The sequence below is a fragment of the Solanum dulcamara genome, chromosome 7 (genome assembly GCF_947179165.1).
Source record: "Solanum dulcamara chromosome 7, daSolDulc1.2, whole genome shotgun sequence".
NCBI classification, from domain to species: Eukaryota; Viridiplantae; Streptophyta; class Magnoliopsida; order Solanales; family Solanaceae; genus Solanum; species Solanum dulcamara.
Window position 1 is genome coordinate 51,158,039 of NC_077243.1, and position 72,089 is coordinate 51,230,127.

General features: G+C 37.1%; 1 protein-coding gene and 1 long non-coding RNA gene across 4 annotated transcripts; one reads left to right on the forward strand and one right to left on the reverse strand.

The window, feature by feature from the left end:
• Positions 1-5,392: 5,392 nt before the first annotated feature.
• Positions 5,393-48,842, reverse strand: LOC129895660 (uncharacterized). 3 transcript variants are annotated; one of them, XR_008767813.1, is made up of 3 exons: positions 48,520-48,842; positions 7,150-7,196; positions 5,393-5,712 (listed from the first exon to the last, which is right to left on the reverse strand). It is a non-coding gene; the product is annotated as an uncharacterized LOC129895660 (long non-coding RNA). The 3 variants fall into 3 exon arrangements; XR_008767812.1 differs by lacking the exon at positions 7,150-7,196 and adding an exon at positions 38,457-38,503 and having other exon boundaries at positions 48,520-48,841; XR_008767814.1 differs by lacking the exons at positions 5,393-5,712; positions 7,150-7,196 and adding exons at positions 36,888-37,251; positions 38,457-38,503 and having other exon boundaries at positions 48,520-48,841.
• A 2,504-nt stretch (positions 48,843-51,346) lies between these two features.
• Positions 51,347-51,942, forward strand: LOC129896145 (nuclear transcription factor Y subunit B-7). Its single transcript, XM_055971978.1, has one exon. It carries the CDS (start codon positions 51,365-51,367, stop codon positions 51,908-51,910), a length of 546 nt encoding a protein of 181 aa, XP_055827953.1. The 5' UTR covers positions 51,347-51,364; the 3' UTR covers positions 51,911-51,942.
• The last annotated feature ends 20,147 nt before the right edge of the window (positions 51,943-72,089 follow it).

The following is a 72,089-nucleotide window of genomic DNA, read 5'->3' on the forward strand; positions in this document are numbered from 1 at the left end:
GCATGAGTAGAGTAATGAGAAACTATATGAAACTAAGTAACCCTCTGAGACTCAATGAAACACTCAAGTGAACCGTCACCAAAAGACTAGGGAGGTACTCATCCGAAGTGCCCTTTAGATGTCATTAGGGGTTACATCAATTGGGGCATCAGGAATCACAGACATGCATCAAGACAATGCTACATAGCTTATGCAATCAGAAGTATGGTTTATGCTATCAGAGACACGGTTATGCAATCAGAGACATAGTTTATCTAGTTAAATACTTAACTTATGCAATCAGGCGCATTTATCATTTCAGAGCCTTTAAAAAGAAGAGCTAGTACCTCCACTTACTATTCTTTATATAGCAGGCTCGAGAATAGTAATTTGATTACTTTTAGACTATGAATGTTCATAAGTGACTATAAGTCACAAGTTACAATCAGAGCTCATAACTGGAATTACCTCTAAACCCATATCATATATCAGTTTACCTAAAATTAAGCCATTCCAAAGGAAAGAAGAGATAGGCTTTACATGTACTATTTTTCATCACATAGAAGACTTAAAGGCAACAATCCAACTATTGTAGGAGTTCTAACATCAAAAAGTAAATGAGAGTTTCCACTTATATTCAGGGCTTAATGAATGGATTGAATCCCAAATATCAAATACATATCATTCATAACTTACATCTTAGACATGCCAAAAGAAAACAAAGATAGCTCTACATACTTATTCCAAAAACATGCCAAAAGAAAGCTTCACATACCTCGTATGAACTTCTCTTAATCACGTACACATCGACATCCTCCAAATCTATTTAACATGGAATAAAGGGGAGTATCAATAACCTTAAACTTTTCAGCGCCTTCGGTTGCACCTTAGTATTCACATAACTCATTTCCTCGCTCGCCTCTTCGACTAGTTCCTTAACTCATTTAAAGAGTTACCGGAAATTAGGCAGCATCTCCCCTATAATATGCCCTATCTGAATTTCCAATTATATACCTAATTACCACAGACAACAAACAACAACAACCTACAGCTCATATACAAGTGGAACATGGCAGCATTACACAATATAAACTCCACCCAACTTGCTGAAAATTGTAATACCAAAATAGGGTTTCTAGTTTCTATTTTGCGAAACCTTTAACCGTACGAAGAGTGGAATCGTGTGGCTGACACAAGAAGCTACCAAACCTATTTTATAAAACATTTAGACCCTGTAACACACACCAAAAAACCATAATCAGCCTCCAAACACACCACGCCTCACTTCGACTACAATTTCACTACGGCGACTTCAATTTAGATTGTTTCTTTCACTGAGCATCCCCAGGATTTTTTTCATACTTACAGTAGTATAAAAGGTACATAATACACTCCATAACAACCTCATAAATTCTAAATTTAAAGGAGAAACCTTACCTTACCCGAAATTGGCCAAAACACGCAAAAACCAGCCTCGGAAAATCTCTTGATGTGCTGAAATGGAGTAGACTCTTTTCTGTCCGTTTGGTGCTGCTCCAAACCTTAAATTTACATTATGAACACCCTCATAATATGTAAAAACCCTTAAAAAATGTTGGACAAGAGAATCAAGCCATAGCTTATCAAATGGCCTTAAAAACACGCTGAAAATTAACTTCGGAACCTCCTTGATGCGGCTGAAATGTTGTGGCTGCTTGTTACTCGTTTTTGCTTCTCAAATAGGTAAGATACGTTCTTAACCACCTCCATTTGATATAATAATACCTTATCTAATTAATTTACGGAGCGAAATCGGGACATACCTATTTTTCTCCTCCAAGCCGTCATGTTTTTCTCTCTAGTTCTAGGGTTTGTTCTTGAGTTTTTGCTGCAGCTTAATTGGTCAGAACTGAAGTATAAGACACATATACATGTATATATGTGGTCCTAGGAGGTGAGACGTTTCATCCCCATATGGTGACACATGTCCAACCCCTATTGGGCCACGGATCCATGCTTTACCCCTAGGCTGCCACGTGTCCTTGTGGGCCCCACCTCTCAAGTAGGTGGGTCACCTACATGACCCTAAGTAGGTTGGTCACCTTCTTGCTTGAGGTTCTTCCATGTTTTTCTCCTCCATTGGCTTCCACGTGTCGTCTTTTCCCCTTCCTCGTGGGTTCGTAATCTCATCTTATTTTAGGAGCCTATGTAATTCATGCTACGTAAGCTTGCTATGTCCTTAAGCAACTCAAGTATGAAAGACGTCTAAGTTGGTATCTTACGTAGGTAAATTGAGTCCTACGACTCATTATTTGGCCTCCAATTCCTTTCGGATTCTTATGACTCTATTTCCAACCTTCTCTACTATGGGGTAACACATTCTCCTTTCCTTAGAGTTGTTTGATAGTATCGTAGCTTATCCTTCTCACATGATAATGTCTAAAGAACTTAAGAGATATTCCGAGCTCAAGAGTGTGGGGTGTAACATCCTTCCCCCCTTTAGAACATTCATCCCCGAATGTTGAATAAAACTTCCCTTAAGACTTTATACGAACTGTAGGGAGATTCCCTTCCATTGCAATAACATACATTTTCATCCAAGTAATTAATATATGAGTTTCAGGAGTGGTTTACCCGTAGACATTTGGAAATAGGTACGGATACCTGTGTTTCATGTCCTCTTCTGTTTCCCAAGTTATTTCTTCATGATTCTTATTCCACCACGGCACCTTGACAAAAGCTACATCCTTAGTTCGCACCCCTTTTAATCTGTCGATCCAGGATGGAAATAAGTTGACCCTCGTAGGATAACTCCCTGTAACATAGACCTCATCCCTGGGAAATATTCTGGGAGGGTCGTTTATATACTTGCGGAGTATTGATCTGTGAAAACTTAATGTATTGCTTCCAATTGGATAGTAGGTCCCACTCATAGGCAGCTCTATCCATCATAACCCATATAAACTTATACTTCTATAGAGTGTGAGGTCAGCTTGGACTATAACCTACCTTAATTGCCTTTCATTTCTGAGTCGGGATTCCCATCCCCTATAATAAACTATCAAGCCTCTGATGATCCACTTCGTTTAAGCTATTATACAATTTCTCTTAATTCAACTTGTAACACCTTAGGTATGCTATCTTTCTCTTTTACTCAGATCTTTTTTCCAGTTTTACTACCAAACATTATATTGTAATTCTCACACAAACGTGTGTAGGTACTTAGAGAAATTCAGAAAATGCCTTAGCATCGCTATACTAGCGGCTTACATCCTTCAGTCGAGGTCAGGGCTCCACTATGGCTTCTGCCCTTAATATCAATTATATCTTACTAGTTCTGCCTCAAACCATCTTACACTTTTCCTGAATTGATTCTAAATATGGCAATCAGATTGCTATTACTGACTTCCTTTTATCAAGTAATCATTTGACCTCGCTCTTAGTATGCCAATATTCTTAAGCTGCACAACTATTCTGGTGCTATTTTCACGAGGTGCGTTGTATTTCAGTCATAATCTTTTCTGTTATTGGCTTACTCTGTTCTATATGTGTCATTGTACTAATATGCCTTTATAATCTCCTTTTTTTCATACTTATTTCATTCCCTTTTTCACTTCCCAGAGGGTCACCCATCCTAGTGCTACTCTCATCCAAGCATTCTTAACATTGGAGTTTTGATGGAATCCAGTGCATTAGTGTGGGTATGATCGCGTCTATCCCTTATGGGGTCTCGTTTGAAGTTTAAGCGTTCCCATTTACATACGATAGCGTCAGTCAATTTTCTCTTACGCTTGTACTTCTCTTGTCCACTTCCCCCCTTTTAGGGTGTACCCATGTCATCCTCTATTTATTTTCAGCTATTCACACGCGAATGATTCCAGTCCAATATTTTTAACGTGCTGCGCCATATCTACCTGTTCTGTTAAATCTTCCATATGTTAGGTTGCCTTTATAGGAAACCTTAGCACAACCGTAGGGTGCTTTAGTATTTGGAATATATCATATAGAATCTCATCTAACGATTAATACTTGAGTAATATCCGTAATGTAGCAGTGCATTCAAATCCATATTCCATTCATCCCAATCAGTAATTAGCGAGGGCTCATAATTGGTGCAAATTCCCCTCTCGAGTGTACTTATACTTTAATGACTCATGTTTCAAGCTTCGTCATGCCATTGAACTTTCCTCTTTGTCATGTGCTACAGGCTCCCTTCTAATCCTGCGTAAAACCATATTAACTTCATTGTAGTAGGGGCCTTATCTTATTACTCTTTCATCATACTATACTTTCAATTCGTAATTGTCTATCTCTCTTTTTGTTCGGTACTCATACTTAATTAATCACATCTATTTTGAACGTCTATATTATAACATCTCTATTATTCCTCCAGCTCATTTCTATTTTTGGTTGGGCGCAAGGAATTCCATATTACTCTTTATTTCCTTGTACTAGCTATTCTTTTTGTCATCACACAACCTTTATTCGAAACTTTCCTTACTAAGCTTTACTTATTCTCACAATGGTTTTTGTTATATTCACCTAGTACCCTGCTCACATTCAGCAATTAACTTATTTCTCGAGGTCAGCCATACTCATTTAGTTAAATTTCATCATTGTTGCGAGAACAACCTTTCAAGACATACTACAACCCTGTATCTCATTCTCCTCTTATTTCTAAGAAAATTTGGGCAGAGTTTCCTCTGTATTTCTTACTATCTCAACAGCTGCACATAGAAAATACCAACAATGCCTCACAGGGAACACAAATATATATTTGTATTGTATCATATCGCAGCCACCTAGGGCACCTATATATATTCATATCATCTCATATTGCGCCACACAGGACGCCCACAATTAATAGTATGAACATGGACTTACCTCGTATGTCCCCTCGAACTGTACCTATTGCATATTCCTGTATAATTTTCCTTTCATTTTTCAACTTTATATATCAATTGTATTGTAACACCTTACCTGACATACGTCCTTCATGCCTTTGCCTACCTGCGTGCTTCGTAACATCCAATATTATCAGTTACTTTCTTCTATTGGTGTTTTCCTCCTGCTAAAATCGCAGGTTAGCATGAGGAATTTCATTTCCTATGACTCGGCTCTATCGCACAATCTTAGATATAAAAGAAAGTAACATCCTAAATGTTCTGTAGCCTCCTGTCTATAGATGTGGTGCACAACACACCGATAAACAAGACTCTACTAGACATGGTTTGTAGACAATCCAAGGACAAACTGCTCTGATACCACTTCTGTTATGACCCAACCCCTTAGACCGCGACTGGGGTCCTACCTAAACCCCGTATACATACCTATCAGTTGTAGTCAAATTGAACTATGAACAAAGTAATACTATACATAAACTCCAACAGGTCAAAAACTTTTTTTCATAAGCTTGTAGCTTTATTTACTTGTATCATAACAGGAAAGGGCACGCTAGCCGACGAGGCTGCCATACCATGAAAAGATTTGCAATAGGTCATATGAGCACAACTAGAATGAACTTACAAATAACCCACACACACATGTCTACAGACCTCTAAGAGTAATAACTGCATCATATGGCGGGACAAGGCCCCTGTCGTACCCCTGAATGTACAAAGATATACATTAAGTGACCAGTATCAAAAATTAGGCTCCAGAATAGTGAAGCACTTCCGATATAGCTGAGAGGTACTCCTAAGCTGACGGATCTCCAGAATGAACATCTGTACCTGCGGGTATGAAATGCAGCCCCTTGAGAAAAAAAGGGGGTTAGTACGATATATGTACTAAGTATGTAAAGCATAACTCATCATAACTGAGGCCATAACTGAAATAGGGATGCAGGGGACAAGTATATCAACTTAACGAATTACTGTACCTGCACCTTAGGAAACGTAAATCATACACATCATCATATGATGTGCTCGGGCCTTTAGTGAACTCGGTGTCATAAGCATTTTCATATTCACATGTCATCGTATCACCATGTATTTTATTTTATCATATCATCATATATGGTATCATATCATCGTATACGGCATCATATCATTGTATATGGTATAATCTTATTATGTATGTCATCGTATTACATCCGGTTCACTATGGGGCTCGGGGTCGCAAATGTATCACTCTAATCTCATATGCATGCCTACATAAAGTATGTGGCCCCTTTAGTGAGGAACTCAGTGAATGGAGTGGTGTACGTCTATAACGTACCATCATAATATACATACCGTACCCGGCCCTCTAAGGAGGGACTCGGTGTTTCTTCCTTATTTTGCCATATATACTATCATATTACAGTCGGCCTGAGACTCGATGAATAATCATATCGTCATAGCATATAGCATATATAACACCTCACGTACAACATCGTTTCCTCGTGCGTGGAACTATACACATCCGTCCCGGGACGCGGTGAAAGAAGTAGTAAAGCTGCGCCCGACATAATATCTGGCCCATCATGGGACGCGAAGAAAGAAGGGTTACAACATGCACGAGTAGAGTAATGAGAAACTATATGCAACTAAGTCACCCTCTGAGATTCAATGAAACACTCAAGTGAACCGTCACCTAAAGACAAGGAAGGTACTCATCTGAAGTGCCCTTTAGATGTCATTAGGGGTTACATCAATTGGGGCATCAGGAATCATCGACATGCATCAAGACAATGCTACATAGCTCATGCAATCAGAAACATGGTTTATGCAATCAGAGACACGGTTATGCAATCCGAGACATAGTTTATCTAGTTAAAGACTCAACTTATGCAATCAGACGCATTTATCATTTCAGATCCTTTAAAAAGAAGAGCTGGTACTTCCACTTACTATTCATTATATAGCAGGCTCAAGAATAGTAATTTGATTACTTTTAGACTCTGAATGTTCAGAAGTGACTATCAGTTTACTTAAAATTAATCAAATCCAAAGGAAAGAAGAGATATGCTTTACATGTACTATTTTTCATCACATAGAAGACTTAAAGGCAACAACCCAACTATTGTAAGAGCTCTAACAACAAAAAGTAAATGAGAGTTTCGACTTATATTCAGGGCTTTATGAATAGATTCAATCCCAAATATCACATACATATCATTCATAACTTACATCTAAGACATTCCAAAAGAAAAGAAAGATAGCTCTACATACTTATTCCAAAAACACGCCAAAAGAAAGCTTCACATACCTCATATGAACTTCTCTTAATCACGTCCATGTCGTCGTCCTCCAAACCTATTTAACATGGAATAAAGGCAAGTATGAATAACATTAAACTTTTCAGCGCCTTCGGTTGCACCTTAGTATTCACATAACTCATTTCCTCGCTCGCCTCTTCGACTAGTTCCTTAACTCATTTAAAGAGTTACCGGATATTGGGCAGCATCTCCCCTATAATATGCCCTATCTGAATTTCCAATTACATACCTAATTACCACATCCAACCAACAACAACAACCTGCAGCTCATATACAAGTAGAACATGGCATCATTACACAATATAAACTCCACCCAACTTGCTGAAAATTGTAATACCAAAATAGGGTTTCTAGTTTCTATTTTGCAAAACTTTTAACTGTACGAAGAGTGGAATCATGTGGCTGCAACCAGAAGTTTTCAAACCTATTTTAGAACACATTTAGACCCTTCAACACACACCTAACAACCATAGGCAGCCTCCAAACACACCACGCCTCACTTCGACAACAATTTAACTACGACGACTTCAATTTAGATTGTTTCTTTCGCTGAGCATCCCCAAGATTTTTTTCATACTTCCAGCAGTATAAAAGGTACATAATACACTCCATAACAACCTCATAAAGTCTAAATTTAAAGGAGAAACCTTACCTTACCCGAAATTGGCCAAAACACGCAAAAACCAGCCTCGGAAAATCTCTTGATGTGCTGAAATGGAGTGGACTCTTTTCTGTCCGTTTGGTGCTGCTCCAAACCTTAAATTTACATTATGAACACCCTCATAATATGTAAAAACCCTTAAAAAATGTTGGACAAGAGAATCAAGCCATAGCTTATCAAATGGCCTTAAAAACACGCTGAAAATTAACTTCGGAACCTCCTTGATGCGGCTGAAATGTTGTGGCTGCTTGTTACTCGTTTTTGCTTCTCAAATAGGTAAGATACGTTCTTAACCACCTCCATTTGATATAATAATACCTTATCTAATTAATTTACGGAGCGAAATCGGGACATACCTATTTTTCTCCTCCAAGCCGTCATGTTTTTCTCTCTAGTTCTAGGGTTTGTTCTTGAGTTTTTGCTGCAGCTTAATTGGTCAGAACTGAAGTATAAGACACATATACATGTATATATGTGGTCCTAGGAGGTGACACGTTTCATCCCCATATGTTGACACATGTCCAACCCCTATTGGGCCACGGATCCATGCTTTACCCCTAGGCTGCCACGTGTCCTTGTGGGCCCCACCTCCCAAGTAGGTGGGTCACCTACATGAACCTAAGTAGGTGGGTCACCTTATTGCTTGAGGTTCTGCCATGTGTCGCTCCTCCATTGGCTTTCAGGTGTCGTCTTTTCCCCTTCCTCGTGGGTTCGTAATCTCATCTTATTTTAGGAGCCTATGTAATCTATGCTACATAAGCTTGGTATGTCCTTAAGCAACTCAAGTATGAAAGACGTCTAAGTTGGTAGCTTACGTAGGTAAATCGAGTCCTACGACTCATTATTTGGCCTCCAATTCCTTCCAAATTTCTTATGACTCTATTTCTAACCTTCTCTACTATAGGGTAACACATTCTCCTTTCCTTGGAGTCATTTGATAGTGTCGTAACTTATCTGGATCACATGATAATATCTAAAGAACTTAAGAGACATTCCGAGCTCAAGAGTGCGGGGTGTAACACGATGACACGATGAAATGATATATATGATGAAAAAAGATGATGATATGATATTATGATGAAAATGATTTTACTGCATAAGATGCAGGCATGGTAATGGGTTAGTTGTTATACTTTTCCCCAACTTCCTTATTCCAACTGTAATCTTATTATAGTGTTTTATGCGTACATACTCAGTACATATTTCGTACTAACCCCCCTCTTTTTGGGGGGCTGCATTTCATGCCCGCAATTACAAACACGCGACTTGAGCATCCACCAGTTTTGGATTCCACCCAGCGGGTTTAAGAAGAGTTCCATCATGTCAGATCCCCACTTTTGGTACCGACCATTGATGTATACATTTGTGTGTTTAAGGGTACGGCAGGGGCCCTGTCCTGCCTTATGTTTCTATTTCTTTTTACTTTTAGAGGTCTATAAACATGTATATGGGTTATATATGTATGTGTGAACAGTTGTGCCTATATGTTACGATAGCCTCATTGGCTTATATATATTGTCTTGCCTATTGGCACGCTATGACTCAAATAGGAGATATGTTTCCTTATAGTTAGCAAGGGTACACGCGAGTGTCTAATTTGGGTAGTCATTACGGCCTACAGGGTTGGGTTGTGATAGATCGAGTCCTATAAAGGGCCGGGTATGACTGAGTCCCATAAAGGGATGGGTATAATATATGTATGCAATGGTAAGATGACATGATTATTGACTGGGTCCCATAAAGGTCCGAGTATGGTATATATATGCATATAATGACATAATGATACATTTGTAACACCGAGTCCTAAACAAGCCAGGTACGGAATATGACATTGAGATATATAACGTTGTTTTAGAAGATGTAGCTACAGTGATTTATTAATTGTTATACTTGTTCCCTGCATCCCTATGTCAACTGTGCGCTCCTTGTGGTATTTCATGCTTTACATACTCACTACACAAATCGTACTGACCCCCTATTTCCGAAGGGGCTGCATTTCATGCCCACAAATATAGATACACACTTTGGGGATCCGCTAGCGTACGAGTTCCACTCAGCAGTTCAGAAGCTCTCTATTGTGTTGGAGCCTATTTTTGGTACTAACTCTTGATGTATATATTTATTTGTTCACGGGTACGGTGTGGAACCTATCTCGCCTTATGTTACTGTTCTTACTCATAGAGGTCTATGGACATGTATGTGGGTTGTATATGTACATGTATATAGTTGTGCCTATATGTCTTATGTTTTAGGTCATTCCTTTTATCGTGGCATCCTTGTCGGCTTGCGCGTGTGTTTATTATGAAATAACCCTACATGTTATAATAGCCTCATCACCTTATATGTTATGTTGCCTTATGTTGTCTATTGGTACGTTATAATTCAAATAGGAGGCAGGTTTACTTATAGTTAGCAGGGGTACACGTGAGTGTCCAGTTCGGGCACCCGTCACAGCCCACGGGTTTGGGTCGTGATACTTATTTCTCTTTCTTTACTTACTCTTAATTTCTCTTATATTCTACCATAGGAAAATCTCCTATCCTCTCTCTTGTGCTACTTGTATGTCACAATATCAGTAGCCAATAACCCTGTTGCCAACATTTTAACCTTTAGTCAAGTATAGGCTTGCTATCCTTTAAAATATTCTTAATATCTCACGAGTTGTTTTATTCATACTTCATATCCGTCACAATTCTCTTTCCCTTGTACTCTTGTCTCAATCACACCATTACTTTTTTAGCTATAACTCATCACAATTTCTCCCTGTTTGTTAATTCAGTCGGTGCCTTCATATATTTATCTATTAAAATCAACTAGTCTTCTCTAAAGCATCTCTTAGTATCACAAGTCTTTTCTAAGTCCCTTTCTACCATACCATCATTGATCTCCTAGTTACTATTGCCGTCTAGTCAGCAATTAACTCATTTCTCTAGGTCATCTATACTTGTAGTTTAGTCAAATCTTATCATTATGGTGGACACGACTTTTAAAACATACTATAACACTATCTCTCATTCTCTTTTTATTCCAAAAAAGCAATTTCGGCAGAGTTTCCTCTATATTCCTTCCCATCCCAAACCTTTACTCTGGAAATACCAACAATGTCATGCAAGGCTAACGTATATATACATCTATATCGTAACATATCACAACCATAATGCCTCACAGGTCCAACATATACATAGGTTTATAACATCTCATATTACAGCCACACAGGGCTTCTTACCTTAAGCCAAAACTTAACTGACAAATTTCCCCATATAGCCAACAAAACTATACCTATCACTCTCCTACATATAGTCGATTAGTTCCCAGTTCAACCCAGTGACCTAGGAGGTGAAGTATGCTTCCCGTCTCTATCTGATTGTCATTTGCTTGTCTGTCCCTCATCATCTTCCTCTCTTGAATCCAAAAGACATCAATAGCAAGGTAATTATTGGTTCACTGATGACCTAGATAGAGGGCTCGAATATGTTGTAACACTTACCGTAGGAGCTAGCCTAATATAGTGCTCGGTCATAAGAACCACTGGTGTGGCTTCGAGAACCAGTTCCCTAGTTATCAGATGCTCTGGGGAACCTGTTGTTCGGCCCTCCGAGGGATCGGTCTCCATAACATAATCAGGGTCTTTAGAGCGATCAGTCTCAATCGAATAACTAGGACTCTGCCTGCTTGGTTTTAGAGCCTAAGGTCCCATGTATACCCTGGGGGCCTTCTCCGCACCCCCCTCTACTGTCTAGAGCTGGTCTCTTCATTTTCCACCACAACCTGTACCTACCTACAAGAAAGGAGGTCAAAAATAAGCTTCCTTTACAGGTATGGCCGCATACATAGTAGTCTGCTCGGGAGGGATTATCCTGATAGACAGTTGTATCGCCCGATCTAAGACAAAAAAGAAAGGTAACATCCTAAATGTCCTGTAGCCTCCTTTTTATAGATGTGGTGCACAACACACCGATAAATAAGACTCTACTAGAAACGATCTATAAACATTCCAAGGACCAAACTGCTCTGATACTAATTCTTTCAAGACCCAACCCCGTAGGCCGTGACGGGTGCTAGGACTGGACACTAATATATACCCCTACTAACTATAAGTAACCCTGTCTCCTATTTGCGTCATAAGGAATCAATAGGCAGGATAACGTATAAGCCGGCGAGGCTGCCATGACAAAAGGGAATGTCCCAAAACATATGTCTCATAGGCACCACTGTACACACACATATATACAACCCACATTCAGGTCCATAAACCTCTAAGAGTAAGAACAGTAACATAAAGTGGGATAGGGCCCCTGCCGTACCCGTAAACAGATAAATATATACATCAAGGGTTGGAAACAAAATCTAGGCTCCGGTAAAATAGAGCGCCTCTTAATTACTGAGTGGGACTCCTACGCTGATGGAACCCCAAAGTGTGTACCTATACTTGCGGGCATAAAATGCAGCCCCTCGAGAAAGGGGAGTTAGTACAACATATGTACTGAGTATGTCAAGCATAAAATACCAAAAGGAGCGCACAACTGACATAGGGATGCAGGGAATAAGTGTAACCATTAATAAATCACTATAGCTGCATCTTGTAAAACGACGTTATGTCTCTCAGTGTCATATTCCGTACCTGGACTGTTGTGGGACTTGGTGTTACAAATGTATCATTATGTTATCATATGCTTATATATACTGTACCCGGACCTTTATGGGACCCGATCAATAATCTTGTCAATTTACCATCGTATACATATATCATACCTGCCCCTTTATGGGACTCGGTCATACCCGGCCCTTTATGGGACTCGGTGAATACTTATATCATCTTATTTCATAATCGACCCTTTATGGGACTCAGTCATACCCGACCCTTTATGTGAGGGAATCGATGGAAGATGTATTAACCATATGCATGAGTAGAGCAGTGAGTAACCATATGCAAGCTAAATCATTATCTGAGACTCCAAGAAATAGTGAAGTGAACCGTCACTTGAAGATTTGGGTGGTAATTGTCTTGAGTACCCTCTGAGGGTCATTTGGGATCATATTAAGTGGAGCCTCAGGCATCATAGACGTGCATCAAGATAATGCTACCCAGCTTACGCAATCAGAAACATTCATCGCCCTAGAGCCCTTAAGAATACAAGTTTGCGTATCCAGTTACTACCCAACATATGGAAGGCTCGAGGGTAGTAGTTCAACTACTTTAGGACCTTTAACATTCAAAAGTAAGTACAAGCCATGTGTTACACCCGGAACCTATAAATGGAATTACCTCTAACTCATATCGTATACCATTTCACTTATATTAAGCCATGTCAAGAGAAAGAAGGTATAGGCTTCATATGTACTACCTTTCATCATGTAGAGGACTTACAAGATAATAACTCAACTATCGCAGGAGTTCTAACATCAAGAAGTGAATAAGATTTACAAACCATAATCATGGTTCTATGAATAGAATTATCCCTACAGTACATATACCAACCACTTATGACTAAGACATGCCATGAGAAAAGAAGAGATAAGCTTTACATACTCTTTACTTCCCCTTATATAGTCGTCATACATATATGTGCTGTGGAACGTACGGCCCAATTCTTAGATAGTAACATATATCCTACTTGGCCCATCAAGGGACTCGGTACCATAAATATTTCATCATAACATCATAACTGATGTCAAAGACATATCAAGAGAGAAGAAGGGTAGCTTTACATACTTATGCCAAAAACATGCCAAGAGAAAGAAGGTAGCTTCACATACCTCTTACGGAATACTCTTAACCACGTTCGCCTCATTGTATTATGAACCTATTTAACATGAAATCAATACTAAGATTAATACCCTTTCACTTTCCATTTTCCAAATCTACAACCAAGTATCCATAGAAATTATTTCCTTGTCCACTTCTCTCGACTAGTTTATTACTAGTTCTGAGGTTGCCGTAAATCAGGCAACATCTCACATGTAACCTGCCCTATCCCAATTCTAATCTTAGAAGCCATATTACCAACAAAAACCAGAATCTATATACAATAAAATTAGTCCAATATGATGAAATAACAATTCTACACAACTCGCCCATAACCACGATACAAAAATAAGGTTGTTAATCTCTATTTCATAAAAATGTAACATGAAAAAATGGAGGATCGTGTTGTTTAAACCAGAAGTACCCACACCCCTTTGAGAACACTTTTCATCCCTGCAACACACAATCAAACACCTCTAACCCGCAGCACCACAATCACAACACACTACTCGACTTTGATTTAACTATAACGACTTCAATTTAGTTTGTTTCTAATGTCAAGCATCCTTATACAAGTTTTCCACTTCCAGCCTCATTTTAAATATGTAATATACTGCATAAAAACATCATAAACTCCAATTTGAAAGGAAAAACCTTACCTTGCCCAAAACTCACCAAAACTTGTCCAAACTAGCATCGAAAGTTCTTTTAGAGCGGCTAAAACTTCGTGGTTGTTTGTTAACCTTTTGGTGATACTCCAAACCATAAATTTACATTAATAAAACCTTCATACCATCATGTTATACCTTAAATACTTAATTCACGGACTGAAATCGGAAAACTTACCTTTTTCTCTCCTTGGCCGCCACTACTTTGTCTCTAGCTCTAGGGTTTCTTCTCTTCCTTTGTCCTCTTGAATTTTCTAGAGAAGTATGGAACTTATGGGATAAGAATAAATCTAAAATTCATAAAACATATATATATAGGCTACCTTAGGGAGTGACACATGTCAACCCCTAAGTGGTGACACATATCAAGCCCTCATAGGGCTAACGCACCCCCTCCTCCACCCTTGGGCTGCCACGTGGCAGGTGGGGCCTACCCCCTTGCTATAGCTGCTGCCACATGGAACTCCCATCTGATGCCACATGTCACTTCCTCTTGCTACCATGTGTCACCCTATTTTCCTCCTCGTAGGTTCGTAATCTTATCTTTCTTAATGAACCTATGTAATTCTTGCTACGTAAGTTTGGTATGTACTCACATAGTTTAAGTATGTAGGATTTTGAAGTTGGTATCTTATGTAAATAAGTCAATTCCTATGACTCATTACCTAGCCTCCAACTTCTTCCGGATTCTTCCAATAATATTTCTAATCTTTCCTACTATGGGGTGTCATATTCTCCCTTTCTTAATGTTGTTTGGTAGCGTTATAGATTATCCGGCTCACACGGTAACTTCAAAGAAGCCTATGAACCTTTCAAGAAACTTAAAAGCCTTTCAAGAAGCTTGAGAACCTTCCAAGGTACAAAAGTACGGGGTATAACAGTTAGTTCTAAAATGTCAAGTTTGATCTAGAATGACATTTCGTTTGTCTCCTAAGGCTTCTTGTTTCATTACAAGCCCTTTTGTGAATTTTGGTTTAATTTGGTGCTTAGGTGTGGGATCCACATTTTATCAAAATGACCTCTGTTGGAAATTTCAACTGTACCATTGAGTCTAAAACATTGAATTTGGTTTGGTAGCATAAATCATTTGTGTGCACGAGATCCTGAACAAATTTCGAGCATCCAATCGGAGTTGTAAAAGTAACAAAAATCAGCTGATGTACATCAGCTGATGCAGACCAACTTTGGTCTTACGGTGACGCCACCTAGGACACATTTTCAAAATCTATGGTTCTTAGTCTGCACATTCACGAAGGCCTAATAGATTGGCCTCCGCATTTGTGAGGCCCATGTCGCATTTGGGAGGTCCATGTCGCATTTGCGAAGCATTGAAGGCTTAGCCTTTGCATTCACGGTCATCTTTCTCTAGGTTCGTGGAGAGCAATTCATTGGTCTTTTAATTAAGACCAGTGACGTGAAATTAGCCATTTCCTCTTTTTTCATTCTTCCATTTTTGGAGCTAGGGAGCTCTATTTTGGGCGATTCAAAGTGCATTGGTTTCGTGGGAATTATGGTTTCATGTTGGTATGATTGGGAAAGCATGAAATGAATCAATTTGAGGTAATTTCTGCCTCAAAGGGGCTTCCTAAGTATAGTTTAGGGGTTTAATGGTCTTTTTAATTATTGGGCAGATTTAGGTCATTTTGAGCATCGATTTATGCCCTATTTTGGGGTACAAGATCAATAATATAGTTAGAATATTTTCACAGAGTCATTTTTGGGATTCCCATTATGGGTCCCACAATCCATTTTAGACCTAATTTTGGGCCCATCTCTAAAAAATGCAATTTTTATGTCAAAACGCTCGTATTGATGAAGTGATCAACATTTTGGTAGTGTGGAGGCATTTAGAGTTGTTTTTGTAGTGAAAATCTACCATGAAGTGGACTTGGAAGTGCACGTGTTTGTCTTCGAGGTAGGTTATGGTCTCCTTATTTTTATTGAGCTTCATAAGGTTTTGTTTAGTATAAACAACTAGTAGTTTGGATTGTCTGTGAAAGCTTAGGCTCAATTCTCAGTTGCTTGTTTGTTTTTCCTGGTGTGATCCTTAGGCTAGGTTATTTAATGAGTCTTCTAATCCAGTGGTTAAAACTATTGATTATTCATTAGTTTGGCCGTGATTAGCATATTTTAGGTGGCTTTATTGATGTGTATGTTGGTTGGTGAAATTGCACCTTAGGATTGATTTTAGGATGAATCTTAGTTGATGTAGCCATTATTGGCGGGAGTCTCTTAGACTTAGTGTCCTTATCTATTGTAGCACTTATTATGAAGCCCTGGTGTAGAGATTTCCACCCGGTTAGGCTTGTGAATCACTGTTGTATCCCATTTTTATATTTAAAGCTAGAATTCCCTATGCTTTCTAGTTGCCATTTGGCGGGGCTAGCTATGGTTATATTCTCAGGGATGTATTCCCAATCCGGGTTTTGATTGACTAGCTTAGCACTGTTTCCTCACTTCCCTCCTCCTTGTTTCCCAGTTAGGGTTGAGTTCTTTTTTGGGCGTTGTTGTTGAGTTTGATAAATAGATTTGAGCTATATGCCTTGATAGAGATTAGTTGCCTGTGCTAGTCTTGTTTCTATGCTTTAGAGGGTAAAGGTGCTTGTCGAGTCATTATTGTATGTGATTGTACGTGTTGTTTGGGCATTGGTGACAATATGTATTATATTGGATCATTGTTTTCTCACGGATATAGTCGACCCCGGTATATGCATTGGTTCTTGGCACTAATTTGTGAAAGCTGGGTTGTAACCCAAACTATTTTAAATTTATTTCTGAATGGGGGTTCGTACTACCTTTATTACTACTATTTTCAGTGGACTAGAGGCATCGAGGATGCACTTATTTTATTATATTGATTCGACGCATCTAGGATGCACTTATTTTTCTAATTCTGGCTGATCGTAGAGATTTTCGACCCTTCCTATACTGATTTGACTTCTTATCTCTGGTCATCGCGATTGAATAGACTTTAATGATCGGACATACAAATTGATATCTATTTTGATACAAAACCTAGATCGAGACTAGACAAATATATAGGGGTATTTCTGAGCCCCCCATGTCGATCACCGAGTGATGCATGAGTCCTACTTCCTGGACGAGAATGGAAGTAGGTGTATATATCTTGGTAGGAGAAACTTGGCAGTGATGGTACTACTAGTTTTATTGCATTACACTTATTCATATATGCATTGATTGTCACCAGCATAGTTGTTTCTACTTGTCGGTAGTATGTGATGCTGTGCGAGTTTACCTATTTATGAGTGAACTTCCTAGACACACAAGGGCTTGGGAAGTATTGTCTTACTATTTGTGAACTTGTAGCGGTATAAAGGGTGAGTGTTCTTCTTTATCTAACTTTTGTGTGGGGATTTAGTTGATACGGTCCTTTGGGCCTTTATGTGATATCTGTGTTCACTTCTGTTAGTAGGGTGTCACTTAGTTGATCCCCCTTTTGTAGTGTGTCTTCGTGTATAGTTCTTAGGCTGGAACCACTAGGTATATCCTTGCTTGTTTCCTATTTTCTCTCTCTTTATTATATATGATGCTTTTTATTGCAAGCCTCCGTATTATTATTATTTGTTACTTGTGATATATACTCCTTGCTTACATGTTCTTTATACTTGCTTTATCTTGGCAGCTTTGTCAGTCGATGCCTATTCAGTGCCACTTGTTGGTACTCATAATATACCTCTTCACCTTACAGATCATAGTACGAGTTTTTTTTGCATATTTGGATATCCTGCGGAGTAGTTCTTAGATTGTGGAGAATTGAGTGAGCTCTTGGCAATCAGAGTTGCCTATCTCCTTCTATTTTGGACTTCGAATAGTCTGTATTTGGTGTTCGGAAACAGTCTATATTATTATTTTTATTATTATCATTGTATTAATATAAACCTTATACTTCCATATTTGGCTTAGTAGCTCGACTACCGACTGATACTAGATCTTGGGGGTTATCTTGATATATTGTTATTATTTACCTTGTCTTCTTCTTATTATTATTATTGTTATTCGATTCTTTCATTCCGTTTATGATGGTTCATTGCCTATGATTTTGGACTGTGGGTTAGGCTTACCTACTGGTGGGTTGATAGTAGATGTCATCATGACTTGAGAAATTAGTTCGTGTCAGTAACGTAGGCTCGGAGACGGGTGTGATATATGTGGATTATACTGACTTTTTTCCCTACTTGATACTACATTAGCTAAATCCCATGTTTTACAGCAACAAACTTGTTTCACCCTATTCTCTTCTTTCATTGATGCTTGGGTGTGGCTTTCACTCTTCTTTTCTAAATGTTTTATTATGTTTGACAACTTCAATTTTTTTGGACAACTTTATTTTTTAGTCTACTGTTTATCGCAGCCACACCCCATTATTCCCTTTTTTCTTGTTACACATTTCTTTTCGTACCCCTTCTTTCTTTTTTTCCTCTATAGAGTAACCCTCAAATCAAGCTTTTAGCTAAAGTTAAGGTGCACATTTTTCTAGGAGGGACCAGGTCCAAAACAAATGTTTAATGGTCAATGCTGGAGAAGGTGAATGGTGTACTTTAAGTAAAAAGATCTATTTAAGGCTTAAAACTTTGGATCAAGGGGTATAAGTTCATTTAGTCGATTGTTTTTAGGCTAAGTGGACTATTTTCAACAAAAACCTATGATCTTTTCCTAACAAACAATTCAATTATCGCGGTATGACTAATGGGGCAAGTTATAGATTGACACAAATAGTACGAATGAATCAATAACCTCACTACACACAGCATCAAGTTTCATTATCAATTATCAATCTTTGGTTTATGTTTCAGCTTAAGCCATGCATATCCTATTAGTTGATTTCATGTCATACAAAGATCCCACAAAGTCAACATATCAAAGAAACATATACAACACTTTACAATTCTTTATAGGGGTCCTATTTTACCAATTAAACATTATAACAGTCATGTATGCTTTACAATTCTTCTTTCATATTTGCATAGTAAACATTCCAACTCAACATAAATTAAAATTCCTTAGGGAAAGAACACATGCAAAAAACTCCCAAGGAAAATCTGAGTATCTAGGCTACTCAGACTTTGCCTAGATATGCACAATAATAATAACCATCCTACTCCCTTTTACCAAGTCATTCATTATCCCCAATGCATTATATCAAAAAGTAAATACAGAGGGTAAAGTAAAACATGTGGCACCTATGCATTGAAGTACTAAAGCGAGACTGCTGAGTATATTAGTATGGAACTCAGTGTGTCGGCAGATCTCTCTAAATCAGCATGAGGGACACTATTAGTAGAATCCTATGGGATTAAGGCTCTAATTAGCTATTGCCTCTCTATCTCTCATTGAGTCACCTCATCTCAGATGGAAGCACATCACGCCTCCTCAAGCTGTCGCTTTACTTTCTTTGCAGCTAAGGCCTCAGCCTTTGACTTAGTGTTGGTCTTATCTCATGAGCACTTATTAGATGCACGTGGCTTCTCCTTCTCAACAAATAGATCAATTGTGAAAGTAGGGATTGTCGATAAATGTAGTGAGAGAAGGTTAGCTTTTGGTGTGGTGTCCAATGAAGTGACCTTAGAAAAGAGGTTCTATCTTTCTCTAAATACTAATCAAGTATGGGCTCGGTGAGGTCCTAAACTGTTGTGTCATCCTATGCTCAATGGCTTCAAATCGACAATGTATATGAAAGTCTCTCTCATCTAATGCAACCTTTATCTTTATGAAATTTTGCTCCTAGACTCCTCTATGGCCTTCTAGACCCATGTCTTGAGATGGTGGACTAACTGGGCCAACTGAGTCAGAGTGTGAGTCTGCCACTGAACTAGACTCTAAAGATACTTGTGCTAGTGGGAGTGGTAGTAGTAGGGGAAATTGTAGTGTTAGCCTCACTCGAATCTATAGTAGTCATATCCTCCTCTAGGGTAGCTTTATCAGACCCTTGCTTTGTGGTCAAGACCTAAAACATCTCCGACACTCTGACCTCTAGTTGTGAAGCTCGTTGTTGATCAATCAGTTTAGCATTATCTTTTATCAGCTTGGTATTCTAAGTTTGAATAACATTCATCAGGTTATCTACCCCAGCATCTAATGGCATGGTGGAATCCCTACAAAATCTGAAAATCAAGAATGAAAATGGGATGGTAGTGGTCTTCTAAAAGGCCCACTCATGGATCTCAACTATAATAATCAGGATAAAGTCAACCTCATCGGCCATAAGACATGCTACTATGGATGTACAATCTAAAGTCAAGTGGTTGTCAAGCATAATTAGAGATAGACGATGTCGAACAATGGCCCACCTAAACTTTACCACAAAATTTAGTGTGGCTTTTCTAATCAGGACAATACTATAGACCCAATCTACAATAACACACTGCTCAGAGTTATGACCCCTAATCTATCTTATTATCACCTCTTTCTGTATTAGATCATGTATCATATTTTGATCCTGGAAAGTCTGCATATGATGATCATATTCATTGATCGGGGCTGTCTGCTAATATCTCAGTCCATAGGGAATCTGTCGGACAGTCTCCTTTGATAGGTCGACTAGAATCTCACGTACTAGATTTGTCAAAAGAAAGGGTTGGTCCATCTCCTTAGCTTTGGACGACATCTGGTTCTTAATTGTAGCCACATATGATTCAAAGAAATCCTAAACAATCATAGGAATGTACTTTACTGATGAAAAATCCATCCCCTAATATCTATGCCAATGAAGAAAATCTTGAATCTTAGGGACTGCATCTGGGTAGGACGTCAACATGCAAGACTCCTCATTAATTCCTTGGTTGTATTTATGTGTATCATTTTGTTCTTGGCCATATTGGTAGATGTAAAACATTCCTTCAATACTTCACCCATTTTGTTGCTCAGTTACTTATGTGGGTTATGAAGCTCATTATGGTATTTTTGGTTCACTTTGAAAGGTATAACGAGACTCAGACTATGAGTCGTATTAGGAGCTTGACTCTTCATTTCAACTCTCCTCTCCCAAATATTGTTCTCTCTCTTTAGACAGGGGGAAAATATGTACTACTGTGGTCTGGGATGAGGGCTATTCCATTTGGCTCTAGTACTATTTCAATCTGCTTGCTTTTATTGCGCATCCTTTGGAGCTCAGTGGGTGAATTAGGCTAGACCGGTACTCCTCCTCAGATCCAATACCTGCATCATTAGTGATTTTATAGTTAAGATTTCAATTTCGGAGCTACAACCTTTTTGGATGGTGTGGCCACTTTTCCCATGCAGTTTAGATTTAACTTTGGTAGCATAGTACTTGTGGGACAAGTATTAACGAATAAGAACTACGAAATAAAATAAAGATATGCATACCAGTAAGAAAAAATTATAATTTTCTTTATTGTTTTTGGTTCTATGAAGGGGTATCTATGGATTATAGAAGGGACTACGAGCCGTAGACCCCTATCGTAGGAAGGAGGCCTCAATTTTTAGGTCTCTGTAATTGGAGCTACAGACTGACATTATGGTCCATAAAAATTTCTACGGACAGTAGGTCGGTTCATTGTTCACAACCTAAGCTATTAGATTTAAAGGTTTAGTTGTACGAGTCCTATCTACATGCCATAGAAGATTCTATGACTCGTATATAACACTTGTACCACACAAGTTTTTTAAAGTTAGCTACTTGTTTCAGGAGTTAGATTGCACGATTCCTATCTACAAGCGGTAGAAGGTTCTACTACCCATAGATAACATTCATGTTATTTGTGATATTGAAATTTAGACATTAGACCCCTTAGGGTTTGTGTTACGAAGGGTAACTACGAGTCGTAATATGAACCATATCTCATAGAAAATCTCTGTAGGCCTAGTTCCCAAATCATTGTACAAGAATAAAAAACCCAAGCCTTGTAATTTTATAAATATTACATCTTTTTTTTAAATGAATATGCCCATACTCACAACTATCATTCCTAGGGTTCAATTTGACCTAATTTGTCACTTTACAATTTAGATTGAACCATAAGTTAAGTTGGTGATCCTAATTCGGAAAAAATGGTATGCAACGTTTGAAACCCATACCTTAATGTGTGAATGACGATATTGTCAGTGTTGAGTTGATTTGAGGATGACAACCTTGTAATTTCCTTCACTTACCAGTGATTAGCAATTATTGAGTCCAACAATTTTTATTTTTGGGTAATTTGGGATACTTGGAATTGGATGGTGGGATTTTAGAAAGTTAGATGAAAATGGAGGTGAATTGTTTTGATGATAATGGAGGTTTGTCGTGGTGTTTGGGAAGATGAACGTTGGGAGAAAATTTCAAATGAGGGGAATTTAAATCGTAGGGTTTTTATTTCCCTTTTTTGATGGATAGATTTTTTAGGCTGACTAAATACTTAGAAAACTTTTTAAACATACCTGAGGTCTACAATCATAGGCTACGAACCATAGAAATATGTATGATTTGTAGTGTGCACTTGTAGACTTAAAACTGCAATAGGTCCTAGATTCTAGATTCTATGAACACTAACTGTGGTCCATTAATAAATTAAGACTCATAGAAAGGGTTTGTAGACAGAGTCATTCGTGGTTTCAATTTTCCCAGGGTTCTACAGACAGTGTCTATGAGCAATGGAAGGTTCTAGGACTCGTAGAAACAACCCATAGAGCCTTCTATACTTACAAAGTTTTCAGCCTTTTCTTTTGATCCCCGGACATATAATAGCCATTAGGCCTACCTTTCTTTTTTATTGCCTCTATTTTGACACGGACCCTAATTTAACCTATATTATCCAAAATGTTATGACTTAAAAAAATAACAAAATTATAATGAAACAAACTAAAAGCATCTTGGGTTTCCTCCCAAGTAGTACTTAATTTAACATCGCGGCGCGACGCAGGCTCCTTGGTTACCCAAATTTACCAAGAGCCTATACTTCTATGAACCGATTGCCTCGATACTCATGTCGACCAAGCTACTACCCTAAAATGACTATTTTGAAGATGATGGAAACATCAGAATTTCATTCTAAGGTCGTCTTCCCAGAGTTTTGACCAAATTCAACCATTAAAACTCCAAGATCTCCAAAACAGGGAAACAGGCATAAAATCCAAACAAACAACTAGGCGACTGAACTATTGGTATCAGCAAGTAATAAATGACTTTGGGTCACTAGAAAAATAATTTGAATTGTGAAAATATTGAAAAAAAGAAAAAAATGACCTTGAGGGTCATTACACCAGAGTTGATGATTGACGCTACAACTAGCTAAGGGTAATGTCTTTCATGGATGGTTCATCTAGCTACAACCAAATTCATATTGTACCAAAAGATGAAAAACTCATCGTATATCGCATACCTAAAGGTATATATTGCTACAAGATGATGCCTTTTAGTTTAAAAAATGCTGGAGCTACATATCAAAGGGCTACGAAAAATATATTTGATGACTTGCTCCACAAAAATTTCAAGTGTTATGTTGATGACTTGGTGGTGAAGTCAAGAAAGAGGAACATTTATTTGAAAGACTTAAAAATGGTGTTTGAATTGTTTCGAAGATATCAACTGAGGATTAATCTGTTGAAATGTGCCTTTGGAGTAACTTTTGGAAAGTTTCTTATCTTTATTATGCAAGTTTCTTGTCTTTATTATAAAACATCGAAGAATCGACATTGATCAAGCCAAATTTGATGCTATCTTAAAGATGTCTGAGCCTCAAAACATTAATGAGCTAAAAAGTCTGTAAGGAAAGTTAGCCTACTTGAGGAGGTTCATCTAGAATCTAGCTGGAATATGTCAAATATTTAGACATTTCATGAAAAAGGGCGCTCCTTTCAAGTGGGACAAAATGTGTAACGACGCCTTTGAAAGTATCAAAGCATATCTGGTGAATCCTCTACTTTTACCCAATCCAATACCTAGACAACCATTGATATTTTACCTCCCGTACGACAAAAGGTATATAGGAGAACTATTAACTCAAGAAAATAGTGAAGACAAGGAAAAATCTCTTTATTATTTGAGCAGAATGATGACACCAAATTAGCTCAAGTATTCGCTTATCGAAAAGTTGTGCTTGGCATTAGTCTTCTCAATCCAAAAGATAAAGCATTACTTTCACACCCACATTGTTTGCCTTATGTTTAGAGAAAATCCGATCAAATTTGTTAGGTAGAAACTAGTCCTTAGTGATCGACTAGCAAGGTGGTACCTCCAGTTCCTACAGTTTGAGATCATGTACATCCCTTAAAAGTTTTGAAGGGGCAAGCATTGACAGACTTTATGGTAGACCATCCAATACCAGATGATTAGGAGTTAACTGATGTCCTTTCTGATGAAGATGCGATGGTTATTGAAATTCTACCTCTTTGGAAGATGTATTTTGACGGAGTTTCACATCTTGGCGAAGATGATGCTGGCTTGGTATTTATCACTTCACAAAAAGAGGTTCTACCACTTTCCTTCACTTTAAAACAATGTTTCTCCAATAATGTAGCTGAATATAAAGCATTAATACTTGGACTCAAAATAGTTGTCAACATGAAGCAAATGCAATTACAAGTATTTGGTGTCTCTCAGTTGGTGATTAATCAACTTCTGGGAAGATGTGAAGTCAAGAAACCTAAACTACATACCTATCATTCTTATGCTCACAAGTTAATAGGATGTCTTGGAGATATGACCCTCCAGCATGAGCCAAGGAATGAGAATGTAAGACCTTGGAAGTCAAAAGTTGGAACCAAAGAGAAATTTTCAATATTTTTAAACAGACCTCATGTTTATGAGTCACTCCATGACTCATAGAAATGAGATGTAGAGAGAGTCCCAAGGGTCTATCTAGAATAAACATCAGATGACACCCTACGAATCAACATGACAAATCTTAGGAGTGTCTACCATTCATCAAAGATAGTCATAACACAATATAACAGACTATCAAACTTGCAAGATTTTAGAACTATAAAAAGAGTGGTTTAGATGACTCGTAGAGATGTTTACTAGTCATAACCATAAATCGTAACCAAAGTTCAGAGACTCCGGAATTGCAGGTTTTAAGAGACTTGTAGGACAAGTCAATTCGACGACTCATAACAATTTTCACAAATCATAATCATGACTCGTACAGGCAATCTTCTGAGGCTTAATTTTTTAGAGTTTTTCCAAAACCTGCAGGATGAGTCGTCTTGATGACTGTTCATTTTTACTATGAATTGTAGAGTCATTTCGGAGGGTCAAAATTCTAAATTTAATTAAGGGTATTTATGTTATTTTCCTAGTTCAGTTCAATAAACCTAGACACAATCATGGCTAAGTTCAAGCCTATATCTACTCAATCCTTTGAATTTCCCTCATTCCAAATCATTCATCTAAATTCTCCTAAGGCAAGAACACAATTTCTTTTAAGGTTCTTCTCCAAACTCCAAGCTAGAGTTTTAGATTTTCATCATGTTTTTTTCTCCAATTCGTAATAAATTCAGTCAAGGTATGTGGGGATTGATCCATGGGTTCCTTTCACCCATGGAGTCCTAAACTTTTGTCAAACCTTTCTTCAAATTTCAATAGTTGATGAACCCTAGTTTTGATGAATTGCATTGGGCTATTTCAACTTCCTTTTGAATTGTTATCAATGATTATCCTAAGCATATTTCAACATGAACTGCATGATTTTAAGTTGAATTATGAATACCCATGCATAAATTTGCTTTAAATTATGATTATGAAGTTAAAGATGATTTCCATGAATTGATTATGTGTTCAATAATTTTCAAAGAAAGTTTTTATGATTTAAAGTTTAGATATATGATTGAGTGATAAAAGTTATGATGATGATCAATTATAATCAAATATATTTATTATGATGTGATAAGTACAATTTTTATACAATCATATTTAAAAATGGTGATAAGGATAATTGTCACCGAAGTTATCGATTCCTATGAATCACTAAAGTTAATGAGCTATTCTTAATATATTTTATAAAGATGGACTGATAGGTAGTTACTATCTTTCCTTATAATATTTATGATCATGTTTTAATGAATTTCGTTGGGATATTGACTAAGAATCGAGAGGACTTATAGGTGGGGTTCAGTCTGGTAACGCAGTTAGTTACCCAAAGGAATTTTAGTATCAATCTAAATTCCCAAACTACATTGCCCACATAGTATTTCCTACATGGCCTAGCTAGTGGATACACATATAGTTCACAAAGTTAAAGTTGTTTCTCATGGAGTCTACCTTGGAAAAGTAGCCTCTCTCTTCTTGATGTAGGAGTTACATCGGATTCCATATTATAGCTCAATGGTCTTAAGATGTTGTTTAAAGGTCTTATTCTACACCAATTGAATGGTAAGCTATGAGAATTACTATGAAGTTTTATGATGCATTGACCATAAGTTTCCATATATTTCTTTTAAATGCTTTTAAGCTTTGCTCATGTTCATTATGTTGGTCATGCATCCTATAAAATATTTCTCACATTCCTTTACTTGTTCATGCATATCTCATATACTTAGTATCTTCTTTATACTAACACATATTTTGCTTAAATTATCTCATAATGTAGGGGTGGACGTTGACAATCCTATTAGTGGCTAGAGTTGCTTTAGTTATCAAAGAAGTTGGTGAGTCCTTATTCATTGAGGACATGACTTTTCTTTCATGTTGTTTACTATGAATTCTCCTTTTGTTTCGGGTGAGGTAGGAGCTTGTCCCTAGCGTCCATCAAATTCTAAACTAGAGGCATGATTAGACGTATTTGATGTAGTCTCTTTTGGATGTTGATTGAGTATTTATACTTCTAAGACTTATACTTGTGCTATGTTTCTTCCGCATTCTTTATCATGTTTCTTTACCTTATGTATGTGATGTATGCTAAGATGGCTTGGTTGGGATCCCTCGTAATCTCGATCGCCATGTCACATCTAGACCCTAGGTTTTATCCTTTTCAAGACGGGGAGGATGATAACGAAATGGATAGCATAGATCAAAGAAAACTTCAGAGGAGCTTGATGGACAACAAATAAATCCATACAATAGATGGAAAGTTCATCAAAGTGAAGATAAAGAAGAAATAGGTCATGTGTGCAAATGGCCATCCCTTAAATTCAAGAATTCACAAAAGAAGTCAACAAACCAGTCCCTTATCTCATTAAGGGTAAAATTGTAAAAGTAAGTGTCTTATTTATTTTTTGTATAAATAGTAGTCTTTTTAATATGGAAGGGAGATTTTTGATGTTGAATGAAGAAACTCTTAAAAAAGTAAAGTTCAAGGGTGGAACCCCTTTAGGTTAGTGTAGCTTAGTTTGATGGGTTGATGTACATTGTTGATTGAAGACTCTTTGCCCTTGATTTCGTATTGAGTCACTCATTTTGAGATTTTAAGCGAGTTTGTCTTTGTAATTGAATTCAAATCTCTTCTTCATTGGTTAATTTTTCAATTAGTCTTTCTTTCTTTCCTTCTCATCCCCTCTTTCTCGTCTATCTTTTGTTTTTTTTAAATTCCACATTTGATTTCAATTGGCTTTATCCCTAATTGGAATCTTATCATTTTGGTATCAAGAGCCTAGTTTTAGGTTTGTTTTCACAAATCTAAGTCTTTATATTTTTTATCTTTTCAAAAATAATTCAAAAATTCATCCAAAAAAATTTTGAAAATTATTGTCTTGATTTGGTATTTTTGACACTAGATTCTTGTTCCCTGGTTTTTTTGATTCTAGATTTCAAATTTCATTCAATTTGGAGTTGTAGAAGTGAAGTTGTCATTCAAGAGTTTTGAACTTTTGAAACTTTCTAAATCTTGAAGGTGAGTCTTTTGATTGAGAAGGAATTGGAGGTTACTATTAATTGGGGTTTGTTCCCTTCGTCAAGGGCAAGCTAATCCTAATTTTTGAGCATATTTCGAGTTGATTTTAAGTAGTTGGAAATTATTGTGTGTTCTTGGTGATCTTGAAAAGCTTCATATGTTCTTGATGAAGAAAAGACCAAAAGTTACATTTGATCCAATTCTCTCAAGTCAAAGTTGGTCGAATAGTTTGTTGGTCATCTAGTGGAATTTTTTTAAAAAAGAAATTCAAAATTCAAAAAAAAATTGATTTTTTTTAAAAATTAATTAGAAATTAATTTCCACATAGACCACCACGTAAGTAAAGGCTTGCCAATGCTGCGGCCATGCGAGCGCCAAGTCAGCACCAACACAAAACATGTCAGCGAGCTCTCCAAACGTGCTACATGGCACCTGGAGCCCAACTTTAGAGACCCTCCATGTGCTGATTTTTGTCTTAAGAGGCCAAAAATATTCTTAGTACGAGGAGTTTTTTGGACCTAGTAGTTTATCTAAGTGTCCAAACTTCGTGATTATTTCCCTTTTTTTCCTTCGATTTCTCAACTATTTAACAATTAATTAACATCTTTAACTACTTGTTAACTAGTTTTTATCATCATATCAATCAAACTCTTTCAAGTGATTAACTTCTGTGAGGCTTCTAAATTTTTCAAAGTGTCCAAATTCACTTTTTTCTTCTTCTACACTCATTTTTCTTCTATTTCTCAACTATTTAACAACTAATTAACAACTTTAATTACTTGTTAACTAGTTTCTAAATATAAAATCATCTCTTTGTTTCTTCAAATTAACAACAAGCAATTTCTTCTACTTTTGTTATTTAGTTTTTTTGATTTTTAGTCCGATTTATTTTTGTTCCTCTTTTCTTCTACTTTTCTTCTCTTAATTCAAGTTCTTAAGCTTCCTTTGAGTCATCTTTCTTTTAGTAGTCACAAAAATCCACTTCACCACGAGGAATTAGTGATCTTGTGAATTGATTGGTCAAAGGTAGTTCTATATCAAATTTGGGAAGATACTCTATGAAGATGAGTTTAAATATGAGAGGCGTGAGGACTTTTGCCACTAACCTTGCTTGATAAGTTTTGTGAGTTGGCACAAGTTGATTACAAGGAATAATTTCATCCATAACTTCCGAATATTTTGGAGGGGACATTAGTGAATACGCTTATACCAATGCGGGCTACAAGCATAGTGAAAATGAGTCTTGTGAGGGCTATGATGGTCCTTATGATCATTGTAATGGGGATCATGAATATGATGGTGAGTCCTATGAGTTTTATGATGGTCCATAGGATAATGAACAACATGGTGGTGAGAGCTACTACTCTAGAGATGATTATGAGATGAATGGAACTTATGGCTGTTGTGATGATGTTGAAGGGTTGAAGGACCTTGTTATGTATACCATTTTGAAGATGAATGTTCTCGAACTTCACACCATGGTTATAATGGAGATATGAGATATAATATTTTCTCCTATAGGTCTTTTGAAACCTTTGAGCATAATCGAAATAGAAATGGAAGTTGTGAGGTTGAATTCCCAACCTTGTCTTGTGCTACTCCCTATCCTAAGAAAGAAGGCACAGATGTATGGGTGGGATAATTTCAATGTCGTCGTGTGGATCATAAAAGAGGTACATTCCCTACTTCTTTGAATTTAATAACTTATTCTTCTTATCCTAGTTTCGATGTTTCTTGTTCCCCATACGGTGATGAGGTTAGAGGTATAGTGGGAGGAATACTAAGCCATGATGTAGTTGAGTTAAGAAAATCCTTTACCACATTGAGGGAAGATTTTGATGACTGCTTGAGGATGTTTGAAAAGGTCAAGTCTATGGTACAACAAAGACAAGCTACTCATCATGAAGGGCCTAAGGAGTTGCTTTTGGAAACAAAGCAAGCTACTTCTTGTGAAGATAAACCAAAGGAGTTGCGCATGGAAGTCAAAAAAACCACTACCTGTGCATCAAAGTGGAAGCCATACTTAAAAAGATCTTTTAACCCTTCACAAGGAATCCTTGGAACTTGTCCGAACTCCTATAAAATTGAGAGACAAAAGATTGAGAGGAGTAAAGGTATGAAAAGTGACAACTCTAGAGTGGAAAAAAGAGAGGTTGTGTCGAGTGATGTGAGAGGGTTGTCACAACTTTATCCTAATTCATGTAACTTATATTTCTCTTGTTGCTTTAATAATTTTGTAGGTATCCTTGGAAGCAAGCCTAGTGAAGAACCTCAAAATGTGAAGAATCATGGAGTCCATGAAAGCTTCCAAAAGGATAAAATGTGCTCTAATATTGATAACCAAGGTGAAGACACTTCTTTCTATGAGATAAAAGGTAATAATTCTAACTCTTACACTTCCTTAAACTTAGAACATCATTTTGTGGCTAGTAGGAAATTGAGTGTAAATGATAGCTTGTCTATATGTGAGCATAGTGAGTCTTTACCTTGTTATATTCTTGATAGAACCTTGTTGTGTGATGATAATATCATTGTTGTGAGTGAGAAAACACTAGTTGATCCTATAGATGACCGGATTGACTCTTCTAGTAAGGTCGATTTGTGTCCACCTAGTGTTGGCACTTGTTGCTTGAATAAGGATACATTGTCATGTGATAAAAGTGATCCTATGCTAATTGATCCTTTTGATGACCAAGTTGATTCTTCTTGTAAGATCAATTTGTATCCACCTAGTGTTGGCACTTAGGCTTTGAATGAATCCTTAGACCTTAATACCATTTCTTATTTTTCTTATTAGAATCTTGCGGTGAGATATTTGTTTAGGGATAATATTTTTTTTGATGATGACATGACTCTTGAGAGTGTGCATAATGCAATGGCTTATCATGTAGGAAGTGTAACCACTCTTGAAGGCTACCAATTGTTTGAAAATCCATTTTGGTATGATAACACAGTTTCCAAAGGCAAAAATCTCCTTCTTTGAAGATGATATTATGTTTATTGGAGAGGTTAGTGTTAAAAAGAAAGGTGATGATTATATGTCAATTGCTACTTCTTTCTTGTGTGTTCCAATCCTTTATGCGAATCTTAATGCTTTTGTATATAAAGTGGAGTCTAAACTTGGGAACACTTTGATTGAAGTTCATTTAAGTGAAACCTTTCTTTACTATTTATTTTCATATGATTATGCTCAAGCTTTTGAATGGAGTATGTTGTTGGAAGGTAAGAGTGACCACTTGGCATATAGGGGTGTACTTGACCTATGCTCATGGATTTTATTTCCATTTGACCCGGGTAATGTGTTGATGGTGGTACTTGTATAGTGATGCTTGGTCAAGATGACAAACACTATTTGGATGAATTTATTGGCACCTTTTCATATGATGAAAAGTCCTTGAGGGCTTACAATCTACTTGAGGAGCCAGTATTATGTATGGGAAAGGGTAGTTTTCTAACCCCCTTTCTTTACTACCTCTTTCCATATGATTCTATTCATGATCTAAATTATTGTGCATCTTATGAGGGTAGGAGTTGTTTGTTAAGAAAAAGTGAGGTTTATCCTAAATTCAACATGTTGTCTTTGTGTGTTCCATCTTGTGATGTAATGAGTGCTAGGATCATTGAACCTAGTGTGATCATGCATATAGGAACACCTTAGATTCCCCCAACGTGTGTGGCACCTTTCTCTACTATCTCTTGCATATGATGAGTATCATACTTGTCTTGGATGTGCATTTTATGTGGGTTGGGGGTTCATTGAGTTTTACACTTATTTGTATGACATGATCATGTGGACCTTCTATTATTTTGACCCTGGTGAACGTTTGGGATTTTGAGGAATATCCAATTTGAGTCTCCTTGGTTTAATGCTTTTTGTGATAACCATTTTACTAACCCTCATGCTATGGTGATATATTTGTTGTTTATCCTTTTCATGGTTTTGCAAGGTTTGGATTCGAGAATGAATCCTTTTCAAGAAGTGAAGGATGATAATGGCATGGATAGAGTAGATCAAATGAAACCTTTAGAGGATCTTGATGGACACCAATTAATGACATACAATGTGTGGAAAGTTCAAAGTGAAGAGAATGAAGAAACAAGCCATGTATGCAAATGGCCATCTCATAAATTCAAGAATACACAAAAGAAGGCAATCAAACAAGGCCCTTATCTCATAAGGGTAAAATTGTAAAAGAAAGTATCTTATTTATTTCTTAGTATAAATTATAGTCTTTTTAATTTGGAAGGGAGATTTTTGATGTTGAATGAAGAAACTCTTAAAAAGAGTGTAGTTTAAGGGTGGAATCCCTTTAGGTTAGTCTAGCTTAGTGTAGCTTAGTTTGATGGGTTGATTCACATTGTTGATTGAAGAAACTTTGCCCTTGATTTTATATTGAGTCACTCATTTGTGGATTTTAAGTGAGTTTCTCTTTTTAATTGAATTCAAATCTCTTCTTCCTTGGTTAATTATTCAATCAACCTTTTTTTCTTCCTTTCTCATCCCCTCTTTCTCATCTATCTAACTTTTGTGTTGTTTAAATTATGCAGTTGATTTCAATTGGATTTATACCTAATTAAAATCTTATTAGTATGAGAGCACAAGGTTTAGGATTGTCCTAGGGAATGTAACATATCGCGTTAAGTAGAGTCTTGTTCATTGGTGTAAAGTGGGCCACATCCATGAATACGAGGCTATGAAAAGTTTTAGGAAAATCTCACTTCTTTCATAATCTATGTCATGAGTAGAGTGGTACTCTAAGTCTTTCTCCCTAACTCTTGTTCTTTGCGATTTTCAGAAAATGCCTCCATCAAAATTTCTTGCTAGAAGGAATGTGTTTGAATAGGGGCAACAAGCTCTGAATGATCCCTTGAATGACCAAGTATCCAATGCCGAGTTTCGAGTGGCCTTTTAAGTACTTGCTCAAGCCGTTACGTCCCAAGATAACCATGAAGTGGTTGTTCTTATGAACCCACATATGGGTAATGCGGCACCAAGAGTTCATGATTTCATGAGGATGAATCCTCTGGAGTTTTGGGGTTCCAAGGTAGAAGAGGATCCATAAGAGTTCATTGATAGCATTGACAAGACTGTGGATATTATGGGGGTTAGCCCGGTTGAAAGGGCACAGTTTACTATGTATCAATTGAAGGGTGTTGATCAAATTTTGGTTTGATCAATGGAAAAGCAAGAGTCTTAGAGAGGCGGATCCCGTCACTTTGGAGGAGTTCAAAAGAGTGTTTCTTGATTGCTTCTTCCCATTGGAGTTAAGGGAAGACAAGGTACAAAAGTTCCTCAAACTTAAGAAAGGTGGTAGACTATGAGGTAATATGCCCTCAATTTTACTCAATTGTCAAAATATGCTCCATTCATGGTTGCCGACTCAACAACTCATATGAACAAGTTCATGTCAGATGTGTCGGATGTGGTTTTTAAAGAATGTAAGATGACCATGTTGATTCGGAAAATGGACATCTCTAGACTTATGGCTTATATGGAGAAAATAGATGGTGAAAATCTTAAGTAAAGAAGTGCTAGGGAGTCCAAGAGGGCAAGGACCGATGGTGGTGATTCCTCTCATGTTAAGTTCAAAAGTGGTGGGCGTTATCATTTTCAACAAAAGTATTCCGGATAAGGTTCTTCAAATGCCACTACGCCAAGGTTTGACAAGGATAGGGTGCCCAACCCTAAGACTCAAGGAGGTGCTCCTATTAGCCAATTTACCCCTGCAAGCAAGAACTGTGGCAAGAACCACAAGGGTGAGTGTTTAGCGATTTTGAATGTGTGCTATCGATGTGGTAAGACGGGTAATCATGCTAAGGAATTTAAGGTCAAAGATGGTTGCCCTCGAGGCCAATTTTCTCATGGTACTCAAGTGCAACCAAAGGGTGGTCAACTCATTAATCGGTTTTATGCTCTTTATGGAAGACAAAAGGTGAAGAAGACTCCCGACGTTGTTATTGGTATGTTATGGGTCTTTCACTATGATATTTATACCTTACTTGATTCGGTTGAAAATTTGTCTTTTGTTACTCCTAGTGTGGCCATGATATTTGATGTTAGCCTCAAAACATTATTAGAGCCTTTTTTCTGTTTATACTCCCACAGGTGAGTCAGTTATGTCTAAAAGAGTCTATAAAAGTTGTCTTGCTTTGGCTTTCCATAAAGTTACTCTGATAAAGAATTGAGAGGTCGTAGTCCTTCAGCAACTCCAACCACCTGTGTTGCCTCAAATTAAGATGCCTCTTGTTGAATATATATTGAAGACTATGATGGTCAGTTAACACCTCGCAATGAACTCCATATAAATAGTACTGCCAAATCTTCAACATGAAGACTACCACCGCCAACTCCAAGTCATTTGTGGGAAATTTCTTCTTGTGAAGATTTAGCTACTTGGAAGCATAAGTAATAACCCTACCATTCTAAATAAAAATACCACTCATTTCAACACCCAAAGCATCATAAAAAACTGTAAATCTATGGCCCTCAAATAGAAGAGTCAAAATTGGCGTTGAAGTCAACAAGGCCTTGAGCCTCAAAAAGCTCGCCTTACTCTTATTAGACCACTGGAAGGGAACATTATTTTGAGTTAGTCAAGGGTGCCCCTATTGAAGAAATCCCCTCCAAAAACCGCTTGTAGCAACCTGCTAAGATGACAAAGCTCCGGCCTTAGTGGGAGAAGTAGGCCTAGTCCAATCGCGAACTGCGACAATCTTTGTCGGATCCACCATAATCTCATCCTGTGACCCCACATGCCCCAAGAATATCACAGAGTCAAGACAAAACTCACACTTGGTGAATTTGGCATACAACTGCTAATCCTATAAGGTCTGGAGTACAATCCTTAGATATTTCTCATCTGCTCCCTACTTTGGAGTAGACTAAAATATCATCGATGTTATACCCCGTACTTTTGTACCTTGGAATAGGTTCTTAAGCTATCAAGCTTCTTAAGTTTCTTTAAAGGCTCTTAAGTTTCTTGAAAGGTTATTAAGCTTCTTAGAAGTTACCATGTGAGTCGTATAATCTATAACGCTACAAAACAACTCTAAGGAAAGGAGAATGTGATGCCCCATAATAAAGAAGATTGGAAATAGGGGTATAAGAATCCGGAAGAACTTGGAGGCTAAGTAATGAGTCACAGGACTCGACCTACTTATGTAATCTACAACTGGAAAATCTTACATTCTTAAGCTACTCAAGTTCATACTAAGCTTACGTAGCAAGGATTACATAGGTTCGTAAAGTAAGATGAGATTACGAACCCACGAGGAGGAAAAGAAGATGAAACAAGGAAGCAAGAGAGAGTGCCATATGCCAATAGATGGAAGTTCCACATGGAAGATGAAGCATGGGGGTGGGCCCCACCTGCCATGTGGCAGCCCTTGGATGGAAGTGTGGTGTGTTGGCCCTATGAGGGCTTGACACGTGTCACCACTTAGGGGTTGACATGTGTCACCCCCTAAGGTGGCCTATATATATATATATGATTTATGGTCTTCTTTATCCAAAAGAAGTCATTCTTATCCAAGGAAATTTCTAGAAAAAAAAGAGAAGAGAAACCTTAAGCTAGAGAGAAGAGAGCTACGGATTTTGGGAGAAAAAAAAGGTAAGTTCTCCAATTTCATTTCGTTAATTAATTATCTAGAATATACCAGGATGTTATGAATATGTTATTTATTTAAATTTATGGTTTAGAGCAGTACCAAAATGTTAGCAACCAGCCACAAAGTTTTAGTCACGCTAAAGAAACTTCCGAGACAAGTTTTGGCGAGTTTGGCGAGTTTCGGGCAAGGTAAGGTTTTACTTTTAAAATTGGAGTTTATGATGATGTTATAAGGTATATTACATGTCTTAAATAAGGTTGTAATTGGAAAAATTGCATAAGGAGGTAACGAGGCAAGCTGGATTAATAAATATATATGAAATTTGGGAGTCATTCCATTCATAAAGCGTTGAGTAGGAGTCAAGACCCTTGTTTACTTTTGGATGTGAGAACTCCTGCAATAAGTAGATTCCTCACCTTTCATGTCTGCTGTAGGATGATAAGTAGTACATATAAGGCTTGCCTATTTCTCTCTTTCAAAGGGGCGTAAGTTAAGGGAAATGATGTCTAATATGAGTTTAGAGATAATTCCATTTAGAGGTTCCGTACATAATTCGTGACTCGTAGTCACCTCTGAATACTGATGGTCCTAAAGTAGTTAGATTACTACTCTCGAGCCACCTATATGTGGAATAGTAAATGGAAATATAAGCTTCTATTCTGAAAGGCTCTGAGAGGATAAATGTCTCTAATTGCATAAGTTGTTTCTTTGATTGCATAAGCTATGTGTCTGATTTCATAAATTATGTCTTTGATTGCATAAACTGTGTGGCATTATCTTGGTAACCGCCTTTGGTTCCTGAGGCCCTAATTGATGAAATCCCTAATAACATCTAAAGGGTACCTCAAAGAATTACTTCCTGGTCATTAAGTGACGGTTCACTTGACTATTTCATTGAATCTCAGGAGATGACCTAGTTGCATATAGTTTCTCACTACTCTACTCGTGCATATGGTAACCCTTCTTTCACTGAGTCCCATAATGGGCCAGGAATGTTATCGTGCGCAAATTTATTACTCCTTCACCGAGTCCCAGGCCGGCTATATATATGTATGTATAAAGTATACGATGATGAAATGCCATATACGATGAAGTTGAAGCATATGATAGTGCCGTATGTGATGAAGTTATTCACCGAGTCCTGGGCTGGATATTGTCACGACCCAACCCCATAGACCGTGACTGAGGTCTGACCTGGACCCCTCCCCATACACATATTTATTAGCTGAGGTCACATTGAATCGTAAATAAGACAATATCATGTAACAGATCCCCACTGGGCGATAACATTTTCATAAACTGTAGCCCTTTTTGTTTGTATCACAACATGACAGGGCACGCAAGCCGATAAGGCTGCCATAATATAGTAATATACATCATATATCATGTAGACCCAGCTGAATCAAACTGACATACACAACCCACATATACATGTCTGCAGACCTCTAAACATAATAATGACAACATATGGCGGGACAGGGCCCCCGCTGTACCCCTGAATGGACAAAACAATTTTTATATATCAGTGGACAGTATCAAAAACTAGGCCCCGATATAATGGAGCCTCTTTCAACTGATCTACATGGAATCCTAAGTTGACGGACTCCCAAAATCTGTATTTGTACCTACGGGCATGAACGCAGCCCCCCCGAGAAAAGGGGTTAGTACGATATGTGTACTGAGTATGTAAAACATAATATAATACAACTGGAAACAAATCTGAGATAGAGAATCAGGGGATAAGATATCAATTCAGAAACCTGTACCTGTACTTTATGAATTACAAAAATATGCATGTTCGAGTCATATCATATAGCCGGCCCTTTCGGGGGTCCGGTGAATCATCTCTGTAAAATCATCTCTGTAAAATCATCTCTGTAAAACCATCATGGCCCCAGTGCCCTCACCACCTTATTACAACACATCATCATATATTTATACATGTATCCTGGCCCTCTATTGAGGGACTCAGTGAATAATGCAGTGAACTGTGCACGAGAACATATCCTGGCCCGGGACTCAAGGAAAGAAGTGTTACGGTATACACGAGTAGAGTAGTGAGTAACTATATGCAATTTAAATCGTTATCAGAGACTCGACAGAATAAGAAAGTTAAGCTTTTATTTGAGAACCCGAGTAACGGTGTAGTCATCTCGAGTGTCCTCTAAATGCCATTATGGGCTGTCTCAATTATAATCTCGGGGCTCCTAGACATTTACTAAAGTAAAATCAAATCGCTTATGGAACCAGAAACATTTGTTAACATATAGTCTGTTAGACTTGGAGCCTGTACATTTGTTATCTTTTTAACATATAAAAGTTTCTAGGGAAATAGTTCGATTATTATAAAAGTTCGATATTCAGACATAAATAAGAGATGCTAAGAATGGAGTTACCCCGGAACTCATATCATGTTTAACCTACAACTAAGACATGCCAGAAGAAGAAAGAGAATAAACTATATATGGTCTGTACTTTCCTTTATGGGATCTGCATACACATATTTTATACCCGGCCCATCATGGGGCTCGGTGAATCATTATGGCATCATAATCTCACTTTCATACCAAATACGTATCAACATAAATGAGAAATAGTTTTCCACATACTAGTGTTTAACACATAGAAGCCTTACTAGGCAATACTCAATTCTTGCAGAAATTCCAATACTAAACAGTGGATATGGGTTATGAGGCATACTTGGAGTTTTGGGAATGGAATTATCCCCACATTCCACACACACTTCACTTAAGGATAAAACTTGCCAAAAGGAAAGAAAGATAGCTGTACGAACTTATACCAAAACATGCCAAGAGAAAGCTTTACATACCTTTTGGGAGTTACCCTTTATCCTGCTCGTCTCGTCGTCTTCCGAACCTATTCAATATGAAAGTAATACAAATATCAACTACTCTTAAATTTCCAGCATCTTGGACTACGCCTTAATGTTAATGGAATCTATTTCCTTAGTCGTTTCCTCGACTAGTCCTTTAGTTTGTTAAGGCATTAATGAAAATTGGGCAGCACCTCCCCTATAATGTGCCCCATCCAAATTTCCAATTAGGTCACTAAGACCTACATCCAACCAACAACAACAACCTGCAGCAATTCATACCAACAATATACAACATAAACTCCAAATGACTTATTCAAAAATACAATATCAAAATAGGGCGTCTAGCCTTTATTTTGTGACGCCTTTAATTATACATAACGAGGGGTCCTATGGCTTCTACCAGAAGCACCCTAACCCACATTAGGACATATTTAGGCCCTGCAACAACAAGCCACACCCCTGCAGAGCAACTCACAAGAACAACACTTTGTTTCGACAACAATTCAACTATAACGACTACAAATTAGTTTATTCCGAACGCCAAGTATTTCTAAGCCATTTTCATATTTCCAGCCACCAATAGGGCGTGTAACATGCTCCATCAGAACACATAAAGCTCAAATTTAAAGAAGAAACCTTACCTTACATTAAACTTGTCAAACTCGCCAAAACTATCCAAAATGTGAAATCTGGACAGCTTACTGTTTTACCTTGTCGCTTCATTTCGAAGGGGTAATGGAGGGAAACAGGATTTACGTCAGCTGTCCGTGTAGGATTTCCAAAACCAAATTTGGGCAGTACCTCCTCTACACTTCATCACCCTTTTTCGAGCTTTAATTCTTCAAAAATGTTGCTGCCTTGTTCCTTTTGGTTCTTCACGTTTTTCCTCTCATTTGGCTGATGTTTATGGATGGAAAATGAGTTAAAGAGTCATCCAACATGTATATATACAACTCCTTAGGAGGTCACATGTGGCAGCCCCCTAGGGTGACACGTGGCAGCCTCCTAGGGTGACACCTCGTCCAAGCTTCCAACACAAAACTGCCACGTGGCAGCATGGGGTCCATCCCAAGTAGGTGAGTCACCTGCCTGCTTGTCACCTGCTTGCTTCACTTTCGTAAGTTTGGAAACTAGTTTTTGCTCCCTCTCGTAGGTTCGTAATCTCGTCTTATTTTAAGAGCCTATGTAATATGTGCTACATAAGTTTGGTATGTAATCAAGTAACTCACGTATGTAAGATTTCTAAATTAGTAGCTTACGTAGATAAGTCGAGTCCTACGACTCGTTACTTGGCCTCCTATTCCTTCCGGATTCTTATATGATTCCCCTTCCAACCTTCTCTACTACGGGGTATCATATCCTCCCTTTGTTGGAGTCATTTGATAGTGTCGTAGCATATCCGGTTCATATGGTAATGTCCAAGGAACTTATGAAACATTCTGAGTTTAAAAGGATGAGGTGTAACAGATATATATATATATATATATGATGATATTATGAAAATGTGGATCGAGCCGTATGTTCCTCGGCATTTTTTTAAGTTATGGGTCGGGCCAAATGTTCCTCGATATATTTTACTATATGATAATGGCACCGAGTCCCATAAAGGGCCCGGGTGCGGTACGTTATGTACACTTCTCTTTCACCGAGTCCCTCACTAAAGGGTCGGATACTTACATAGGCATGCATATGAAAATATAAGGATACACTTGTGACCCCGAGCCCCATAGTGAACCAGATGTACTATGATGACATATACGATAAGATTATGCCGTATATGATGATATGATAACGTATATGATGACCTGATGAAATAATATACATGATGAGAAGGGATGATAATATGGTGATATGGTAATATAATGAAATAGTTATTATACCAAGTTCCTTAACGAGCCGGGCACAACGTATGATGATGTATATGACTACGTGTCCTAAGGTGTAGGTACATTAATTTGTTAATTATTACACTTGTCCTCTACATCCTTGTTTCAGTTATGGTCTCAGTTATAATGTGTTATGTTTTACATACTCATTATATATATCGTACTGATCTTTCTTTCTTCGGGAGGGATGCGTTTCATGCCCACAGGTACAGGTACCTACTTTGGAGATCCGCTAGCTTAGGACTCCCACTCAGCTATGTCGGAAGTTCTCGACTATTTCGGAGCCTAGCTTTTGGTGCTGATCGTATAATGTATATAGTTGTTTATTCAGGGGTATGACGGGGGCCCTATCCCGCCATATGTCACTGTTAATATTCTTAGAGGCCTGTAGACATATGTAGGTGGGTTGTTTATGAGTTTTATTCAGTTGTGCCTATATGGCATATTATAAATGTTATTATGTTAAGGACGCCTTGTCAGCCCTTGCATGACCTGGTGCAAATGAAAGAGAATATATGCAAATGAATTTGCTATCACCCTCTGGATTCTTGTGTATAGTTCTTATTGTTGAGATTTATGTATACGGGGGTCCAGGTCGGACCCCAGTCATGGCCTACGGAGTTGGGTCATAACAGAAGTAGTATCAGAGCGGTCCTTCCTCGGAATGTCTACAGACCATGTCTAGGAGAGTCTTATTTATCGGTGTATTATGCGCAACATCTATAAAGAGAAGGCTTAAGGCATTTAGGATGTCACCTTTCCTTCATATCTAAGATCGTGCAATAGAGCCTAGCCATAGGACCTGAAATTCCTTTTTCTAACCTTTGGTTTCAGATAAAGAACGTCATCGACAGAAGAAAATGACAGATGATATTGGAAGCTACCCAGTATATAGGTAAGTAATGGTGTAAAGGAGGCATGCTGGATAAGGTAAGAAGATTGAAATATGATTGAAATATAAAGTCGAAGATTGAAGGGAAAAGTAGACAGGAAAGTGTAACGGGTGCAGTTCGAGTTGGACATATGAGGTAAGTCTATTATTTTATACTATTGTTGATATTGGGCGCCCTTGTTGTGGTTATATGAATATATATATATATATATGTTGGCCCTGGGAGACATTGTTGGTATTTCTTGCGTGCAGGTTTGGGATAGTAAGGAATAAGAGGAAACTCTGTCGATTGTTTTTTGAAATAAAAAGAGAATGAGATATAAGGTTGTAGTATATCTTGAGAGATTGTATCCACAGTAACGATAAGATCCGACTAAACTAGGAGTACAACTGACTTTGGGAAATAAGTAAATTGCAGTATGGGTGGTAATTAGAAGGTCGATACTGATATGGTGAGAAGAATGGTGATGGATATGAACGTCTTATGACTGTCTGTGAGGTATTAATAATGAGAATGATGAGGAAGGATAAGGGGGTTAAGTACGCTTGCTCCACCAGGTGGAATTAGTCCAGAGTAAGGATCGTGAATAAAGGTTAATAAATATTACCCTCCGGGATTGACCATGAGCAGAATATAGTGTGAATATAATAAGGATCATCATGGAAGTACGTAGGGCCTAGTAACGAACTAACTAAAGAATGTGATTGTGAGTAAGATTAGGAGTCATCATCGAGTACACGATAAGGATGAAAGCGCATGAGGCAGAAAGGGGTATTGTGTATATGTACCTCCACTGTGGAAAATAGTAAGACCCCTCAAGGATGAGGGAGGTAGATCTACAAGACCATTGATGCATTGCGAGTCCATGAAGAGGAATATTTGGTATTCAGTGGGATGAAGATAGTGTTATAGCAAAGCTAGAAACACGTGTCATCAGAGTATAAGTGCCCCCGAATGGATAACCGGACACCATTATAAGCACTAGTGACGTACTGATTGGGATGAAGGAAATGCGGCTTCGACTAAGCTACTACATTAGTTATATGACTCGAGTACCAGTACTTGGACTAGATTGTGTACTATTTATCGAGAATTATGGTTGTATTAAGGTTTCTTACAGGGGCAAACTAAAGTATAGATGAGTTAACAGAAGGTGTAGACATGGTGCAATATGTCAAATATGTTGGAACATAATCATATGCGTATGAAAAGTTAAAAATAAATAGAGGATGAAATGGGATGCCCTAAAGGGGGGAAGTGGATGAGAGAAATACACGCGTGAGATGAAATCAACTAACACTATCACATATTGATAGAAATGCTTAAATTTCAAGCGAGATCCCATACTGGCACAAGTTAGTAGAAGCTCGAGGCCAATAATAAACAGATAGGAGCTGCGGTATCTGAGATTGTGCGAAGAATCATTGGTAGAACCCTAAAGGATGGGTGCCTACCACAAGGGGTGAATACGATAAGAGAGTAGGACTGAGCAAACTAAGGACCGTGTAAAGGGTAGTAAGGTTATGTTTGAGTAAAGATTAAGATATGGTAACAACATCATTGGCCGTTGATATGGTGACATACAAGTAGGAAGGAAAATAATAGAAATCTCTTACGATAGGAAATGAAGAGACCAAAGAGTACGTAAAGGAAGAAAATAAAAGAGCAGGACAAAATAGCATTGGTGCAAGTAAGTTCTAGTGTGAAGTCGATATATAAAGCAAGATGGGCCGGGAAACGAAAAGATTATGTTTATCTTATACAGGTTGTATCAGAATGGTTATGCAACCTATGGATATGTATATATTGAGTATAGGGTCAAGTGAGAAGTACACGAGAAAAGGAGCTAGGATGTTTTGGATACGTTACAGAGAGATGTCAAGATGGGTTAGACCAAACTACCGAGATGGGGTGAGTACTAAGGGATAAATAAGACCTAGCCGTGGTTGAACCAACGATCTATCCCGACATCGAGTGTAAGACAGGGGCGGAGAGGGCAAGGCGAAGCATGAATAATAGCAAGAAGACGCTAAGGTATATCTTGGGCTAGGTTGAGTGCCTTCACATGTTATTTCAAGGATTGCAATGGAACGTGACACGAGGACTTCCCATGGGGGTCATCCATCCAAGTACTACTCTCTCCCAAGCACATTTAACTTCAAAATTCCGATGGGATCCGGTGCGTTAATATTGCTATGATCGTATGAGATGGAAGAATCTGAACTAGCAGTGAAGCAACGACACGAGATTATATACCTAAAGTATTTTAAGTTACATTAAGGGAATTATAAAAAGGCTTAAGAAAAGCAAGCAGGATTAGATAATTACTGATAAATGGAGCATTTGAATGCCACAATTCTTCAATATAATACAAGTTAATAATAGGTAAACCACGGAACGGCTATACAGGTCATTGTGTGAGGGGACTTGAGCACAACTTGGTAGCTGACTCTGATGGGCAAAAATCAAAGCCCAAAAAGGCAAGGTTACCAGTTCATGTCATCTAAAGAAGGCAAGAAGTAATATACAAAATCGAAGATTCCCAAACATGACCTTGGCTACAAGACTCTCTTTGCACTCCCTGGACAGATCATTCTATATGGAATGTTATCTGCAGATTAACAAGATCAGCCCATGTTCCTCTAATCACAGACTACCTGCTCAACCGAAATGGTGTGAAATTATAGGTCAAGATGGTGGTAAGACCTTACGGAGTTCCCATAGCTATTATCCTAGACAAAGGAGCCCAAGTTACAGTTAACTATCGAAGATCAGTTTACGAAGAGATAGGGAAGATAAATAGGTCTTCGTACACCATTTTACCCTCAAACTGATGGACAGACTAAGCTTACTAGCTAAACGTTAGACGATATTTTGCAGGCCTATACGGTTGACTCCAAAGGTAGCTTGGATAATTGCCTACCACCTGTCAAAAGTACTTACGATATTAACTATCATTCTAGTATCGAAAAAGCCCCATACGAGAATTAGTATGACGGATAGTGTAGGTCGCCAATTGATTGGTTTGATAGTAGTAAAACACGACTAATACGCCAAGATGTGGTTCAATAAGCGGTATAGAAGGTGAAGCTTATTCCAGAGAGATTATTAGCAGATCTAAATGGACAGAAGTCATACGAGGATAATCGACGTCGATCTCTAAAGTTTCACGTTATAATTAAACACTTTAAAAGTGTCATCCACAAAGAAAGTGATGAGAGCTAGTAAGAAAAAGGACCTTAGTCCGAGATGCATTGGCTCTTATCATACCCTTCGCCCAATAGGCAAGATTGCTTGCGAGTTGGACTTACAGTGGATCCGGAAGCAGTACATCCAGTCTTCCAAGTATTGATGCTTTGCAAGTGTTTTGGTGATCCATCCTGAGTATATTCCGTCGAGGATATCCAGGTCACGGAGGAGTTATCCTACGAGAAGCAACTGATCGCCATCTTGGATCGGCAGAGTAGGGAGTGGTGAATTAAGGACATAGCTTCCATCAAGGTGTTATGGCGAAATAAGAGTCGTGAATAAATGACCTAGGGAGATAAAAGGGAAATGAAGCACAAATATCCGTACCTATTCTCTAAGCCTACAGGTAATCCCAACTTCTGAAACCCTTAAGGTGATGAAAGTATGTGTTATTGCAATAGAAAGGAATTTTTCGTATAGTTTGTGTAAGATTTCGAAGAAGGTTTGTTTAACATTCGAGGAAGAATGTTCTAAAGGGGGGAAGGATGTTATACCCCGTACTTTTATACCTTGGAACGGGTTCTTAAGCTCTCAAGCTTCTTAAGTTTCTTGAAAGGCTCTTAAGTTTCTTAAAAGGTTCTTAAGCTTCGTAGAAGTTACCATGTGAGCCGGATAATCTATAACGCTTCCAAACAACTCTAAGAAAAGGAGAATCTGATACCCCATAATAGAGAAGATTGGAAATAGGGGTATAAAAATCCGGAAGAAGTTGGAGGCCAAGTAATGAGTCACAGGACTCGACCTACTTACGTAAGCTACCAACTTGAAAATCTTACATTCTTAAGCTACTCAAGTTCATACCAAGCTTATGTAGCAAGGATTACATAGGTTCATAAAGTAAGACGAGATTACGAACCCATGAGGAGGAAAAAAGGTGACACATGGCAGCAAGAGAGAGTGCCATGTGGCATCAACTGAAAGTGCCACATGGCAGCAACTGAAGGATGGAGGGTGGGCCCCACCTGTAATGTTGCATCCCTTAGTTGGAGGTGTGGTGCATTGGCCCTATGAGGGCTTTACACGTGTCATCACTTAGGGGCAGTCCAAACTACAAATAAGTATAAAACAATAATCTAGTTACCAATAAAACTACCACACAATCCATAACTCACACCAAACAAGTGCAATGCGTATGTGGCCAATAAATAATGAATGCAAAAAGTTCTGGAGTTATCTCACCGACTGTCCTGTGGCCCCCCAAGACAATTGTGAAACCTCGCCTCAACTTATCAGAAAAGTAAAACACAAAATTTAATTTGCGGTCCATTACAGCTCATCAACATCTGCATAATCAGGTGAAAAGGGTACTTTTCCTAAAAACCAAGTTCCAATCGGTAAAATTAGTCAAAAATTGGTATCCCTCTCTCTTAAAGTTCAAAATTCATAAAAGAATATAGCATATCTCAAAAATAGCTCAAAGCCTCCTTATTTAAAGAAATTAGATGTGAGTATGTTATGATCGTTCTTATGCACCACTACAATCCAATCAATATTCCAAAACAATCCAGCTCATGCATATAACTAGGTGAAATACCCTCCACAGCTCAAAGAAATTAACATAGCAGTCCAAGCTAATGGCCTTAGGCCAACAGTTCAATCTAAAAGGGAAACAAACCGCATATATCACAAAGGGAACAAAACCAAAATATAACAATCAAAACTCACACCAGCTAAGTTTCAAACCTCCTAGGAGCGCTCAAAGGAACTAATCATAAATCAAGCCAAAAGTCACCCTAAACTAAGACTCGAAGGCTAATACACTAAGCTAAATAACCCGAAATAGCCATGAAATCTTACTAAGGATCAAGCATACTTATAACCTAGTCCTAAAATCAGCCTAACCACCAAACCACTCAAATATATACATACAAACTAAGTCGAGTCTAAAAAGGTAAGTCATAGCCTACCTAGAAGCTGATACTGTACTCGAACCTCTATTCGTGTGCTTTTCCTTTCGAAGAGCCTCGGATTGCTGCCACGCTATCAAGAATGGAACGAGCAAGTCAAAATAAATCCAACTACCCATATTGCAATTTACAAATTCAAAATGGTCTAAAGTTAAATTTTGGGACCTGTGCATGATATCACAAAAAAAAATCTGTCACAAGGCCCCAATGATCTTTAGGAATTTATGCTCCAAAAACAAGCACAATGCGAGCTAGAATCCACACCAAACAGTCCCACCATTTGGAGAATCAAAATGGATCAAAAACTAAAATTAAGGAGGAATTAAAGGAATTTACCAAGATAAAAAGAAGATTCAATGCCCCCAGAACGTACCCACGCGAGTTTCCAACACCCTCCAAAATGAATCTCCAAAATTGGTCAAAAGATACTCTAAATATCAGAGTTTTTGTAACTTTCAAAATGAAAAATTGCATGAAGGATCGGGCTTAAAAAGTTCACTGGTGCCAAGAAAATGAACCTCCATGAACGTGGAGGGTTGCCCTCGATCGTGGAGCACTGGACAATTGACCTCCGCGAACGCGAATCTCTTCCCACAATTGTAGAGAAGGTACTGGTGATACTCTGCGAACAAAGCCAGAGGCCCGCGATCGCGGAGATCAAATTGCTTGACTTCCGTGAACGCGACCAGGGGCCTGCGATCGTAGAGAACAAAGTTGAGTTATACTAGCAGCTCTACATTAGCAAAATCCCAAGAAAGAAAATTCCCCAATAGGGGCTCGAAATTCGTTCGAAACCCGATCGATCCAAACAAATGATGCTACTCTATTGGAGAAAATATTCTGGACTCAACGGAATCAACCAAGTTAGCTACAGAGGTCGTCTCATCGAAATGTTAACTAAAGTCAACACTAAATCAAGAAAAACACATAAACACACAAATGACAAAAAACTCATTCAGAGCACCTCAAGAATCGAACCAAAGGTTGTTCTAGACCAAACTTTGTATTTCGAAGCTAACCGCGCTATCAAAATTTCAATCTGAGCCCGCTTTCTAAGAATGTTGACCAAAGTGAAACTTTAGCCAAAACTTGAAAGTTAAAACGCCTAATCGCAGAAACTCAAAAAGAAAACTCCAAAACCCAAACCAACACTTATTCTAGACCAAAATGACCCTTCTAGAGCTAATAAAACTGACGGAATCATCATCCGACATCAAAATATCCAAATGTTGACTCAAGTTAACTCTTGCCTCACAAGTGACCAAACTACCTCAAAACTTAACTGAACACCTTAGGGAGTGTGCCACCCATCCCAACACCGTATAAATGCTACAAGGAAGCTACAGGATTGGGTGAATCGGTAAAAATACATAGAAGCACAAAAATAATCTCGCTGGTCATTACTAAAGTCCTTAAATTCTCCAAATATGTGAATTAAAGTCTTAAAAATTCTTCAAGTCTGCAGGTTGAAGTCTCAAATTGACCAGGTCCATATATTGAAGTCTTCAAATCCTCCACGTCTTCAGGTTAAAGTTTGGAATCCACCATAATTGCAAAGTTCAGTTCTTCAAAGCTGCTCAGTATGCAAAATTCAGAAAAAACTTCTAAGTTTGCAAAGTTGATGTCTTCAAATAGAAGTTTTAGATCCATCATGCCTGCAAATCATTGAGTCTGAAAGTTGCAATCTTTAAGTCGTGAACTTTCCTAAGGCGGGAGTGTGTATCCATTCCTTATCACCATAAGAATACCTTTAAATTACCATTCTTAGGGCGGGAATGCATATCCATTCCTTTTTACCTTAAGAACTCCTTCAAATTACCTTTCTTAGGGAGGAAATTTGTATCCATTCCTTTTCAGCTTAAGAATGACTTCAAATTCCATTCCTCTTTGCCATAAGAATAACTTCAAATTACCTTTCTTAGGGTGATAATGCGTATCCATCCCTTCACACCTCAAAATCAAATTCTTGTGTTATGATAAAAGTCTCCATTGCGTAGCCTCCACAATATATGAATATTACTTTCGTTGAGCTACCAAAAAAAATACAAGAGGGACACAAAAAAGAGAAAAGAACAAGGCAAATCACACGAAAAAAATAAATTAACAAATAGATATACCGTACATTGATGCCTTCTCGTGGAAGCTCCAAAGGATCTGCAAAAAGAAGCTTGCAATTGCTAATGTTGATAATGAAATATAAACAACGAGCATCTATTTATAGATGCTAACCAGATGCTAAGGGGCGGTGGTAGGAGTCCTCCTAGAATGGCTCTAACTCCTTATGCTCTTAGGACTTGAAAAGATACAAGAGTTTGAAATTGGGTACGTATTTATTTTTCTTTGTTCCAGTCGAATCGTTCCTGATTACAAAACAAACTTCTTGGTTCTTCCCTATTCTAATAGGATAAGAATAATGGAAAGTGTGGCCATGTGTCACATGAATAAGATGAAGTGAGCCCTCACTTTCTATTCCAATTATTTTGGAGTGGTATATGTATTAAATGAATTCATGGTGCATGTTAAGATACATGACATGCAATTATCACTTCTTGGTTTTCCCTATTCTAATAGGATAAGAATAATGGAAAGTGTGGCCATGTGTCACGTGAATAAGATGAAGTGAACCTTCACTTTCTACTACTATTATTTTGGAGTAGTATATGTATTAAATGAATTCATGGTGCATGTTAAGAAACATGACATGCAATTATCATTTCATTAATACTTGAAGTCTAGTCTCCAAAAATAAAATGTTTCGACAAAACTCAAAGCAGGGGCATTTGTAATTATTTTAAATTTATTAAATATAAATTTATATAATAATTCAATTAAATTAAATTAATGAATATATTAGTCCAAATAGATATTATGGATTAATACAATTGAATTAATTATTTAAATTCAATAAATATGAATTAAATTAAAGTTCAATTCTATTGAGCTAGTCCATTGATTTAGGCTACATAGGATGAGCCTAATTCACTAAAGCCCAATGTTATCTCATCCTAGAGACCTATCTTGACGCCACGTATCAAGTGATAGCTCATGCCTAGTCAAAAAAATAAGTCAATAGAATCATGTCATTTGTCAAAATGACAGGCCCACTTCGCTAAGGCTCAATATGCCATGTCACTTAAATTTGAATGGCCGAAGGAAAACTTGTTCTTAACACAATTCCTCTATTCTATAATCAGAAATCACACCAGAATTGTAATTAGAACCTAGAGAGAGCTCGTCCATCAAACGCCGCAGATATTTGTACAAGCTACAAGTTCAAGCATTCAAAATCAAGTTCAAGAACAAATGAAGATCAATTTTATCAAATCCACAAATCAAGATCATAACCACAAGATTCAAGATCAAGCCCAAATGCCCTTGAATTGAAGTACAAGTCATGATCCAGTTCAAGAAAAAATCAAGATCAAGACCACAAGATTTAAGATCAAGCCCAAAAGCCCTTAAACTGAACTACAAGTCAAGATCAAGTTCAAGAATAAGTGAAGATCAAGTTCAAGAACAACTCAAGATCAAGACCAGCAAATTTAAAATCAAGCCCTAAAGCTCTTGAATTCAAGTACAAGTCAAGATCAAGATAGCTCAATAACAATTGAAGATCAAGATCATCAAGTTCAAGAACAAGTGAAGATCAAGTTCATCAATTCACAAATCGAGATCAACACCACTTGATTAAGGATCAAGTTCAAAAGCCCTTGAATTGAAATACAAGTCAAGATCAAATTCGTCAAGCTCAATAAGATTCAAGATCAAACTTAGAAGTCCTTGAGTTTATATTTGAAAAAATGAATCAAAGGATTCATAAAGATTGTAACAGTCATATTTTAAAATAAAATAGTACGATTGTTGAGATATTTTAAAATCAAATAGTACGACCATTTTTTTCCTATCGTTATTAATCTATAACGACTGGAAAAGGGCCTTTACTGACCAAATTTCCCCTCGCTAAAAGTGATTCTTCTTATAGTGAAGTCTTCTCTCTTCTCCCTACTACTTTCTTCTTATTATTTTATATAGTTTCATAACACTTAAATACTTATCAATTTTTTTATACTTAAGTTGTGTTTTGAAATTGATTCTGGAGTGGCTAAATTAATAATTTTCTATTAATCCTTAAGGTATCATAATCGGCAACTAAAATTGACCCATACAAGACCGTCTCAACAAGAATTGAGGCCCTAAACCCAAACTTTAGAGAAAGACTTTAAATTTCTTTTGTTGATATATGTAAATTGAATAAAAATAATATTCTTAATAATCATACAATTGATGTCTAGAGAGGAAGAATGCATGCAGATCTTATGAAATAAAAATGTAAATACTGCAATATTTTAAAGTAAAAAATATAATATAATTTCAGAATAATAAAATTTGGTTCAAGAATTTGAGAAGTTGATAAAATGATATAAAAACAGTATTGCGATGAATATGATAAATTGATTTAATGATATTGAAATAATATTGAATCGTTTCCATGCTTAAAAATTTGAAGAAGACACCTAAAAGAAAATATAATTTTTTTTTTAAAAAAAAATATAACAATAGCTTTTGCATAATGCATAAAGTTTGATAGTTTAAGAAACTTCAAAATATTCAACAATGAGAGAATAAAAAAGTAAAAAGGGATTGAAAAATGTAAATATAGAAATGAAAACATTATTCACGTAAGAAAGAATATCAAATTTACCTAAATATTATTCCATTTCTTTTTTTAAATCAAACTATATTTTCAATTTTAATTATGATTTTGTAAGTGAGAACGAGTCTGAGGGTCTACACATAAAGAAATTCATCTAGGACCTTAAAATTTTCCAATTTTGATGCCTGACTTTTTGGTAGTAATGCCAGTTATGTTTTATGATATAAAAGCCGTGACATCTTATTTGTAAGAAAAGGTAGAGGTATCGGAGATGGAGGATGAAAGGCGAGGAAATTATCTAGAAAGTAGTACAATGCCAGCATCAACAACATCATCTACAATGACAATTATTCCAAATAATAGTAACAAAGAACAAGATCGGTTCCTTCCTATAGCTAATGTGGGTCGAATCATGAAAAAGGTCATCCCAGGAAATGGAAAGATCTCCAAAGATGCAAAAGAAACGGTTCAAGAGTGTGTATCGGAATTTATAAGCTTTGTTACCGGAGAAGCATCAGATAAATGCCAGCGCGAGAAGAGAAAGACAATCAATGGTGATGACATCATTTGGGCCATCACAATTCTCGGCTTTGAAGATTATGTTGTCCCTCTTAAACAATATCTTAATAAATATAGAGAATTAGAAGGTGAAAAGCTAAATTTTCCAAAGCAGCAACAACCACCACAACATGACCAGAAGCCATCTTTTTCATACAACAGTGTATATTCTCCCACTGGCCTTCTTCCTCAAACTTCATTTGTCCCAGCAGATCAATCATTTCCTTTGCCATTTTCACCCAACTCAATTCAGTCACAATTACCAAAACAGGACCACGTTGATTCTATGGGCCACTGGTAATAAAACAACAAGAAAAATAAATATATTTTATTGTTTTCCTTTACTTTTAATATATATATTTTTGTGATGTAATGTAACATAGTACTAAACAAAAGAGTGCAGGTCTTTATATATATATATATATATATATATATATATATATATATTCATGGTATTGTGTCCAAATTATGTAAAGCTAGAGAATCAAAACTCATTCCTGAATAGTCTTCGTAAGGATCTTGAACATCTTGATAATTAGGATTTTCATCATCTTCATTATGATCTTCTCCTGATCTTTGAGATATTTTTGGACTTTGATTGATTCTTTCTACATTTGGATTGAATGTTTTTTGGACTTGGAATGAGATTGTTAATTATGTATTTATCATGTTCTATGTCTTTGAAGAAATTTTCTAGAGTCTGTTTGATTATGTCTTCTATTTTCTCATTTTTTTCCTTATGGAGATTACACTTTTCCTTTTTAATGCTTCTCCTTGTGTTAGTGTTCTAGGCAATCTTCTTCAGAATGAATCTTTATTTTCAAGTTTTGGCAAAGTGACAGTCATAAACGAATTTCATTTGTCTCTATCAGTTACCGTTTGACTCGGACTAGCTTTATCAAAATTCGATAAAGTAGATTTTACTGCATTTATTGGGAAATGCACATCCGTCTCATTCAATTTTTGTAGAGATGGAAAACTCGATTGTGTTCTCTGATGGGTATCAAGAGTCTGCTGGTGTGTGACTTCGCTTTTTAATGTATGATTTCTTTGTTCTAGTGCCTTCACTTGCTCTAGGCTGGTTTTTTCTTGTGTTAGGTTTTCAATCTTCTGAGTTATTGTCACAATCCAAATCTTTGAGTCATCATGGAGCCTACTAAAATCCCCCAGTAGGAAAGCCAACCCATATCAGGAAGTGCGAGTAATGAAATGTAAGGGTAGAAGACCAACGTTCAATTAGAGGAATAATAAGAAAAATAGGAACATGAATGAACGGTAGAAGCAAATCAAAAATATATATAAATAAAAGATCCCTCTCATAATCTGTAAGTCACATGTAGAGATCTACTACAAAATGAGCTAAGTTCCAAAAGTGGACCATAGAAACAAGGTTGTCTCAAAAAGCAAAATAGAGGCAAAATATATGTACAGAGGAAGAAGGGTAAATCCAAAACATTGTGTGCTCACCCTCTCCTCCGATCAAGACTGCAGCTAGCTCGAGATCAACACTGATAGCTAGTACTCCGACCCGCATCACGAAAATATGTGGTTTCATGTATCACAAAATAATAATTAAATCTTTTTTCTTGATTTTTATTTGTAAAATACTAGCCTAAAGCATTGAGAACTATTATAAAATATTTAGTGTCTTTTTTATTATATTTTATCCATAAATTATTAATTAGACATCTTTGGGGTCTATATATGACCTATTCTGACAAAACTTTAAATGAAAAATTAGATGTTGGATGAAATATCAACTTATGTTTTTCAAAATGAATTCTTTCCATCATTTCTGTAGATGTAGTATCAGGTATGAAATGAATATTTCCTAGTAATGTTTGTGCATAGGTGTCTGAAGTTGAAATTACTCTTTTCCCTTTGTCTATGGGCTTTGGAACTGTTGGTCTCATGCTGGAAAAAAATATTTATAAGTTAATTTTTATATTCAACCTACTTAATTAATCTGCTAAGTTATTGTCTTTCTCCTTAATATTTTTAAATATAATATTTTCATATGTTGATATTGTGTCAATAAAATTAAGCCATCTTTTTCTACTACTTGCCATTTCATTTATTTACTGATGGAATTTAACAATTGCCTCGTGATCTGTTCTTACTAATATTTCACTTTTACGAATATATAATCTATAACTATCCGGTCCATATACTACCGCTAATATTTCTGCGTCTATACTACACATATTTTCTTTCTCCTTATACTTTCCACTTTTATAAGCATAATTCTTTTCTTCACTTTTGTTACCATATTTATTCGGTCTAACTTTTAGTACTGCTCCCCATCCTGCAAAACTTCCATCCGTTTCTATGATTAAGTAATCCGTTTCTAAGGATATATTTAAATTAGGGATATATTTTTAATCATTTCCTTAATCTTTTGTACCAATCTAATATCTTCTATATTAAAATAATTTTGTATCTTGCTTTCTGTCTTAGTGTATAACGGTCCTGCTATTGTTTCTAAGTCTTGAATGAGGTTTCTTGCAGAATTTATTAATCCTTAAAAAATTGTAATTCTTTAGTATTTTCTAATCTATCTTGCATATCTAAGACCTTTTTAGCTATATGAGGTTGTAATTTTATTTTTCCATCTCCTAATACTATCCCTTTATATGCATTTTTCATAATTATATTTTTTTTACCTGTTATTATCCCAATTTTTTACAAATAGTCTAAACACTATTTGGAGATGTCCTAAGTATTTTTCATGTCTTTACTAAGTACTAAAATATCATCTACATATACAAAAATAATTTTTTTATATTCTCCAAATATAGTATCTATCTTTCTTTAGAATAATGGCGATACTATTTTTAATCCAAACGACTTTACTAACCATTCAAAACGTCCTTCGAGACAAGTAGGGACGTCCATTCTATACTTTCCTCATGTATCTTAATTTGTCAATATCCTGATTTACAGTCAAATTTACTAAATAGCTTATTTCCTTTATTCTATTTATTAATTCATTTTTATCAGGTAGTTTGTATGCATCTGTTCTAGTATTATCATGAAGTCGTTTATAATTTATTACCATTCTTGTTTTTCCCCTTACTATTTCACTATGATTTCTTATCATGAATGTTGCAGATGTATGCTTCGATGTAGATCTTCTTATTACTCCTAGGTTTAGTAATTCTTTAATTTGTATACTAAAGTTTTTCATATCTTGATTAGTTGCCTCTATTGCAGCCGTATTTATTACATATTCTAGATTTATAATATCTAGCTTACATAATAGTTTATTCGCTTTTTAATATTTTAGTGGTTGTTCTCCTGTTATTTCATTTCATCAAGTATCCTTACTAAATTCTTTGGGCTTTTAATAATTCCTATTCTTTCATTTCTTGTCTTAAAGTTATAAAATTCAATTTCTATATCTATTAGTGTATAATCTTTTTCACGTATTCCTTTGCTATAATCTTCTTCTTCATGCATATCTTCTGGCATTTTACAACACTCATTGTTATTCTAACAATTTTTACTTTATGTTCGCAGATTCTTATGGTCTGGTGTGCTAGAGAATATAATTTCCATTTTATCATTAATGAATCTTTCTTTTGTTTCTAATTTTGTAGTTTGTACAGGTGTATATGTAGTATTTTTAAAGAAAACTACCCCATCTCTTGACATTAAACAAATTCCCTTATAATGTAATATAAATTGTAATCCTAGCACAAAATCTACTTTTATGTTTAACTCTCTCACTCATATTCTGTCAATGTTATAAGCTATTTTTTAAAAATTCATTGCATGTATTTATAAAGCAACTTGTATTTTATCTATATAATACTGGTATATATTGTGGGTTCCATTCATTTGCATTGCTGCAATTGATTTTTCTAAAACTTATATTATATTTAATAGTATTATTTTCTTATTTATTATATAACTTGTACATCCAATATCTACTAACGCTAGATTTTCTATTTTTATGTCTTTTATTTTAATCCTAGCCAATATCTTTATTGTAGTGATTTTTTTATACTTTATTCCCTTCCCAATGTTTTAGTGGTTGTTCTCCTGTTATTTCCATTTCATCAAGTATTCTTACTATATCTTCTAAATTATTAGGGCTTTAAATAATACCTATTCTTTCATTCCCGTCTTAAAGTTATAAAATTCAATTTCTATGTCTATCAGAGTATAACCTTTTTCACTTATGTCTTTGTCGTAATCTTCTTCTTCATACATATCTTCTTGCATTTTACAACACTCATTGTTGTTCTTCCTGTTTTTACAGCATGTTTGTAGGTTCATATGATCTGGTGTGCTAGGGGATTTCCATTTTACGATTAATGTATCTTTCTTTCGTGTTGAATTTTGTTGTTTGCACTAGGGTATAAGTAGTATTTTTAAAGAATACTACCCCATCTCTTGTAATTAAACAACTTCTGTTATTATGTAATATAAATTATAATCCTAGCACAAAATCTACATTTATGTTTAACTCTCTAACCCATATTCTATCAATATTATAAGTTGGTTTTTAAAATTTATTGCATGTATTTATAAAGCTAACTTGTATTTTATCTATATAATACTAGTATATATTATGGGTTACATCCATTTGCATTGCTGCAATTATTTTGCCTTGAACTTTAATTAGATTTGATGGTATTATTTTCTTATTTATTATATAATATGTACATTTGGTATCTACTAATGCTAGAGTTTCTATCCCTATGTCTTTTATTTTAATCATAGCCCGTATCTTTATTGTAGTGAATTTTTTAAACTTCATTCGCTTTCCAATATTGCAGTGGTTGTTCTCCTATTATTTCCATTTCATCAAGTATCCTTACTATAGATTCTAAATTCTTTGGGCTTTGAATAATTCCTTATCTTTCAATTCCCATTTTAAAGTTATAAAATTCAGTTTCTATATCTATCAACGTATAATCTTGTTCACTATGTCTTTGTCGTAATCTTCTTCATCATACATATTTTCTTGCATCCTACAACACTCATTGTTATTTTTATAATTTTTATAGCATGTTCGTAGGTTCTTATGGTCTGGTGTGCTAGAGGATATTATTTTCATTTTACCATTAATGTATCTTCCTTTTATTTCTAATTTTGTAGTTTGTACTAGGGTAAAATAATACTACCCCATCTCTTGTAATTGAACAACTCCCGTGATTATGCAATATAAATTTTTATCCTAGAATAAAATCTATATTTATGTTTATCTCTCTCACCCAAATTCTATCAATGTTATAAGTTGATTTTTAAAATTCATTGCATTTATTTGTAAAGCTAACTTATATTTTATCTATATAATACTTGTATATATTATGGGTTCCATCCATTTGTATTGTTGCAATTTATTTGTCTAGAACTTTTATTAGATTTGATGCTATAATTTTCATATTTATTATACAACATGTACAGATGGTATCTACTAATGTTAGAATTTCTATCTCTATGTCTTTTATTTAATCGTAGCCAGTCTCTTTATTGTAGTGAATTTTTTTTATCTTAATTACATACTAGGATCTCATAGTTTTCTATGTTCATTAGTTCTGCCTCCTCAGTGGATATTCAATGGAACCTCCAATTCTCTAGGTTTATTTGTTCTGTTCTTTGTGTGGATTTTTCCTCTTCTTCTAGCTTTTCTTTTCCTTTTTCTAGTACCCTTATTCCTTGTTCTAATTCATTCATTCTGGTTGGTAATGTTATTATTCTCATATTGGTTTTCTGATTACTTGCTTCTTTAATTTCTTCTTAATTTTCAACTTTTATTTTTAATAAATTTTCTATATATGTAATGCATCCTTCTGCATAACATAATTTACATTTTACTCTTTTCTCTTTATTAGGATACCATCTACATATAATACATTTGTTGCAATCTATTCCTTTATTTCTTTCAAACTAATGATTACATTCTTGTGAAATATTCGTCATCGTACTTGCTTGTAATTCGTCTAAATCTAAGTATTTTATTTTTAAACCTATTTCATTTATTAATTTTTCTTTATCCGAGTCTGAAGAATCTGATTGATTTTTCTATGCTTCTTCTATAGTTACTATTGAACATATACTTTCATTATTTGATATATATTCATTGTCATTTATTAATGTCTCTTGAAAATCTTCTATTAATTATAAATTTCTAGCTCTACTATTATTTCTTTTAGGGCATACATTTGCCAAGTGTTCTATACTTCCACAAGTGAAATATTCTAATTTATTTTTGTAGTTCCTATTAGTTCTATATTTTCTGATATGCCTGTTTTTTTTTCTAAATATCATTTTCTAGCTAATGACTTTTTAAAATACTATCTTCTTCTATTATATGTATGGCCATAGTGAGATCTACGTCTTCTATAACGTTTTGGTTTGCTCTGGTCCTTATCATAACTTTGAGTTGTATATATTATATTTTTACAGAAACTCAATTTATTTGTTTTAACTGTTTCTAAATTTGTATATTCATACATTTTTCTGTTAGTATTTCCATTACATGTTGTACTTTATGTCCTATTGACCATTTGGAATTTTAGTTTTGGATTACTCCTTCTCTTTTATACCACCTGACTTCTATTTCTCTCCCCAAAAATCCTAGTAGCTTATTAAATAACTTCTTCACTAAATCTTCATCAAACGTATTTCCACTAATTGTACAGTAATAGAAATAGTCTTTTAAAAGTTTTTTATATGAAACCAACTTGTAATACTTAGTTGTTCTATCTTTATTATAACATTTATTCGCCAAATTATTAAACCACCATTTTGGTCTTCTCCTATAATTAGACTATGTATTTTATTCATAAAATTAGAAGAGTTTGCTCCCATACTTACCATGGCTTGGAATTCTTGTGGGAAATTAGACTTATATGCTTCCCATACGGCTTATGCAGATTCTCCTAAAAAGGTTTCCATGTATTTATACACGTCTCTTCATCTGTATCTTGGTATGTTTTGATATAATTTGCTACTACTATTCCTTTCCATAGATTTATAACTATATTCCACATTTGAGGATCATGTTCAACTATATTTAATATTTTTCCTTTATTTCCTACTTCTTGTAACCTAATAGGCTCTTCTATAGCCATTCTTCTCCCTTTTGATTTTACATTTTCTGTTATTATTTCAAAATTTATCCTGAATACTCTTCTTCTCAGTACGTTTCCTGTACTCGTGCCTATGGTATGTTGTTGAATTGTTATTTGAAAAGGGCTTGAACTGGTTGATTCCATAAATTCTTTCTGACTCATAATTGAATTTAACAATGTTCTTCTTCACTATCATAGATTTTATCTATGATCTCATCAAGGTTATCTAATTTTGTTTGTAATTTATGTTATGTTCTGTATCCTAGATTGTTGTTCTAAACTCACATGTCTTGAAATGCTTTTTTCCCCAATTATATTGATTCCTCCCTTTCTACATCCTTTACATTTAAATGTTATAGTTTTATCATCTTCGTATATTCTTGTTTCTTCTTCTAAGGCCTTATTTAATTCATATCCTTCCTGTATTATTTCTATATTCATTAATTCTCCTTCGATTTCAGTAATTATTTTCATCATCTAATTCTTTTTCAATAGTATAATTATAATCAGTGAATCTTATTGATGTCTCTCCTCTAGTATTAGTGTACATTAAATGAGATTCTTGTTATGCCCCATACTTTCACACCATGGGACACTGTCTTAAGTCTCTTGAAAAGTGTCGTGTGAACTAGATTATCCACCACATATCAAATAACTCTAAGGAAAGGAGAATGAGATACCCCATAATAGGGAAGATTGAAAATAGGGTTATGAGAATCTGGAAGGAGTTGGAGGCCAAGTAATGGGTCGTAGGACTCAACTTGCTTGCATAAGCTACCGACTTGGACGTCTTACATAACTAAGCTACTTGAGTACACGTTGATCTTAAGTAGCAAGGAATACATAGGCTCTTGGAGTGATATGAGATTACAAACCCACGGAAGAAAAATAAGGAGACGACGCGCCTACTCGAAGCAAGTAGGTGATGCACCTACTTAGGGTTAAGTAGGTGATGCAGTAGCTTGGGGTGGACCCCGCTGCCACATGGAAGCATATTATTGGCCAAATAAGTTGAGGTGGAACCCTAGAGGGATGCCACGTGTCACCTCTAGGGGCTGCCACGTGTCACCCCTACGGGGGCTACCACGTGTCACCCCTACGGGGGCTACCACGTGTCACCCCTAGGGGGATGCCACGTGGAACCTCCTATGGATGCATATATATAGGTCTTACATGGTGTATACACCTTAAACTTCAGCAAAATTGAACAAAAAAAAAAGATAAAACCTAGGGAGCAAGAAAGAGGAGCATCGGCCATGGCTACTTTAAGGTCAGCCTTCTGATTTTTCTCCATGAATTAATTATCTAAGGTATTTTTCAAGTAAGTGGGGTTGTTTAACAATGGAAATTGATAGTTGGGAAGGAAGGAACGACTGCAAACAGCCACCAAAGTTCAGTCGCGTCAAGGAGTTTCCAAAGTTAATTTTTAGCAACTTTGGGAAGCTGTTTGTTAAGGTATGACTTGATTATCTTCTCCCACATTTGGGTAAGTGTTTAAGCATGTTATGGATGTGTAAATATGAGTTGGATACATGAAAATATATACGTCACCACTGAAGGAGGCTGTAAGTCATGTGGGGACTGTTTTGGTGTATTCTAGTTGTCTTAACGTTTAACTAGTATTGTCGTTAGCATGGTATTGTTTTTGGAGGCGATTTATCTAGGTTGAAGGGATGGAATACGACTAAAAATGACTGTATATGCTGCTGGGTTCAGCCATATGACACCCCCTTTCATGTGGTTAAAGGTTTTACGAAATAGAGATTGAAAACCCTATTTTGGTGTCATAGTGTTAAGGGAGTTGTTTGGAGTTTGTGTTGTGTAATGTTGAAGTGGTTCACTTGTATATAAGCTTCTGATTGTTGTTGTTGGTTGGCTGGAGTAATTGAGGATGTAATTGGAAGTTCGGATAGGGCAAGTTATAGGGGAAGTGCTGCCCGATTTCTATTAACTTCTTAACTAACTTATAGACTACTCAAGAAAAGCGAATAAGGAATTGATTCCTATGGGTGCTTATTTGTGGATTTAGAAGCTGGAAAGTTAAAGGTTACTAATATTGGTATTACCTTCGTGTTAAATAGGTCCAGAAGACGATGAGACAAGCCGGATTAAAAGCAATCAATATGAGGTAGGTAGAGCCTATCCTTTCCTCTCTCTTTTGGCATGTCTTAGATGTAAGTGTTATGTATGTAAAGCCTATCTCTCCTTTCTTTTGGCATGTCTTCATGGTAAGTAATGAAGGATATGAGGTTGAGGGTAAATCTACTCATAAATGCGAAGCGTAATTTACGGTCCTCATTTACTTCTTAATGAAAGCACTCTTACAGTAATTGAATTAAGGCTTCTCCAGCCTTTCATACGTTAGGAAGTGATGAGTATGTAAAGCTATCCTTCCTTTCTCTTGGCGTGTCTTAGTATTAAGTATGATGTGCATATGAAATGTGGGGACAAATTTAATCATGAAGCTCTGAATATGATTCACAACTCCTACCTACTTCTTGAAGTGAGAGCTCCTATGCTAATTGAGTTAGTGTCTCTCACTGTCTCCTAGATGATGAAAAGTAGAGGGTATGTAAATCTTAACTCTTCTTCTCTCTTGGAATGTCTTAGCTATAAGTGGTTGGTGTATGAAATATTGGGACAATTCCATTCTTAGGATCCTGAGCATGATTCGTACATCTTCTTCACTTCTTGATATTAGAACTCCTACAATAGTTGAGTTATTATCTTATAAGCCTTTTACGTGATGAAAAGTGTTACACGTGAGGCCTATCCCATCCTTCTCTTGAAATGGTTTAATGTAAGTGAAACGATGTGTGATATGAGTTAGGGATAGTTCTATTTATGAATTGTTGATGTGATTCATGACTTGTACTCAGTTTTGGGTGGTAAGGGTCTTAAAGTAGTTAAACTACGACGCTCAAGCCTTCTACATACTGAATAATGATTGGATGTGTAATCCCCTAGACCTAGAGGCTTTTGGACATACTTTATGATAATACGTTGAGGGATATTTGATATGTTACCAAGTTTTTCGTGCACGTATATGCATTATAAGCTATATGGATTGGGCCGAATATTCCATGGCATGATATATTATATACGGATCAGGCTGTCATACCTCGGCATTATTATATGATATATAGATCGGGCCATCGTACCTTGACATTATAATATAAGACACGGATCGAGCCGTCATTCCTCAGCATCATTATACGATATTTGGATAAGGCCATTGTTCCTCGGCGTGTACTTGCTATATACATGGATCGACCTGTACGTTCCACAGCACTAATGGTACATATGTGCTTATGATGACAAAATGATATAGTTGTTACACCGAGTCCCCGAACGGGCCGGATATAGTACATGCCGATAGTATGTATGCCTTTATTTTATAAGATTCAAGTACGGTAGATGGCTAAATGTTATACTTTCTCCCTTTATCCCTATTTCAGTTATTGTCTCAATTATGATATTTTCTACTTTAATACTCAGTATATGTATCATATTGACTCCCTTTCTTCGAGGGGTTGCATTTCATGCCCGTAGGTACAGATGTTCATTTTAGAGATCCGCCAGCTTAAGGGTTTTGCTCAGCTATTTTGGAAGTGCTCCACTGTTCCAGAGCTTAGCTTTTGGGTACTGGTCCTACGATGTATTTGTTTGTTTATTCAGGGGTACGGTGGAGGCCCTATCCCACCATATGATATAGTTAATACTCTTAGAGGTCTATAGACACGTGTCAGTGGGTTGTTGATGAGTGTGTTTCAACTATGCATGTATGTCGTATTATAAATATTATTGTGTTATGGAAGCCGTGTCGGCTTGTATATCCTTTCGATATAGGTGAAAGGGGATACATGTATATGAAAAAGTTTTTGAACCATTGGGGTTTTTGTGTCTAGTGTGACATCACACACGGTTCAACTTAACTAGAGCTGATAGATACATATACATGGGTCTAGGTCAAACCCCAATCGAAGACTATGGGTTTGGGTCGTGATAGAAGTAGTATCAGAGCAGTTCGTCCTTGGAGTGTCTATAGACCATGTCTAGTAAAGTCTTATTAATTGGTGTGTTGTGCACCACATCTATGAATATTTAGGATATTACTTTCCTTCATATCTAAGATCGTGCGATACAACCGAGTCATAGGGAATGAAATTCCTCCTACTAACCTGTGATTTTAGCAGAAGGAAATTATAGATAAAAGGAAGTGACTGACGATATTGGAAGTTACAAAGCACGCAGGTAAGCAAAAGCGTGAAAGATATATGTCAAGTAAGGTATTAAGGTATGATTGTAATGTAAAGTTGAAATTGAAAGGAAAGGTAGCCAGGAAAGTTTAACAGGTGCAGTTTGAGTGGACATATGAGGTAAGTCCGTCTTCATACTGTTGATATTGAGCGCTCCGTGTGGCTGTGATATGATATGATCTGAATATATACATGCGTTCCCTGTGAGGCAGTGTTGATATTTCCTGCGTGCAGCTGTTGAGATAGGGAGAAATACAAAGGAAACTCTACCCAAATTTTCCTAGAAATAAAGAGAGAATGAGATACAGGGTTGTAGTATGTCTTAAAAGGTCGTTCACATAATAAGAATGAGATGTGACTAAACTATGAGTACGGATGACCTTGAGAAATAAATTAATGACTAAGTGATGGTAATAGTAACGAGGAGGTCAATATTGGTATGGAAAAAAAATTTGGAAAAGACTGGTGAGACTAAGGGATGATTTAGACAAAGATTAAGTGTGTTTACCTCACCTAGCCTAATTAACCCTTAGTAGGAGTCATGAAAAAGGTTGAGGAGGGTTATACTATGGGATTGAACATGAATATGATATAATGTAAACATAATAAGGATTGTTATGGAAATCAGTAAAGTCTAGTGAGGCAGTGGCCAAGGATATGACGTGGTCCATGTGATAAGAATATAAAGATAGGTGTGAAATGGAAAGGTGAGCTATAGAAACAATAAGGAAGACTTATCAAGTTTGGTAAGGAAAATTTTGAAAAGGTTATATGATAACGGAAATGATAGACAGGTCACAGAGAAACTGTGTAAAGTAGTGCACGGAGGAGACTCCAACATTATTGGATAACCAACCTTAAGGATAAGGGTTAAGAGTTAAAAGACAGAGTGATAGTTAAAGTCCTCTAAAAGAAATTGAAGGGTGATACATGGGTATGAAGATTCTAGAATGAACGTGGCTTGAATGCATTTCTACCTTAAGGATACTACTCAAGTACCGATCATCATATAAGAGTTTATATGATATATCAGGAATTTAAAGCACCCCATGATTGTATTAAGGTTTCGTATGGGGGCAACCTAAAGTATAGGGTATATAAAGGAAGATATGCAAGCCAACCGTAGCATAGACTTGCTTCGCACCTGTGTCAAAAGCTAGTTGAGTTTTACTCTTCAGTAAGAATGATAAAGCATTTCGCAAGCTTGAATCCCTATAAAAAGTCCGTCCCAATAATTTAGCTTGAAAAGAAAAAAAGTGGGGTAGAAGTTAAGTTTCTATTGAATTGGGTAAGATCCTTTTGAATAGAAGATGCCCATGAAAAAGCACTTTTTAGAGGAAGATAAAAAAAATGCAGATTTCCCTATTGATTAACCTCTGAAGCGGATAAGATCCAAAGAAGTCAATACCTGCAGATGAAAGAGGAGCTTCTACGTGAACATTTCTAACAGTGGTTTCTCCTCCAACAGTCAAGTAACTAGTACTGGTTATTCCAGCAAGAGCTTTTACTCTAACAGAACTAGTACCGTCAACTCCAATTGTAGCAGCGGGAATGTCTTCACCACCAGATATTGCATTAAGAGCTTCTATTACATCAACGGTGGAAATAGAGAGCAGGCTCGGAATATATAATAGCTTGAACCTCTTAGGCTCTTTGCACCTAAATAAATAGTAGACACGCAAGAAAATAAGACGCGAAACTTAGAGAATCGTAGCTTTCTAAGACTTTCTTCTCCAACTCACTCAATCGATAGGTTGAGGCAATCAACTGGAAATCGACCAAAAGGACCTGTCAAGCCTTAGAAGTCAAAGCATGCATCACATATCATCATGCATAGATTATTAGCTGTAGTAGCTATATAGGAAACATAAAGCATATAGTACTTTTCTCCATTGTCATGCATCAAATGGCTGTCTCTCCTCTCTCAAAGTAGGCGAGCTTCAAGCTTGGAAGATCAAGAAAAGCGAGAACGGGAACTCCTAGAGCTGCTGGAGAATAGCAAAAGAAAGATCTCAAGGCTCTGGGAATATACCACTCCCGATACTCTTCCTCCGTCACCTTTATCTCCAAATCAACGGTTTGATATGATGAATTGAATATCATTACCAATGATTACAATTTCATCAATATATACTAAAAGAAAAAATAGAATAGTTTCCACGTCGACAATTAAAGAGGGACTGCCTGGGATTGAAGAAAACCAGCATCCATAGAAGCAAATTGGGCAAACCCATTTCGGGACGCTTGTTTAAGTCCATAAAGGGACTGATTCAGACGGCAAATAAAGTTCTCCCCCTGTGGAGAATATCCGCGAGGGAGAGACATGTATACTTCCTTTTTTGGAACATGTTAAGGCTTTACGCTCTAACTCACCTTTATAACTCTAGGTGTCGTCGCGCCTAAGTTATCATTCCTTTTCCACTGTATGATTGCAGTAGGGGGTCACGTAGGATGGTTAATCCAGGAGCAGGACCGATACTTTGCTTAGCCAACACATCTTCACATTTCCTTCCCTCCAAATATGTCTCAATTCTCACCTCCAATCCCTTCTCATTAGCTCTCTGATTCTCAGGATAATATTGAAATGTGGATCCTCAGGCCCAGGCATTGTGTAGCTTCTGTATAGAAACCAGGGATTCCTTCTCTTTCTGAAGAGCTGAAGAGCTGATGAGCGTGGGATATAGATTCAAAACAGATATGTGTGTGGTCTTCGTGTACCTCCACCTACAAGGCAGGTTGTGCCCACTATCTTTATCTTTGTCTCCCCGTCCTACCGGGGTCCGCCTCTTATTCCACATTCCTATACTAATCTAATTTGGATTAAGATTCCAAAATCTCTCAATATATCAAGATTACCCTCTATCATCCAGTCCATGGCCCGGTCTTTATTTTGAAAAAGTTTTGCAAGAGACTTTTAAACAGTTCTTTTCGGTCTTTCAGGTCCGCTTGTCATATCAGGTGACGCAGAGAAAGCAGCTAAGAGCAAGAAGAAGTTGGTTTGCAATCAACACTACGGGGGTGCTTAAGATAACCATGTCGAAGAGATAAGGATAGGCTAAGCGTGTCCAGTGCACTACGAACAAAGAACGGAATAGAAGGGGCCTAACCAGTCCTTTCTTGCTCCCGTTGAGGGATAGAACTCTTCCAATGAAGTAGGTGATACATCTGAACAAGAAGCAGACTAAGACAGTGATTCGGATATCACACCTTCCACCAGCCTCTTATAATCGGGGCTTTTTTTTCGAGTTGCTTTCCTTCGTGTTGGTAGTGGTACCTACCTGCTAAGCTATCCCCTTTTATTATATACTCTCTTTTTTGCCCGCCCTGAGGAAGGCCCATCTTTCAAAGGGAGTGAAGTAATTGGATTTAGGATGTCACTAGGCGACTAACCCACCTTTCCGATACAACTTCTTTCTACTTCTGGATCTCGTAATAAAGGAAGAAAAGAAGAGCTTGATCCGCTCGAAGAGTTTCCCACCCGGACTGTGACTTCTTTCTGATTCCCCAATCCCAGCTTGGACTTCCCCATGTAAGGAGTTTTATCCCAGATTAGATTCATTCTGTTTTAGCCCGAGACTTCTAAACTATAGGCGTAAAGCAGGTCATGAGCCCACAGTTTTGTCACAACTTTGGAATTGGAATCCATATGCTAAATGCGAGGCTTCTTGTTGAGGCACAACTTTTATTCCACGGTTGTACCATCGCCTTATCATGTTCCAGTAGCCGCACTTGCTACTGTTTTGGTGTTCCAAGGCTTTCTATCTGGCTTAGCAGCCCTTGTTCTTCTGGTGTGCCATGATGGTATGGAAGATGCATTTTCTCTGGCCGTTGCAGGGCACTTCTTTGACTAAAGCAACAAGGGCTGTAGAAGTTACACCGGTTTGCCTTCTGGCTTGACTGAATGGACTGAGACCGAGGAACAGCTATCGTGCTACTGGCTTTTAACCGAATTGCAACTTTCTAGCTCTTAGCTTGACTACCTCTACCGAGAATCTCTCTCTCGCTTTAGCCCAACCAATTCATAGACGATGAAAAGAATTCCTCAAATTCTAAGTACACTAAGTGGGTAAAGACGAAGAAGTTGCTCGTTACCTGGATCAACGCCACCTCTGGATGGAAAGGACAAGGGGCTGTCGGATGTCAATCTCTTTTCTTTTAAGCTGCATGCAGCTACCTTCCATCGGCACATTATTCGCTCTGCTACAACGAACGAACTAAATGGCAGACCATCGAGAGTGAGTGAACGGCTAGCCAAAGCTTCTCGTTTAGAGAAAACTCATGGTGGAAATACGGTTGAAAGCTGAAATAAGACGACAGAATGAGTGAAAGAAGTTCCAGAAAGTAAAGCCCCTTTTGTTGTGTTGGGCAACATAGGAGTGCGACCTCGGTTCCCCGTATGACACACACAACTATTAACGCTCTTTATCAATCAGGTCTGGAACGTACAGTGTTGTTCAACCTTTCCCTTTGTCTTTACTACTCGATCGGAGGGCTTATGGCCGCTTTCCTATTTCTTTCTGTTTTATGTTGCTAATGGTCGCTAAGGCCGCTTTAGCTGCAGGTTCGTACTGTTTAGTTTAAAGAAATAGAGGGCGCCTTCGCTTTGTAAGGCATGGCCCTATGCCTTACTCGCTCCGGGAAGTACTTCTTCGATGCAGCTCACACAGTCCTATTCAACTCTTCCAAATCTATGAGTGAGATTTCAACTCTCTCAAATGTAGGGTATCTTTCCTACTATCGGTTCCTTTCATTAGAGACGAATAAACCCCACTTAAGGTTTGTTACCCACTGGAATGGATTGCACCTTTCTTTCCCACCGGTTTTAGAGTGCTGTTTTCAACCCCATGGGGAGTCAGTCAATGCACTATGAGGAACTACCAACCGGTAACCAATTGACGTCGGATTCCGGTGAAGCGAAAAGCACATTTACCTTTAGTTGGAAATATAGATAGGTAGGATTTCCACTTCTATAAGCGAACTCAAACCACAAACGTTATCTTTCCTACCGGTGAGTTATAGTTAAATGCCCTATTTGCTATACCGTTAGTGACGCTTATCACGCTTTCAATTGGTTAAACGCATTCTCTTACCCATTGAACTTATTACTTTCCGCTTTTTAATCTGAAATTCAGATTGTGACCTACCGGTTACTGGCTCGGAGCAATCAAGCTCAGAGAGCACTACTGGGCGGTGGCTTATCATCGTCCATTATCTAACCGAAAAGACGTGAAGTAAAGATGTGTTCTTATTATATGTAATTTAGAGTCGCTTTTAACAGTATAAGGTACGGAACCCCATGCCGATTTTCTTAATACCCTGTTACCTTGAACGATAGATTGGTTCGACTCCCTTCAACCTAGGCAAGCAATTAGTCCCTCTACGGTACCGCCTCTTTCAATGCGGAATAGCTGAACAAGCGGAATAAAAGTCCTATTTTCACCTTTCTCGAATTCGCTTTCCGTGGTGACTTATCAGATTCTAGAGTGAAACCTGTAGCGAAGGGATTTAAATAGGCTTTTTAGAACTGTACCCCTAAAGCTGCGAATATATGTCAGTGCTTTCCTTTCTTTTCCCTTCCCCATTGTCCTTATTGTATTGTCATATTTCTAGTGGGATGAAAACAACGCTTTCATAATTCATACATCACTAGTCCCGATACCGCGTCTTATCCGCTTTTCCCTGGAACTATCAATATACCGAATACCCGATTGGGAACTATACTTTTCGTAACTATACTAATAAGGGGTGGGGAACAGAAGCGCAGAAGTGAAGTAACGAAAGCGCTTTCCTAGGCTTTCAAAATGTGTTTTTCATTCCAACCTTTTTAGAATGGATAGGCGCTTGGTACCTGTAAATACACTTTTTAGAATGATTTCGTGCTGAACCTAGTAAAGGGGACTTCTTTTTCATTTCGATAGGTAGGGTAGGAATATACCTAAGAAGGAAGCAGAAGTGAAGTACAAAGGTGCCTTGAACAGGCGGGGAAAAGTCATTTAAAGCAGAGGGAAAACCTCTCTTTACCAAATTCACTAGTCTGAAGTGAAGAAGTGATCGATTCCTTAATCTTTAAATTGCGTAAAAAAAATAATGAAATGGTTGTTTTATTGCCAACCCATCTCTTTCTTTCAATCGGATTCCATATGTGAAACATCTATCTCTCTCAGGACCTCACCTTCGTGACCTCCTGACGGAGGAAAGACTGATGTCATGGTTAGCAATCAAATCTGGAATCTCCGACAAAGCATCTGATATCGGACAATTGTGTAGATGAGAGAGTGGGACGGACCTTGCTCTTAAGGGTCAAAAAAAGACCTGGTTGCTTTCTTTCCTGGGAAAGACTAGATCTACGGTCACACTTCAATGAGTGAGCCTCAACCTAGACATCGAACTCCTAGCTCTTGAGCTTATTTACTGTTGAAAAGGGTACTATTCGTAGCTTGGCCTTTTTTGATTTCCTATTTAGCACTTTGAATTCTTTTGATGTTCCTACCTAGCGTTGAGGCCATAGGGCTTCCTTGTAAATAAGTTCGAATTATAATAAAGTAACGGTTCGGGAGAGCCTATGCGGCAGCCTTTTTTTTCTTCTTTAGCTTGCTTTCCTGCGTCTCTTATGATGGCTTGCTTGCTAACGTAATGAGCAGAGGGAGGGCATGCTACGAGCTTCCGGTGGACCAAGTTCTTATAAAACAACATATTTTCCGATCTACGTCTCGTGCAAGATGCTGGGTGGCATGGAACTACTGGTAATTAATCCATCTGCTGATGGTATAAGTGGCACATACCCGACCTTCACTGGAAGTGACATAAAAAAGATAGCTGAATCAAAAAGAAAGATGTCGATGAAAACGTATTTTATCCCCTATCGCACAGAAAGGGAAACCTATAGTTTGTTTGATAGGCCCGGAAATGCTTCTTATTGGTTCCCTGCCCCCTATCGATGTGAATGGATTTTTAGACTAAACCTAAGACCACGCTCTTCCCTTTTGAGTTTGCTCTTAGGTGCCTAGCCCGAAGAAGGAAAGACAAGGCATAGCAAAGGCTAAGGCGATGGAAGCAAGACTGAGTCCCTATGGGGAAGGCGCCAAAGTCTTTTCGAGACGTGCGCAGGATGATAACCTAATTGATTATTCTGAAGAAAGGGCCTACTATCTTCCAGAATTAGCCCTTCCTCCACTGAACTCTAGTATAGAAGGAATGGGACCCTATTGAGCCAGTCTGAAAGATCGATACAATAAAGAAAGTCCCTACTCGCGAGGCCAATCCGACAGATGATCAGGCAAACTCAAGCTCACTTCAAGTGCAAAATGGACTTGTCGTACCTGAAACGGAATTGGCTCACCGGCTTGATTCCCTTACTTCCTTAAAGTCGGTCGCTAATCGGTTGTAAGCTGAGACTTATGTCGCAAATAAATAGATAGACTTGTTCATTGGTCTATGATCCGCTGCAACTTGTCTTTCTTGTGTGGTACCATACCTTATTGAATGATTGGTTTCCCTTGTCTCTACGAAAGAACTCCCTTATTTCATTGGTGCAGCTGCTATTTTGTGAGAAAACTCCTTGCTTGTCGATAAGAGGAGAAGATGTAGTAAGCGAGTAAGGAAGCGAAACTAGTCTTAGATGTCGCTAATCCGCTGCTTCTTCCTTCTTCTTAGCTCTTAGAATAGCTTATAAACGAGATCGTATAAGCCTAGCCCAGTGGTCATCTGATACCGGTAGAAGTGGCTATGGTAAAAGTGCTTTCCAATCCATCACGTCATCCCATCCTCCTAACAGTATACCAAATATGTTGGAAAGGACTCATATGCATTTGGAAAGTTGAAAATAAACAGACAATGACATAGACATACCCTAAAGTGTCATGACCCAACCCTGTAGGCCGCGACTGGGGTCCGATCTAGACCCCTGTGTACTTAATTATCAGATGTAATAATCAATATAAGAATTATACGTAAGAACCCTAGTGGGTCATAATATTTTTATATGCCTGTAGCCTTTTTTATTTGTATCTTGTTATGAAAGGGCGTGCAAGCCGACTAGGCTGCCCTAGCGTCTTGATATTTATAATACATCACCTAGACATAACTGAACAGAACTTATATGTATAATCCACACACATATCTACAGACCTCTAAGAATATTAACAATAACATATGGCGGGACAGGGCCCACACTGTACCCTTGAATAAACAAATATATACATTAGAAGGTCAGCACCAAAAGATACGCTCCAGAATAGTGGAGCACTTTTGACATAGCTGAGTGGGAAATCCTAAGCTGGCGGATCTCTGAAATGAACATCTGTATCTGCGGGCATAAAATGCAGCCCCCCCGAGAAAAAGGGGGTCAGTATGATATATGTACTGATTATATAAAGCATAAAACATCATAACTGAGACAACAACTGAAATAGGGATGCAGGGGACGAGTATAATACTTAGCCATCTACCGTACCTGCATTTTATAAAATAAAGGCATACATGTTATCATCACATATTATATCTGGTCCACTCGGGGACTTGTGTAATAACTACATCATTTTGTCATCATAAAAACATATATTCCATTATCACTATGGAACGTATAGCCCAATCCATGTATATACAAGTACACACCAAGGAACGATGGCCCGATCCACATATCTTATAATAATGCCGAGGAGCGACGGCCCGATCCATATATTGTATAACAATGCCGAGGTACGATGGCCCGATTCATATATTATGTAACAATGCCAACGTAGGATGGCCTGATCCATATATCATATAACAATGCTGAGGTACGACAGCCCGATCCATAAACATCATAACATGCCGTGGAACGTATGGCTCGATCCTTACATAGCAAAATATGCTGAGGTACGTTCGGCCCGATCCATATATATCATAATGCATATACATGCATGGAAAACTCTGTACAATGTCAAACATCCCTTAGATATCACCATAAAGCATGTTCAAGAGCCCCTAGGTATAGGAGCTTACACATCCCAACACTATTCAACCTATAGGAGGCTCAATGGTTGTAGTTCAACTACTTATAGGCCCTTATCATTCAAAAATGGGTATAAGTCATGAGCTACATCCAGAATCTATAAATGGAGCTATCTCTAAATCTATGTTCTATAGTAATTATAGT

Bases quoted from the DNA above. Each gene is read 5' to 3' on its own strand.
- LOC129896145 (XM_055971978.1), top strand. From the start codon at position 51,365: ATGCCAGCATCAACAACATCATCTACAATGACAATTATTCCAAATAAT.